This window comes from Equus asinus, chromosome 14 (genome assembly GCF_041296235.1).
Source record: "Equus asinus isolate D_3611 breed Donkey chromosome 14, EquAss-T2T_v2, whole genome shotgun sequence".
NCBI classification, from domain to species: domain Eukaryota; kingdom Metazoa; phylum Chordata; class Mammalia; order Perissodactyla; family Equidae; genus Equus; species Equus asinus.
Window position 1 is genome coordinate 14,154,677 of NC_091803.1, and position 66,711 is coordinate 14,221,387.

Below are 66,711 nucleotides of genomic sequence, written 5' to 3' on the forward strand. Positions count from 1 at the left end.
GATTTTAGGCTGGTTACTTTTAAAACTGCAGATGAGAAGGAGGCTTTGAGGACTGGAATTTGCTTGCCCTTTGATGAGAGGCGTTTGCATTTGTGAAGGAAGTCTCCATCTGTGGGGACTCCCTCTCTGCACCAGGAGGAATGCGGGATGGCCTTATCTCTGGAAACTCTTAATGGGGAAGGCAAGGACTTAAGTTGTTTACTGTCTGGCAACCTCATGTAACTGAACGCCCCCCCCCCCCAACATCCTCCTTTGTCTTTAGCTGAAGATAATATTTAAGCGGTGGCTTCTGCCATTTACTTAATCTGGTTTGACTCTTATCTAAAAGTTATAGGACCACCCAATAACCAGATCCTACCAGCACTGATACCATTTTAACAAGTCTTTTTACATATTCTTTCCTTTGTCCTGTAAAGAGATAACTCACATACCTATGCCTTAAATTTAGCCTTACTCTCCACCCATTTTTGCAGCAGCAGCTCCTCCTGCCCATGGGTCCTGTCCCCACGCAGCAGCTCTGACTGCCCATGAGTCCTGTCCCCATGGCAGCAGCAGCAGCGGTGGCAGCAGCAGCAGTGGTGGCAGCAGCAGCAGCTCTGATGGCCCACGGGTCCTGTCCCCATGCTATTCCATACTATTATCTAAATAAAAGAGCACTACTGTCAGCCCTTGAGAGTCCAAGAAATCTTTTTTTCGACTCCTCAGCTCACCGACCCCACATCACTTTCACTCAACATCAAGTTTGTGTGTTTCATTCATGCTATTGTGGGTAGTTTTAGTTCATTCATTCTCATCGCTCTATAGGGTTCTATTGTGTGAATGTGACACAATTTATTTATCCATTCGACCACTGATGGGCATCTGAGTAGTTTCCAGTTTTGAGCTTGCATGAACATCCCAGTACACGTCTTTGAGCGAACATACATACACGTTTCTGTTGGGTATATGCCTTGGGGTGAAGTTGCTGGGTCACTAGACCTACTTTACTTTTTTAAATTATTAGATCTTTCATGTATTAAAAACAGCATGTATGGGGGCCAGCCCTGTGGCTGAGTGGTTAAGCTCCACTTCAGCAGTTCAGAGTTTCACAGGTTCGGATCCTGGGCAGTGACCTAGCACCACTCATCAAGCCATGCTGAGACAGCGTCCCACTTAGCAGAACCAGAAGGACCTACAACTATAACATACAACTATGTACTGGGGGGCTTTGGGGAGAAGAAGAAACAACAACAACAACAAAAAAAGAAGATTGGCAACAGATGTTAGCTCAGGTGCCAGTCTTTAAAAACGCTTTTTAAAAAAACAATGTGTATGTATGTACACAGAAAGAGAGAGACAGAGAGACCTAGAACTTAAGAAATAGAATGTTACTGCCATAGTCCATTCAGGTTGCTATAACAAAATACTATAGACTGGGTGATTTATAAACACAAACATTTATTTCTCACAGTTTTGGAGGCTGGGAAGTCCAAGATCAAGGCACTAGCAGATTCAGTGTCTGATGAAGGCCCACTTGCTGGTTCATAGCCTGCCATCTGTGCTGCATCCTCACAAAGTGGAATGCGAGGGGTCCTCCAGGGTCTATTTGATAAGGGCATTAATTCCATTCATGAGGGCTCCACTCTCATGACCTAAGCACTTCCCAAAGTCCCCACCTCCAGATACCATCAAATTAGGGATTAAGTCAATATATGAATTTATGGGGGTGGGAGACAAACATTCAGTGGACTTTAAAACCCTCTGTGTGTCTCTCTATCCCATTCCCCTCTCTATCCCAGAAGTAACCATTATTCCAAATTTTATTTATCATTCCCTTATCTTTTTTGTTTTGAGATACAGTCATGTGCTGCATAATGATGTTCCAGTCAACGACAGACTGCATATACGACAGTGGTCCCATAAGATTAGTAGCACACGGCCTAGGTGTGTAGTAGGCTATGCCACCTAGGTTTGTGTAAGTGCACTCTATGATGTTCACACAACAATGAAATCAGCTAACAATGAATTTCTCAGAAAGTATTCCTGCCCTTAAGCAATGCATGACTGTATATGGATAGATATAGATAAGTAGATAAATCACTAAATAACACCCTATTATTATATAATACATATTAATAATAATATATTAAATAATGCTACATTAATATATAATATATCATACAATATATAATTATTATATAAATAATAAATTATCTCATTTTTTCTGTTTTTGAATTTTATGTAAACGAAATTCTGCTTTATTTTTCTTCATAGCACTTCTCACCACTTAACATTTACTTTCTCATTTATTGATTATCTGGCTCACCCTCTCCCTCACAGCTCCTTGAAAACAATTTTAAAATACGTCTTCTTTTTATTCACTGCCATACCTCCAATTCCAAGAAGAGTGTCTGATACATAGAAGGTGCTCGATAAACAGTGATTGAATGAAAGAATGAGCGGCTTTGCTCTCTACAGCAGTAGTGTGATTCAAGTTGTTTGTGAAAATGAAGCAAGTTCTAACGATGGCTGACGAGCATTGTCCTGCTAAGGGTTCTCCTGTGTCAAGACAGATGAGAACAGGGAATTTCTGAGGTAAAATTAACTGTAGCTTAAAAAAAATAAGAAACGTAGTTGGCTGATGGAGCATGGAAAAAGCATCAGCCTCAGCGTCAGCAAACTTAGACTGGAATTTGGCTCTGCCACTTGCCAGCGTGTGCCTGTGAGCAAGGCTCAAACTCTCTTGTTGCCACTTCCCCGTCTGCAAAATGGGGATGCTATTATAGGGAGGTTAATGAGAGGGTTAGGGGAGTGTATCAATGAAAATGCCTTGACGAGCAAGTGCAAAGAAAATGATACTACAAAGTATCAACAATATCCAAGGCCAGGAAAGGATTGCTAATCAAGATGTCCACAGAACTTTCTATACATCCTCCTGCAATTTAAAGTTCATATTATAAACAGACCCCACTTTTAAAAAGGCACCCATCTTCTCCAACTAGCTTTCTCCTCAAGGAACAGTACTTAGTTTTATTTTATTGCGATATAATACACATACTGTAAAACTCAACATTTTAAAGCGTACAATTCAGTGGTTTTTATTACATTCACAGGATTGTGCAAGCATCATCACTATATAATTCCAGAACATTTTCATTACCCAAAAAGAAATCCCATACCCATTAGCAGTCACTCCCCGTTTCTCCCGTCCCCCACCCCCAGCAACCACTAATCTGCTTTTAGTCTCTACTGATTTGCCTAGTCTAGCATTTCACATAAACAGAATCATATAACATGTAGCCTTGCGTGTCTGATTTTTTCAAGATTTTCAAGACATTTTCAAGGCTTATCCACGTTGTAGCATGTATCAGTATTTCATTTCCTTTTATGGCTGGATAATATTCTATTATATGCACATGCCCCATTTTACTTATCTATTCTTCAGTTTATGGATATTTGGAGTGTTTCCACTTGGGGGCTATTATGAATAATGCTGCTATAAACATTTGCGTACAAGTTTTTCCGTGAACATATGTTTTTAATTCTCTTAGGTATATATTTTGGGACGGCATTGGTAAGTCATAGAGCAACCCTCTATTTAACTTTTCAAGGAAACGCTGATCTGTTTTCCACAGCAGCTACACCATTTTACATTCCCACCAACCATGTATCAGGGCTCCAATTTCTCCATGTCCTTGCCAACAAGTACTAATTGTTTTACTTCTTAGAATCATCCTTTTTACCTCACCAACCCTGCCTCAGTCACATTAGTATTGTAGCAGGTCTAGAAACTACTTAAATTAAAACAAAAGATTTCTATGTTACATTCATATATTAAAAAGATGACTCCAGATAACTTTGTAATTTTTCCTGGCCCAGAATTTCAGCACTGCAGCGGCTTTGGCTAGCGGGAGACTCAATTCACCATCACACCGTTCCTCACAGAATCCCTGGACGAGAAACGACTTTGGAACAAACCCCCGTCTTCGCTGCCTGGAGTAAGCATAAGAGCAGTATTTGAATAGCTTTTCACATGCATTTCACTTCCTTTCTCCCCATTCCTGTGGCACCGCTTTCCAGCAGCCTAGCCCGAGGTGAACGCAGGCCCACTTGCGCGCGCAGGCGCACAGGCTCGGTCCACCCTCCTCCCTCCGGCCCCGCCCCTCCAGGCCCCCCCGCCGACACGCCCCCCTCCCTCGCGCTCTGGGCGGGGAGATGAGTGTTAAAGAGGGCCTGCGACCAATCCGCGCGCATCTCCGGGAAATGGCGCTCTGCACTGGCAGACCAAGTCCGATGACGTAGCCACAATCCAATCCGCATTCTAGGGGCGGGGATAAAGTCGGGAGGCGCAAGGCCGTAAGAGGAGATCGCCCGGTGGAAGCACGTGACTTTGGTCTGGAGCCGGAAGTTACCGATCTGGTGGGCAGCGTCCCGGGTACCTGGGGCTGCGATGGTGAGTGAGGACGCATGCGCGGCAGTAGGCGCTGAGGGTGCTGCATCCCTGTTCCCCAATCTCTTCGGTTGCCCCCTCCTTGGCCTGCACTCCTCCCTCACCTCCTGTGCGCCCCGGGACAGAGAGGAAATGGAGATGGGAGGGGTGGCGACGCGGAGGGCTGACGAGGGAGATTTGTGGGAGGGTGTACGGGGGAGTGGGGAGTAGTCCCCGGGGGAGGGGTGGGCCACAATGGGAATTGGAGAGTGGGCTGTGGGGAGGGACCAGCGGGGTAGCAAAGGTGGGATGCCGAAGGCCGTGGGGAGCCCAGGGGAAGAGAGATGGAGACTCAGGAAGATCAGTGTTGAAGGCCATGTAGAGGGAAGAGGGTCTGGAAGGGCCTTGGCTGGGGAAAGAGGCCTGGGGGGCCATTCTCAAGAGAGACTTGGGCTTGCTAAGCACCATCCTCCTACCATGCTTCTCACTGATTGCATCTTTACCCACTAGACTTCTGCACTGACCCAGGGGCTGGAGCGAATCCCAGACCAGGTCGGCTACCTGGTGCTGAGTGAAGGCGCAGTGCTGGCGGTGCGTTCTGGGAAAGGGGGGTCCCCCAGGTGCACATGGCCTGGTGATCCCTTCTAACATTGCCCAATTTTAGACCTAATTTGCCTCTGCTCTCAGTCTTTTCCTGGCATCGTCTTGCCATATAGTAAGCTTTCAGGAATTAATTAAATCAATCTGTGGGATCTTAGTCTCATAACTGTTCTGAGGTAAAAGAAGTTTACTAACTTACCAAAGTCAGACAACCAGTTATGGGTGTGTTGACAACTGATATTACCCGAGTTATTCTTGAGTGTGTCTTCATTTGGTATCTGTTGAGGCTTTGTATTTTGTTTCATAGTACAATATAGCGTTAGCGCTCTAGAAGTTTTCGATCTAGCTAGAGAGACAAGGCTTAAGCTTAAAAGTTGAAAGCAGTGGGGCTGCCCCATGGCCAAGTGGGTAAAGTCCGTGCGCTCTGCTTCGGCGGCCCAGGGTTTGCAGGTTCCCATCCCTGGTGCAGACCTACTCCACTCGGCCATGCTGTGGAGGCATCCCACATACAAAGTAGAGGAAGATCAGCACAGATGTTAGCTCAGGGCTAATCTTCCTCGTGCAAAAAACGAGGAGGATTTGCAATGGATGTTAGCTCAGGGCAAATCTTCCTCACCAAAAAAAAAAAGAGAAAAAAATAGTTGAAAGGAATGTGAGTGGTAAAGATTACTGAAGGAGTCTAGAAAATGAAAGATTCAACCCTTCATTTTATAATGTGTTTTGGCAAGGAAACTCCCTTTGAAGGGGTAAGAATTCAGCTGGGCTTAAAGGATGGTTGGTTGTGCACAGGCAGAAAAGGAGGAGAATATCGGGGCTGGGAGATGGACATATTTGCAGGAGTGTGGCACAGGCCTGTCTGAATTAGGGGTGGGTGTATGTTGAAAAGATTTGGGGGAAGAAGAGGCTATGGTAAGGAAGGATCTGATTGTGGAGGACTTTCAAGGCAGGGTTAACACGTTTGGATTAATCTTGAGGGTAATAGGCGCTTTGAAGGGTTTTTGAACAGAAACATGAGCTGATAAAATAGTTGAGTAGTTGAGATTATTCTGCTAGGTGTGAAGATGGGCCTGAAGGGGCAGGATTCAGAAGCAGGGATGCTGCTGCTGAAATTGAGGGATGAAGTTGAGCCGGCGGCAGTGAGAAGGAAGAGGGGAGATTTTAAAGGAATCAGCATATCTTAGTAATGACTAAAGATAGGGAGCAGAGGAGACACTCCTCCATCCAGTAAGACTTGGAACTCAAGCCTAGAATGATGATGCCTTAACAAATGGAAAATGAAGAAAGGAAGTTGATTGCAGAAGGGGAGAGGTAAGGGGAATTTTGATGGCTCAACTTTAGACACTGAGTTTGATACAGCATAACAGTTAAGATATATTACTAGGAGCTATTCTAAGCATCTTACCAATGTTATCTTACATAACCCTCACAACGAGCCCGTAAGATAGGTACTGTTGTCCCTAATTTACAAATGAAGAAACTGAGGTACAGAATGTCCAAGGGAGCAAAGAGCACTGAATTTAACCTAGTGAGCAGTGGGAGGCCCATCTCAAGGAGGTAGGAAGTGGAAGTTGAGACAGTCACCAGAAAAGAGGAAGCTCAGGCCACTGTCCCATCACTACCCAAGGGCTAGGTTGTAGGCAGGGTTCAAGGACAAAGGGCTGTTTATGTTTCAGATTCTGCAGACAGGGCAACAAGTAGGAAGACTGAGGAAAAGCCAGAGCTTTGAACAAGTCAGTGGTGGGTAGGCACTGATATCTGAGAATGCAGTTTTATCAACTAAGTGGGGACAGGGAGAGAAATCAAGTTTCAAGGGATTCGCAAAGAATCATCAGTAAAGAAATGGTTGAAGAGTCTCTGCCCCTCGGGGACAGCCCAGTTTTATAAGGATGAGAAACAGGATGGCATTAAGGGGAGCAACAACATCAGAGGAAAGTTTTAGGTTTGTTTTTCCAAAACTAGGGGTCACCTTGCAGGTATCGGAAAGTGCAGAGGGAGAGATTACAGATGCTAGAGTCAAAGGGACTGTTCCTGGAGTCTTTTCCCAATTCTGTTCCCTAATTTCTGCCGTCCTCTCTCCTCCGTCCGCATGCAGTCATCTGGGGATCTAGAGAACGACGAGCAGGCAGCCAGTGCCATCTCTGAGCTGGTCACCACGGCCTGCGGTTTCCGGCTGCACCATGGCATGAACGTACCCTTCAAGCGCCTGTCTGGTGAGCCCCAGCCCCTGCCCCTGGTGGTGATGGGGGGGTGGGGGAGTTGGGTGCTCCGAGGGCCTTCTCAGGGAAGAACACCTGTCTGCTACCAACCTCCCCCCGTCTCCCCCTGGGGCCGCTGGTTCTGGCCACTTTCTTCCCCTTGGGATTCACTCCTCCATCAGAATTAGGAGAAACCAAGAGAAGGAAGGGGATTTAAGGGAGACCGCCCATCATCAAATCTGTCAGCCTTCCACTATCAAATTTTTTTGGCTTTTGATCCCAGCCAGTTTGTGTGTGACCCCATGGAGACCACCACACCCCACTAACTCTGTGCTCCCTTCCCTCTCCCGGGGCGGGGGAAGGTGTGTCTCCCCTCCAGTGGTCTTTGGAGAACACACGCTGCTGGTGACCGTGTCAGGACAGAGGGTGTTTGTGGTGAAGAGGCAGAACCGAGGCCGGGAGCCCATTGACGTCTGAGCTGCCAGAGGGCGAGGGCCAGAGTTGGACTGGGTCCCTGAGCCTCTGTGATGAGGAAGACGCCGACCTCCTCCACCTCTTTCTTGGCTGGCTGCTAGAGCTAAGGCTTCTCTCACTCACTTCCTCACCCCACCTGGAAGAGCAGAGGCTTGGGAACTTTGCACTATGTTAAGGAAAATGAGGGCAAGGGGAACTTCCTCTTCCCTCCCTCCCTCCTAATAAATGTGAGTCTGATGTTCCTGGGCCCAGGGATGTGTGTATGGGGGCGAGGGGGCCAGGGGGGTGTCTGCCACCTTCTAGAGAGAGAGTTGTGTACCTCAGCCCAGAGGACTCAAGCCAGGCCACCTCTTGGCATATAAAACTGGGAATCAGGAAAAAAAAAAAAAAGGGTGGGAAGGGAGCTGAGGGGAGCTATGTGTTGTGCACGCCAAAGGGATCGTTCTGAGCCCCTGGGTCTCTGCTGCCACCAACACACACAGAACAGTCCTCCCTCCTGAACAGGTGTTTAATAGTCTGATTTCAGTTGGAAGCAGTCATTGAAGAATAAGTTACAGGAACAGACAGACAAAAAAGAAAACAAAAACCCCACACAACTTAAAGTGCTTCAGGCTGCAAACGTAAACGTGAGGGGCAGGAGGAGGCCACCTAGCTATCTCCCCTGACCCCTGAACAGGAGGGTCATTGTCATTGTCAGGTTCCCTTTACCATCACCACCCTCTAATCAGCCCTGCGGGTGGGTGGGCGGGAGGGAATGTGAGAGGCCGGAAGGACAACTTAATAGGACTGAGGAAAACACTTTGTAAACTTAGAACAGGGTACGAGGGCGGGGGCCAGGGAGCTCTTGGAGCCCTTGCCTTGGCTGAGGGGTGGGGCCAGCCCCCCCCCAGGAGGTCGGGGGAAATACTGTTGGCTTAGTGCTGCAGCCATACCCGCCCATTTCACAGCTTCTTCCCTCGTCCCTCATCCGCAGACACAGACAGGCAGCCCTGCTGGGCCTCCTCACCCACGGTAGGAGGCATCCCAGGGGAGGCACAGCCCAGAGCGAGGACCCCCTCTCGGGGCTTTTGATTTGTGGGAGTGTCAGAGGGAGGAGAGCAGCACGGTGCTACTTGACAGGCTCCACCACCAGGACCTTGCACTCACGCTTGGCAATCTTGTCCAGAGAGAGCACAGCCTTGTCCGGGGGCAGGTAGAGGGGGCGGCCGACAGGTGAGGCCACAGGGGGTGTGATGGCCCTGCGCTCCATCACACTGCCTGACCTAGGGGAAGGCAGCGGCTGTGGACGCTGGTCAGACCCCACACCCCTTCCTGCTCCCTCTCCAGTTCCGGCCTCTCCCAAGTCCACCGGCAACCCCTCCCGCGGTTCCATACCTCATGAGGTGGCTACGGGAGGGCTGTTGGTGGGAGAAGGACTGAGAGCGGCCCAGGCTAGCCTGGTGCCTGTCCACCAAGTCCCGGACGGCAGGACTGCTGGGGCTGCTCTTGCGAGAGAGGGGCCGGGCCTCGGGCGGAGGGTGGGATACGCTGGCAGTGAACTGCAGCTTCAGTTTCATGTGCTGGCTCAGCTGGGGTGGGGAGACACAGATCAGCATTCCCGTTCGCTTCCAGGCCCCAGACGTCCTTTCACATCATCTTCCCACTTGACAGGCGCATGTTGAATCTAAATTCCACTCTCTCTGCCCAGCTTTTTAGTGCCACCCATTGTATTTCACAGAAGCTAGTGGTCCCAACTCCTCCCAACCCAACATTCTTCATCACTCACCACACAGCCCAGCCCAGCTCCCCACCTAGCCCACCTCGAAGAGCCCAGTCCTTAGAGCCTGGAAGGCCACACTGAAGGTGAGCGCGCTGCCCTTCCGGGAAAAGCCGAGGTTGTTGAGGGGTGTGTGGCAGACAACCGAGTCCAGGGCTGCCTGCATGGCCCTGCGCTCCTCCTCACACAGCTGCTTTCCTGGGGGACAGAAACAGCAACCAGTAAACCCACCTGTACAGTGTCCTCAGTTCACAAAGGGCTTTCACAAGCAGTCATTTGATCCTCAAAGCCACTCTGGAATAAACCGAGTATATGTTATCTTTTGCCAAATTTTATAAATAACAGTAGCTGATACTTACTGTGTGCTGAGGTCTATTCTAATCAATTCACGTACATTAACTCAATAAATCGCCATTAACAACCCCATGAAGTATTTTCTCCATGTTAGAGATGAGGAATCTGAGGCTCAGAGGGGTTAAGGAACCTAACCAAGGTCACACAGCTGGTAAATGGGAGAGGGAGAAATCAAACATACCAGGGAGCCCAGCTCCAGTGTGAATACCCTTAAAATCACTCTGCCCCGCTGCCTCTTTAAACTCTCCACCTATGACACTATGGAGACCACCTAAGTACAAAGCCAAAGCAGCCCACCGCAGGTCACCCACATCCATTTCCTCCTTTCCCCTCCCCTCCTTCAGACAAGATCCCAGCCTGGCAGCGCACCCACCAGCCTGTGCGTGCTCTGGGGTCCACACAAGCCTCACAGCAAGGAAGTCTTGGAGATTGTTGAGCAGTGTGTAGGTGACAGTGAATCGCTCATAGGTCCGAACGGGGGATTCACAAGAAGCAGTCATCACAAAGCACGGGCGGTCCAGGCGGATGCTGGGCAGGCTAGAAGCAGTGAGAGAGAAGGAAGCGGGATGCATGTGTTGCAAAACAAAGGTGAACAGAATGGTGCCCAGTGGCGGCGAAGAGCGTCCCACAGACTCACCGGTAGTGGGTGTAGATGCTTTGGGTGAAGGGCAGCTTCGGGGTGGACCACTGAACCACAGCAATCAGGGGAACTTCTAGGCCCTGCGGGAGGGACAAAGGGAAACATCACAGGTATCAGATGTTCCCTCTCACCTTAGTCAACCCCCCCGGCCTTTCCCTCCCACTGCTTTTTCTTAACCTTTTTCCTTGAACATGCCAACCCCTTCTACTCACCTCCTTGGCTCCTGGAGGGGGCTGTTCACCCCCTCTCAGCTGAAACAGGAAGTTGTGTTCCTCCAGGGCACTAAGTGGGCAGGGGAAGCAGCCAGAGGTACCAGGGAGCCGGCAGAAGGAGCCCATGGAGACTTCCCCAGATTGGTGACTAGTTTAGAAGCAAGAGGGACAGAGCTGGGTCTTTCCAAGCCAGAGCTCTTGGCCTTGCCCTCATACCCACCACTTCACAGCCCAGCCTCATCCCAGGACCTCACCAGACATTGTCCACCAGCAGCACAGAGCCATCAGGCATGACAGGTAGATAACTGGCATTGAAGTTTGGGAGAATGCGGATATCCCAGATGGAAATTTCCTCCTGGGAAGAGCTGTTCAGCACTGTCGGAGGTAACCAGCTCAGCTCAGAGTATCTGGACCCCTCGGACCCCAAATTTACCCCCGAAACGGACCTATCCCCACCAGCCTGCCCAGAGTAGCTGCCACCCGGTCAATGCCCTTGCTGCTACCCAAGACCCGAGCCGCCCATCTGCTCACCCTTGAGCACAGTCAAGTGTTTTCCAGCCACAGTGAACTGGCGGCATTTCAGAACCGGAGGGGGCAGCAGAGTCAGCAGGGTGCTCACTGCGGGAGAGGGCAGAGGCAAGGAACGATGGGCTGGGTGCAGACCTCACCTCCACCCACAGTCATAACCTTTCTTTGCTCCCCCAGATCCAGCACTGGCCAGGATCACCTCTCCACTCTGTCCCCCAAATTCCAAACTCCAGCGCTTCCCTTCTGCCTTCTCCTCCCCACCTTGGGCCTTGAAAGCGCTCTGCTCTCCCCGGAAGGTCTCCCCAGGAGATCGGGTCTGCAGCAAGCGCAGGTAGCCTTGATCTCTGACCTCTGGTGCCTCAACCTCCCGCTTCCACACGGTCACTACAATCTGAACACAGGGGACGTAGAACCACAATCAAGAGGAGAGACAGACAGCCGAGCCTTAGAAAGGGAGTCTGAATGAGGACAGCAGCTCCACCCCTTGCCAATCTTACCTTGGCCTTAGGTGTCCCTGGAGGCAGTCTATCCAGTGAAACGGTGAGTGGGAAGATGACCTCATCTGTGGACACAATGGGTTCCTCCACAGGCAGCTGGGGTGACGAAAGGGGTGAAGAGGTCAGGAGAGTCAGAGGCAGCCTGCAGCGTCCCCTTTAAGATCCGCGGTGCGTGGTGCTTGCCCTCCCCTCTCCGCATCCGTCATCTGCCTCCAGCTTCAGGCCCCCAGCATCCGTCCCCTTCCCCTTCCCCTCCCGTCCTCGGAGCCCAGCACACCGCCCCACCGCCCCGTGCCCTGTCACCCCGAGCTCCTCACCGTGGTCGCTCCCGCTGAGGTAGCAGGGCCCGGGCCGTGGGTGAGGAGGGGGCTGCAGCCTCGAAACAACCCCCCACCGCCAGGATCCCCGCCCCCTGGGGGTTCGGAATCCTGGTCTCCGGAGCCCCCGCCCCCGGGCGCCCCGCCTCCAGCGCTGACCGAGGCCAGGGCGGCCAGGGCGGTCGCCAGTTCCGCCCAGGACCCCCGGGCGCCCGAGCCCGGGCCGCCCCCGGCGCCGGAGCCCGCGCCGCCGCGGCAGCGCAGCACCAGCAGGAAGCGGACGGTCTCCCCCAGGTAGAGATGGTTGCGCCGCGGCAGCGCCCGGTACCGGCCCGGGTCCCCCGCCAGCTCGGCGCGCGGCGGCAGCGGCACGGCCGGGAAGTACATCGAGTAGTCGCACTGGGACTCCATGGGGCGGCGGGGACGCGGGGGCCGCTAGGCTGCGGCCGGGGGTCCGCGTCCCCGGCGGGGGCTGCGCGCGGCCGGCCGGCCCGACAGACCGGCCGGGGCCGGGAACCGGGGCAACGAACCCGGAACCGAGACCCCGCGGGCCCGGAACCGGGGTGCGGGGCCCAAAGTCTGGCGAGAGACCGGAAGCGGAAGGGAAGGGGCGTGGCCTCCGAGGCCCCGGAATTTGTGGGTGACCGGACCGTGAAGGAGAGGGGCGGGGTCCGGCTGGAGTTAGGCTGCCGCGAGGAGGGCTTAGGAGTGACTACAGGGAAGAGATATGAAAAGAAATGTTAAGAAAATCCAACCCCGCTTCTCCCAGGAAGATGCCCCATCCCCTCCCCATTCCGCCTGATATAAAACTAGTCGAAGTTTAAAATTATTTATTCATTCAACAAACATTTCTTAGTGAGATGAGCATAGTCCAGTAACAAATATTTCATAGAGAAATGGACGCGTTATGCCAATCCACCATGTCCCAAACTTTCTCTGGTTTACTCCGTGGTTTGCTCCTCCAGGGGGCGTTTGAGAGTGCTACAGGGACCTGCTGTGGGGCTGGACAGGGGAAGGGGCAAAATGGGAGGGGAGGAGGGGACACTGCTAGGAGAGGAAAAGACTGGGATTCCTTGGCACGGGCTGGAGGACTTGTGGACCACATCCGTGTAAAAGCTCCATTCGTTGTCTAGGGAGCAGACACGCTTTCTGAGGGCAGCAGAAACGCATGTGGCTGTCTCACACTCCTCACGTGTGCCCTTCTAGCTTAGCTGCTCTTCAGCCTAGGACTTAGTACCCTGATGCCTATGGGGAGAGTGGCCTTGGAGTTTTGAGGGGCAGAGAGACTGTTGGGGGGAACTGCTTAGCATCTAGCTTGTCCTTGTACTGTAGCTCAGGGGTAGCCAGGCGCTCACACTCCTCCTGGTCTTGGAGGCTCAGTCCACTCCGAAGTACATAGCCCAAAACCTTCCCTGACCCAAACTGGAAAGGGCGGAACCGACGGTCAGTGATGTATTTGGGATCCAAAGCCTCACCCCCCACCAGACAATGTTTAGCCAGGGCCTCTCGGCGAGCCCGGAGCTCTGCCACGGCATTCTCCAGCCGGCTCTGGCCGTATTGTTTTATCCGTGCCCAGAGACTGTGGTTGAAGTGAACATAGAGAGCCCAGTCCAGGTTGTTCCAGGCTCGGGCCCGAGCGGTCAGCTGCCTGTCCTCGGCAGTCAGTCCACCATTGCTGACAGCGTTTCCGCCCTGCTCACCTCCAGCCTGGGCATTGTGCATGAAGCCCACCACGTCATCCAGACCCCAGCACAGGGCGTCTGCCAGCAGAACCAATGACTCATCAAAGTACTCAGCCACCAAGACCAAGTCAAAGACAGAGTCCAGCCAGGCCAGATTCCACTGGATGAAGGATGAGGACCCCAAATCTAAAGAGGCAGGGCTGGACATCTGGCTGTGACTATCAGCAACAGTGGGAGCAGGACGGAAAAGAGCATTGGGATCCTGGGTGTGGGCTCGAAGGTCAGTGCCCGAAGGCAGGACACGCAGCTGTGGGGGGTTGGGGTCCTTGAGGGGTTGAGGATTCCCTCTCTTGGTCCTCATCTCTGGGGGAATGGGGAGGCCAAAGTCAAACCATAGCAAGTTGCGCGCATAGTGGTCCCCGCGGGCCCCAGGCCGGTAGAAGGCTCGAGGATTGGCCAGGAAGGCAGCCAGGGATGGCGCTTTGCGGAAGGCTGATGAGGTGGATTTATAGTAGGAAAAGGCAGAACGGGCCAGAGCCGCTGGGTCTCGGACAATGGAAAAGAAGAAGCTGTCGGAAGGCATGACCTGAAGTACCTGCAGAGGAGAGAAAACAGACGTAGGGAGAAGAACTGGGCCAGAAGAGCAAGCCCAGTGCCCACTGATCCCCCAGCCCTCTCAAACCTCCTTCTGACAGCTCTGCTGGCAACCCCCGGCTTTCTTCACTAGCTGCACAGCTCTTGGGCAAGGTGCTTAACATCTCTGAGACCCAGTCTGCTCATCTGCAAAATGGGGATCATCCTATCTTCCTTCCCAGGTGATTATGGAGGTTACATGAGATGAAGGATATGAGGGAACCTGGACCGTGGGAAGCTCCTAGACAACATTAGTTTCCTTGGGCCTTTCTGGCTGCCGTGGTCAGTAGAACCTCTAGAAACTAAACTTTGTATTCACTTCTCCAACAAAAATCTCTGAAGTGCCTACCCTGGGACTCTTGGTCACAGCTCCAAGAAAGGAACTGGCCTCAGGCCTCCTCAGGGGGTCACTGGCAGCAAAGGGGGAGGAGAAGAGGCAACAATACAGCTGTCTCAGGTCTAGGCATCAGATGGGCAGGCCAAGCTCAGGATGGCCGAAGGACACTTCTAGGGCTCCTGGGCATCTTGGAGAGCAAAAGACACCCCTGCAGTGGGCACTGGGAACCATGGCCACACAGTAGGGTGCTGCCCTGAGGCCTGGGACATGTGATCCCACTTCTCAGCAAGGAAGAATTGAGCTGAGCCACACCCTAACGTGGTCCTGCAGGCAGAGCCACATCAGAACCCAGCTCCCGGGGTCCCTGAAGTTTCTGCCTCTGAACGCGGCTTTCTTCCTTGAACCTGACTCTCTGACATGATGTCCTCCAGCCCGCTGTGCTAATATGGGCATGCCTGCAGGGCAGAGCTTGTGAACTGCGTGGCTCTTTGAAGGCATGGGAGAACAGTGCAGAGCACAGTCTGTGGCATCACGTGGACCCAGAATAAAATCCCAGTTCAGCCATTTACCAGTTGTGTGACTTTGGGCAGGTTATTGAACTTCTCAGAGCCTTCATTCCTCCATCTCTAATTCTGGGTTAACACTTACCTTGAACGTGGAAGTGCATGGAATATGGTAGGTATTCAATGAATGGTGGTGACGATGAAGCTAATCATCCTAACCTCTGGAGAAAACTGCCTCAAAGCTCATTGTCATTGCCTCACTCCCAACATGGCCCCTCCCTGTCCATTAGATCACATCCAGCCTACACACACTTACTCCCTCTTAGACACAGACACACACACGCCCACCATGTCTTTCTTGATGTTTTGCTCCTTCTAGAAGTTCTAATATTCTCCTTACTACAAAGTTATATCCACCCTTTCCTTTACAACCCACCTCTCCCCAGAAAGCCCACCTCTTTTGATGAATATTCTCCCTGCAGTTCCAAATATAAATGCACACAGGCACACATGCCACAGAAAGTGCTTCAAATTTGGAGCAGATGAGCCTGGGTTCAAATCCTAGCTCAGCCACTTTCTGTTAACAGAGGCCAGTCACTTAGCCTGTCCAAGACCCAATCTCCTCCCTATATAATGGAGACACTTACAGTATCTTCCTGGCAAGGTGATGGTAAGATTAGCACCCAGCACTCAAGAAGTATTTGCTAAAAGTTAGTTCCTTCCCTGTATGTTTTCATTGGCACATTGATTTTCTTCTTCCAAGAGCTCTCAGGTTCCTGTGTGTGTTACAGATGACGCGAGTGTGTGCTCTCGTCTCCCCCTTTAGAACTGAGGCTAGGGGTGTGGTCAGGACTTGGCTAGGGCTTGGCATATAGCTGATCCTCAAAATCTAGCAGACATGGTGAGGGCAGTGAGAGGAAGAGAGGTCAGAAGGCAGTGGCTGAGCCGGGCCGCTGGTAGTGTCAGTGGAAGGGGCAAAGAAGGGCAAGGGGCACCTGGAGGGAGAGTTAGGGGGAGGTCAGAGTTGGCAGGACACTGACACTCATGGGATAAATTGGTCAAGGAGAGAGACTACTGTAAGCTCCAGATGGGAGGAGGCAGGACTTCAGCTCCCAGAAACTACTGGGGAAGGGACAGCTGAGGAGAGGTGCACAGGAATCTCACCTTTGTGGCCCCCATGCCCAACTTTTAGGTGAGATGATGCCTGGGGGGCCCCCAGGCCTGGGGCCTCCTCCACTGGTGGTCTCGGCCGCAGGACGGAGCCCATCTCTCTCCAGTCCCACCCACCCCCTCTACACCCCTCACCTCTTTCAGGTTGAACCTCATGTGATGACAGAGGATGTGGAAGGGGGGCTGGGTGCCTCCACCCTGAGGGCGGTAGCCTTTGACTCGAGAGGCCTGGAAAAGCCTTGGGTAGCCGAACTGGTAGCGGGCTGGGAGGGCGAAGCGCAGCCCGTGTCGGTCCCCGTAGCGATGAAGCAGGCTCAGCACAGAGCTGCTCCCGGATTTATGCGTCTTCAGGAACACAAGTCGCTGCCGAGGTGGGCAGGACGGAACAGCTGGTCCCGGGGATGGGGCCCAGGGCTGTTGGAGCTGCAGCCCTGGTAGCCTGGGGAGAGACAGCAGGGGAAGTGTCCTGTTCCTTACCAGCAGGTGGATGGGGTGTCTTGTGGAGCAAGGACAGAGGACAAGGAGCCTCTTCTGAGTCCCCAAGAGTCACAGCCCCAGGTGGGATGGGGAGGAGCAAATGGGGAGCATCTAGGGGACGTTGGGACAAGATGGGAACTCACCTCCTCTGGAAGGGGCCCCCCCAGAGTTGGAGGGCAAATCCGATGGTCATGAGGACTCCCAGAGCCACCCCCAGGCTCCGAGGCCCCCAGCGGCGCATGGTCCTGGTAGAAGACAGAGGGCCCATGTGGCACAGGGAAGGGTGACTCTACAGAGGGACAGGGCAAAGGCCAGGCACAGAGGCGGAGACAGCTTGAGACTGCCGTGCAGCCGTGGAAGGCGCCGGTTCGAGATCGGGGGGTCATTCCCCAGGCCTGCTCGCAGCCCTGGTTGAGTCTGCCCCCTGAGTTAGCAGATTTTTGCCTCTGTCAGCGTCTAGAAGGGAAATGAGGGGAAGGAGGGGGGATCTAAGGAGAGGGTAGAGCCTTCTCTCCTGCGGCTGTAGCTGAGACCTAATTCAGGGAGGAAAACGGGGTGGGGGGGGGGGACGGGGTGGGCGGCGGGAGATCTCTCCACGCAGATCTTCCGGGTGGTCCCACAACTACTCTGCTGTCAGCCTCCAGTTCCCCCAACCCCCATCTACAGTTTCTCCCTGAGCCTCAGAGCTTTCGAAGGGAAGGGGAGAAACACTGAAGACCCTGTAAGAAAGATCTGATTGATCTACTCATACGACAGTGAGGTGGCGATCGCCAGGCCCCTGGCTTCCTCCTGAGCTCCTCTGTCTGTGACAGATGGGGATGAAGAGCCCCATCCGGAGGCTGAGAGGGGCAGCCATAAGGAGGGAATGAGGGTCAGACAGGGCACCAGCTGATAAAACCAGGGAGGTTAGACTACAGGGGTGACTTTATAATGAGCAAGAGTAAGCTATCCCTTCGTTGTAAACTCAGGCACCTCTCCTTTTCCCCTCTCAGCACAGGGCAGAACCAGGGTGTGAGGGGCTGAGGGAGAGGTGGGTTGCTTAGGAAACCCAGATCCCTCGACACGCACCCACACAGCCCCATCCCCACTTTCCAACCCCATCAATGCACCCAGAGGAGATTGAGAGGGTGGGGCTGGAGAGAGAGAGAGAGAGACAAACCCTGTGACACAAAGATATGGAGAGAAAGACGCAAACACTGAGCTTCGGAGTTCCTTCCCAGGCCCCAGCTTCCAAATCAACTGGGAGTCCCGACCCGCCCCTTCAGATTACAACCCACAGCCTCGGGCCACGGCTGCTCCAACAAGCCCCGACAGCCCCTTCTAGGATCAGCCAGGGGTGACCCCAGGCAAAAGAGAACCCACACTTGCTACCTAGAGACCCGCCCCCTCTGGCATCTTCCCCAATTCCCTCCCCCCAATACAGCCCTCAGGAGCCAGCCCCGCACTGGACTCCTTCCTCTGTCCGGATTTCTTCTATTCCTTCCATCCATCTCTGTCTCCTCCCATTACCCCTATTCCAACGCTCTGTCCTTTTCAGATCTGATGAGTGCTCAGTCTGTCACCAGCCCTTTGTTGGCCCCCTCCAGGGTTCTCTCTGTGAAACCCCCAGGTCTCCTCCCATAAATTCTAGAGTCCCTCCACTGGCCGCGGCCGTGGCTTCACTTGCCCACTCACCAGGCCACCTGAGGAGCCGCTGGGAAATCAGGTCTGGCCCTCTCGCCTGCCCCAGCCACCGCCCAGCTCCTCACTCTGCTCAACTTTCCCCATAAACTTTCTCAGCGCCCAAGCTCCTCCCCTCTCCCTCCCTTTGTCCCGCCAGTCCCTGCAGCTGCTCAGGCTTTGATCGCGCCTCTGGGTCTCTCCCTCCCTGCATCTTTCCCTCTCCACCAGGACACCCAGCCCGCCCTTGGAAGACGCCACTTCTACTCTCCTTTCACACTTAGGAATCAATTATACCTGCTTCTCTCTGATTTCTGCAGAACAAAAGACTCATTCAGGCGAGAGAAAGAAAGGAAGGAGAAAGTTGAAAGCCGACCTTGTCAAGGACATTACAAGGTAGCCAGAGGCTGACACACAGAGAACAGGGGCCCCAGCCCAGAAGGCGGTGGGCAGTGGAGCAGTAATATTAATGATGTCTTGGGTTCCAAAAGAATTTTGCCAGTGACAAGGTGCTTCCTCACACAGTTCCTATTCGGTCCCCACACATCTCCCCATTTTACAGATGAAGGTGCTTGGCCCCAGAGGGCAGACAACTTGCCCAAACTCAATCCCAGGGGACAAGTTCCAAGAGAGGCACAAAGCAGGCAGAGACCATCACAGAGGCTCAAGGGTCTCTGCCAGGAGCCCGGGCTCAGGGAGGGATACGGACGGAACAGAAAGTCACACATGAGGTCCAATAAATTAGCCATTTATTTGCAGAATAAACACTGAAACGTGAAATGGGGAGGCTTGTGAAGTATGTGGATGGCAGAGGTTATAAGATGAGCCCCCCCCATTTTTTTTTTTTTTTTTGGTATTTTAGTTTAAGAATTCGATACAGGAAAAACTCAATAGAACCCAGGCCCATAGATCTTGACATGCTATTCACACACACCCAGCCCCCTGCCCTGCACCCTGTCAGCACCCAGCTTTGTCTTTTTTTGAGACCAAGTGCCCCCACCCCTCCCCACCTCCAACTTCCTTCAAACCCCACCCCCCAACTGCAAGTCTAAATCTCGTCCCTTTCTCCTTGTTAGGGCTGACCACCAGCCCAACTTAGAGGCTTAGCTGGAGAGACCACACCTCCTTCCTAGATAAATACCCCCATCCCCCCAGCCCCAGATACCAAATGAAAAAATAAATATTGTGAACACCCCCACCAACCCACCAGTGGGTATCTCCTGGATTTGGGGCCCCAGCCGTTCGCCCAAAAAGTCCCTTCCCTAACCCTCTCTGCAGTCCCCTTCGACTCCTCCCCAGACCCAGCTGAGGGGGGAGGAGGAGAAGGGCCATGAACCCTTCTGATGCTAGGGCACCCTTCCCCTGTTATCGAGGTCCGAGCAGGGCCAGGGCTGAGAGGAAGAGAATGAGGATGGGTTGGGTGTGAAAACCAATGGACGTCCCCCCAGTCCTGCTCTTGCCCTGGTTGTGGCGGACAATGACACCTCCTCCTTTGCCCCCAGCACCGTCCCTTCGAGGAGGGCGAGGAGGCCGGGCTGGGGGGGCCACAGCTGCTGCCCCGGCCATCCAGTCATCTGCATAGTGTCCCTCTCCAGAGCCACTGCCGTCCTCATCTACAGGGAGGGACAGGATCAGAGATAGACAGGATGGAAAAGCCAGGCAGCAGCAGACAGAGGGAGACAGAGAGACACAAATAGGGAGAAAGAGAACTCAAGATAGAGACAGAGAAAGAGAGAGAGACAAGTAGATAGATGGAGGGTGGGAGGAGGGAGGAAGTGAGTGACAGGAAGGCAGGGAGAGAGATGAGACAGCCATGGAAATGAGAGAAGGCGATGGGAGACAGGACAAGAGACAGTGAGACAGAGCCAGAAAAAAGAGACAGACAGACAGATGAGGAGAGAGGATAAACAGGAAAAGACAGGGAAAACAGACGTACAAAGCAGCAGCCAGCAGATGGGAAGAGGGGTGGGGGGACGAGAGACAAAGACAGTGGGAGAGAGAAAAAAATGAATGTGCATGCCTTGCTTCTCTGGCAAACTTTCCCTTGGGGAGCGAGCCCAATGGCAACCCTTCTCCATTTCCCCGCTTCCCCCAGGTTGCCCGCCCTCCCCCACCTTTGCCCACTCTAAGAAGCTTCCCGCTGTTCTGTAAGAATGTTTTTGGTGTCTCCCGCACTGGACTGTGAAGTCAAGGATAGAGACCCTCTCACTGGTCTGTCTACTCCTCACCTTTGAGGTGAGCGCTAAAAGAATGAGAGAAGAAAGGAATGATAACTGAGCAGAGATGAGAGGGGAGGGGCTCGGGAGGCAGTGGGCGTGGCCTGGAGCCTGAGGGTGGCCGGGTCCAATCGCGGGAAGCCGGGAGGAGCCAGGCCCTCAGGGCTTCCCCGGGGCTCACCCCAGTCCTCCAGTTCCAGGTCGCGTCCCAGGGCAGCCGCCCTCATCCTGGTCGTGGCCGCGCGAAGCTGCAGCCGCCGCCTCCGCGTCTGGAGGTCGGGGCTCGAGGATTCCACATCCAGCTCTGGGTTGTCGAGCTGCTCGGTCAGGGAGCCCCCGACCACGGGCGACAAGTACCTGCGAGCAGAGCATCCCCGAAGGTTCCCGCCCGGCCCCGCCCGGCCGCCCCCGGAGTCGGCCTCGTCCGCCCGCCCGCCGCGCGCCCGGCTCTCACCGGCCCCGCCCGGCTCCGGTCCAGCAGGGCGCCGCCTCCTGCGAGATGTCCGCCGCCATGCGGGGGTCCCCGCACACCGTCAGGGGCAGCCCGGCCCAGAAGCCCCTCAGCCGGCCCAGCCGCTCGCGGAGCTCCCACACCTGCGCAAGCAGAGAGAGCGGGCGAGCTGGAGCGCGCGCCCCCGCCGCCGCCCCGCGCGCGCCCCGCATTCACCAGCACTCACCAGCCGGGGCAGGCTGGTGCCCGCAGCCGTCGTGGGCCGCTCCTCCTCCGCCGCCGCCCCCGTCCAGAGCCGGCCCACCTCTTCCCGGGGCGCTGGGGCTCGGCGGGCACGGGCCGGCGCCGGCGGTGGGCTCCCGCATTCCTGAAACACCTGCGGCCCAGGGAAGAGACCCCACAGTCACCCCACGATGAAACCCACACTGTGTCCCGACTCCAACACTCCAAGCTCCCTAGACACCCTACAGTGTCTCCCTGACACCCCACGCTGTCCCTCCACCCCAGGCCCTCACCTCCACCCTTCTCTCTCCTGTACTCGAACTGACACCCCAATATGATCCCCCCCACCCCTCAGGCTGACGGACGCTCCCCCCTTCTCATGGCCCATGTACCTGGGCTGACACACCCACACTGTTTTCTTGCAGATACATCAAACCTTCTGAGATCTTCACCCCAATAGACTGGGCTGCCAGCTCAAAGGAAAAGGGGCCCTGGAGCTTCTCAGCCAGGAAGAGGAGACCATCTTGAAGGAGGGGGAGAAAGAGAAAGGGTGAGATGAGGGGCCAGCCAGGGAGACACTTGCTGAACCAGGATGTTCCCACAAATCCTGACCCAGGCCTTGGAGGGAAGCAGCAAGGTGCTGGATGGGGTAAACTCACATGGGAAGAGCCCCCCTCATACTTCCCCCTCAATATGGCTTAAAATTCCCTCCCCAGTCCACCCCCACCCACCCCCTACACAGACAGCCCTCCCAGGCTTTCCTGAATTCCCGCACCCAGATAGGCCCCCCAGTCAGGATCCATTCCCTGGCTGGTCAGACAGCCATGGGCCACATTGAGGCAGAAGCCGCGGCAGGGCGGCAGCGAGGGGATCCCCCGACAAAGTGGGCAGCCTGTCAGACGCATCACAGCCCGCTTGCAGCCGTCGGACATCGGCACCTGGGGGCAGAGAGCAGGGCTGTGTCATCCACAAACACCGTGGCTGCCCTCAGCCAAGCTTGGTGCTGGGCACCAAGCACATCCCATCCCACCTTCCCCAGGCTCTATAGGGAGAGCTGGATGCGAACGTCTAATGTTGCTGACCCCATATGGCAGCAGGTGAGACCCCAAGACTGCCATAGATCTGAGGAGGGAGGTTCCTAGATGCCAGGATGCAGGTACTGCTGGCTTGGGAGGGATGAAAGTAGAGAGACAGTGGGAGGTCTGAGAAAAGGTTCAAGGACAAGGGTGAGCCCATCCTGTTGGGGAGAGGAGACAGAGTGCAGGAGGTGAGGCTGGGAGGTAAAGGGGTGGGGGGTGGGAGGGGGACCTTGAAGGCCAAGCCAGGAATGTGGCCTTCAGTAGCAGGGAAGGGGGAGCCACTGAGGGGTCCTGGAGGAAACCAGCGGGGCCAGCCCTCTAATCCAGGGCTGCTAAAGAAATGAGCAGGCCCCCAGAGGCTAGTAGGGAGTATGAGTCATCAGAGGGCAGGAGAGGGTCAGAGGTGGGAGGAGGTCATAGATTTAGACACAAGGGAGACTGCAGTCCAGCCTCCTCCTTCCTAATTTACCCTGGGAGGCCAGGGCCTTGAGCTGATATTGGAAGGCCCCCAGCCTCTCCTGCCAGCTGTGCCTGTCTCTTCCTCATGGGGCCTTTCCTACTTCTGCCTCTCCCTCCCTGGATCCTGCCCACACTCAGACCCCCTCTAACCTTAAGTGCTTCGCTGACCACATTTCTTCCGGTCTCCAGGCCCTGGATAAAGGCCCGGGCAGCCACCAGGGCCCGGGTTATCTGGGGGAGGGGAAAGAAGGTGGGAAAAAACACAGGGTTGTTGTGGGTTAGTCAAGACTGGGGCCAGGTGACTGTACCAAGGGGATGGGCAGTGGGGATTAAGTTTGTGGAGTTGTCTTGGGGTGGTTAGGAGTGTCAGGTGGTACGAGGAGGCAGATTCAAGAGGCTCAAGGAAATTATAGTCTAGAAGGATCAAGGGTAACTGGGCTTGGGAAGAGCTGAAGGAATTGTGTTTTACAGGGCTTGGAAACAGAGGGATTGTGTATCAGCACAAAGACTGAACTTGAAGCCAGAATACCTGGGTGTGAGACACAGCTCTACCACTTACGGGCTGTGAGACCTCAACCTCTGGGAGGCTCAGTTTTCTCATCTGTAAAATAGGGATACTAATAGCTACCTTGCAGAGTTATGATGACAATTAAATGAGATACTATAAGTAAAAATCCTTCTCACACATTAAGTGCCTAATTCACATTTAGTTCAACCAGAAGAAGTCAAGATATTAGGATTAGGGAGGAGTTGGCAGAAAGGTGGCTGGGGGTCAAGAGCAGGTGAGTGGGTCAGTAATTTGTGTGAAACTAGAGCACAGAGTAGGGGAGGGGGGTATCCAATTAAAGGAGACCAAGGAGCGCTGGGTCAAGCAGAGGTGACAGGGGCTCAAGATAAGGGCACTAGGTCAGAGACGGCTGCCATGCAGGATGGGGGGATCGCCAGGTCAGGGGTGACTGGGGCGCAAAAGGCTCATTGGGTTGGAAGTGAGTGGTGCACAGTTCAGAGATCACTAGGTCAGAGGTGGCTGAAGCTCAGGCCTTGGGGCCCCTCACCTGCAGGCGGAGGCGGCGGGGTGAGTCCCCGAAAGGCTTCAGAGAGTCATCAGCAGAGGAGGCGAAGCGCGTGAGGCAGAACAGGTAGTCAGGGGAGAAGATGTACTGTGGGTGCAGCAGGGGAAACATTCTCTCCAGGAGCTGTGCCCAGAAATCCACCAAGGCATCATCTAACCCCTCACTGGACCTCTCATAGTAATCCCGCAGCCGAGAGAACAGGCCACTGAATAAGGCGCTGTACTGGGAATACAGGCGGCCATAGGAGCGGTGGAAGAGCAGGGCCAGGGAGTGCTCAGATGATGAGAGCATCTCCCGAAAAGCCTCTGTGGCAAATGCAGAGAAAGGGGTATGAGGTGGGGTGAGGCCAGAGAAGGATAGAAAAGGGCAGAAGCAGGAAGAGATGGGGAAGGGGAGAGAAGAGAAAAGACAGGTGAGTTAGAAACTGAGCAACTCTCTGAGACCTGGGCAGACTGGGAATGGGGGGACAGAATGCTAGAGAGAGCCTGGGGTGGGGAGAGGGGGCTAAGCCAGGACCGGGGTGCCTTAGGGATGGAGTAGGGAGTGATGACAGAATGCTTGCTGGGGTCATGAGCACAAAGAGGAGGTGTGAGGCCAGGTTCGGGACCCCAAGTCCTCACCATCAAATTTTCTGTGCCGGGCAGCCAGTGTGTGAACCAGGAAGGAGCCGCTCTCCTCCACCAGGCCTCGGAAGGTGGCCTCAGTCTCCCACGTCAGCCTCTGCTCTATCTCACTGGAACAGCAGGTGTACTCCTGGGGACAGATCCGGAGGTGCTCACCTGAACAGAGGAGACACAGAGGAAGGGTGGGAAGTGATGCTTGAAATTCCTTCCTTCTCCTGCCAGTCTCTGGGAGCCATCCCTTCTCTTCCACCTGTCTGGTCTCTTTTCTATTGTCTGCCCCCCTCATTCACACCTGACCCTACCCCCTCCTTATTGTCGCCTCACCTATCCCAAGTCTACTGCCATTAGACAAGGGATCAAATAATGATGGGCCAAATTATTGATCAGAGGGTCCTCAGGTGACCTGCCCCAACATCGCACACCCCAGGCCTCTAAAGAATTACAGGATCGCTTCTATGAGAAGAATGGGGTTTGGAGGGATGGGGTTACTTGGTAAGCAATAAAGTATTATCAGAGAAAGAGCTCCTAGAAATAGCCAGGCGAAGAAATTGGGCTGTGAAGAAAGAAACACAGAGGGGGATGCTAATTACTAGAAAGGGATTCCTGGGGTGGGGGTGGAGTAAGAGAGCTATTCTGTGAACAGGAGAGTTATTGTGATCCTGGCAAGGAAGTTCAGGAGGAGGAGAGGCATTATTAGTACGGGACGAAAAGATGATTATAAGGGTCACTCTGAAAGAAAGAGAGTTATCGTAAGATGGGGAGGACCCGCCTCCGCCCCCCACCCTCGTCCCCCGATACTCTAGTCTTCCTCTTTCTCCTCACCTGAGATCAGGGCGGGAGGGAGTAGGCTTAAGCTATATCCCCGGGCCCCCAGCACCTGCCGGGTCTCAGTGCAACTCCGGGTGACCTTTGCCTCGCTCCCGGGTCCAGCACCAGGACCGGGACACAGAGGCAGCAGCAGTAGCAGAAGAGATCGCAGCGCGGACATAGCTGCTGCCGCCCTGGGACAGCAAAGTGGGTCCTAAGGAGAAAAGAAGAGCCGCCCGAACTCGGGAAGCCGGTTCTCTGCCGCGGGACCACCCAGCCGGCCAGAGAAAGAGCGCGACTTCCGAAAACTGAACACCGAGCACGATAGCTGGACCAGGCGGCATCTGCCGAAACAATGGGAGCGGGGAGCCGGACAGGGGCGGGGCGCGAGGAGGGGCCCCGCCAATGATGGAAAGGAGCCGGCCTAAGGGGCGGGGCCCAGGGAGAAATTTAGCCAATGAGGTGGGGAAGCTCGGCGGGGGGGCGGGACCCTGCCAAACTACAGAGGCAGGGGGAGGGGCGTGGCCTTTCCCGGGGGCGTGGCGATCCGGCTCGAAAGGCGGGGCCTGGGTGGAGCCCAGCCTATAGCAGTTGAGAAGCCAGATTGAAGGGGCTACTACTAGTCTAGTGCGAAGCCCGGCCAATGGAGGGGGAAATTGGAGGCAAAGGGGGCGGGGCCGGAGTGGAGCAAGGCCAAAGCGGGCGGCCGGCGTGCTTGGGACCACGTGACTGAGCGGCACGCCTGAGAGCTCGTGGCTGCACGAGGCTGCCAGAGCGGCGTGATGGGAACGTGCTGAGCACCAGCTTGCGCTCTCGCGAAAGCCTCGCGACAATTAGCAGCCCCGGGATCAAGCGTTGGAATCGCGCTTGCGCGCAACGCCCCTCGCGGCTTCCCGCGTTTTTCTGGATTCTTCCGCCAGCAGAAGGGCAGCGGCGGGCGTCTGTGCCGGAGCTGGGGGCACCACAGAAAGCTGAGTGACCCAAGGCCGTGAGTTTTTCTCAACCCTGCTCAGCCGGAAGTCACTGTTCCAGGTTCAGACAGTGAGGCCTCCTCTTTGACCCAAGAATACGGCCTCCTTGCGCACTCCCGGCCCTGAGAGAGGAACTCCCCCACCCTGGGCCTCGAGGCCGAGAGCCCCATCCCCAGACCCGGAGAGACTGTTGGTGTTGTTTTCTGTAGGCTCCCCAGAGCAGGCCCCTTGGAAAGAAAGGGGCCGGGCGGGCGCGGCTGGAGAAGCGGCGCGGTGGGAGCCCTTCCTCTGTCTCCCCGCAGCCGGAGCACCATGCCTACCCTGCGCTCCTCCTCCTCCCAGCCCCAGAGCGCCTCCTCCCCGAGCCGTGTGTCCTCCCCACTGCAGGGAGCAGTGGCCGGGGGACACAGGGGCTTTCCTGCGTCCAGTTCGTCGGTCACCGTGCCGTGTGATGACAGGGCCTCGGACCAGGCTTCCGAGGGGTGAGTGGTGTTGGGGAGGCAAGGTCCCAGGGTCCCGCGGCATCGGCCGCCTGGCCCTCTGTGTGCATGTGAGCGTATGGAGACCTCAGAGACGCTGTCCTGGTTTGGAACAGCGACCCCCTTCAGCGCTGCCCGCTGCTTTTTGGCCGCCCCACGTGGTGTTGGCACCAAGAGAAATCCGGCGTGTTCTTAATGCCTTATGCTCTCAGCCTTCCCTGAGCGCGTATGTCCGTCCCGCGTGTACACCCTCCGGGGGAGGGGGGCGGGGGGAGTAAAGAGTTCTGTATTTGTTGCCTGAGAAATAAGATGTAGTTTTGAGTTGGTGCCCTGTAGTCGCTTTATTTGGCGATTTTATCAACAAGTCCATCTATCCTTATCGGTTACCGTTCATGAGCTTATTCTGTGAAGGTTATGATAGCATATCTTGCTTTTTTATCTTTCCAGGAAAAAAATTATCTCATACAAGATCTGATTTATCCCCTGGTTGTTTTAATTGGCCTCCTCTGAATCATTTCTGCTTCTGTCAGTGCTCCTGTTGGGGACCAGATTGTTATCTGTGCTGTGGACTTAGCTCTAATCAATAGGACGTGTGAATTTGTTTCAAGGGGTGAAGTTTACCTGCATGCACACGTTAATCTCCTGTTTATGTACGAGTAATATTTGACTTCCGAAGCCCGTGCTGATTTTTCTCGACCCGGCAGTGATCGCCCTGCCTGTTTAAGTGAATATCACTTGGTTTTCTTGTTCAGAGAAAATATGAGGAAGGGGCTGTCTTTCACCCACCTCAGTTCCTCATTCTTCATTTCCATTGTGTTATTCAAGTGAAAGTTTTCCTTTAAGACTTTGTCCCTACCTCCTGGCACCGGTAAGCTCATCTCTTCTTAAAATCTGAATCCGTTTTTCCGGTGGAGAGGGGGTGCAGTTAAAGGCAAAGAGAAATTGTAATCCACTTATCCTTTGATGTGGAGGGGCTGAGGCGTTGTATCTAAGGAACCATGCTCCCTCATAGGGAGAGTGATTCTGTGTCAGCTGATGAAGGCAGTGACTTTGAAGACAGTTTGAGACGCAATGTGAAGAAGAGAGTGGCCAAACGACCACTCAAAACAACCCCAGTGAGTCGGTTTTGTTTTTTTGAACCTGGTCTGGGAAGTGGCAAAAAAAAAAAAAGCTTAGAAGAGGCTCAGGCGCTATGTTTGATGAAAGGGCAAGACTAAGGAATGTTAAGGGACAGAAGTAGGAAGAAGGCAAATTTTGGAGAGAAAAGAATAAGATTAGAGAGTGTTAGAATATAGAGGAACAGGAACGGGGCTAAAGGACTTTTAAAAGGAGACAAAGTTAGAAATAAAGTTTGCAGTATAAAAATCAGTTATTTTCGTTCGGAGTCGGTAACTCGAGCTCTGCTGTGGAATTGGCAACTTAAGCCTTCCTGCATGATGATGATGATGAGACCAATTGTCAACATCACTTTCACTTTTTAAAAATGTTCCTGATCTCTTTATACTTACTAGGTGGCAAAACATCCAAAGAAGGGGTCCCAAATGGTACGTGGTCATGGCCAGAAAGAGTCAGAGCCACCAGCCAGTGATCTCTTTGATGCTGTGAAGGCTGCCAAAAGTGACATGCAGGTAAAACAGAGTGTCTCACCTCTGTTTCTTGATACCATCTCACCCTTTGTAGAGTGGAGAGATAAGGACAAATGTCTACAAACTTGCTTGAATGTGGACATTTTAGTGAACATAACCTATATATCATGAAAGACAGATAAGACCGTGGAGTGAATCCTTGAAGTGATATAAGGGAGACCTTGGTAAGAGAGAACGTTCCTTTCCTAAAAGTATCGCAGGATTGATTTTGCCTTTATTGATTGATAGAGGAGGCAAGAGAGGTATTGGATAATCTAGAGAGAAAGCTTGGATGTGCATGGCAGTTTGTTCACCCTTGTCATTTTTTAGCTCCACTTTGACAGTTATACTTAATTCTTTTTTCCCTCTCCACATTTCTTTTTCTATAATTTTCTTGTTATTCTATTGTCATGTAAAATCGTATAAGGCTAACATGTAATTTTAAATTTTTTAAATGAGCACCCAGATCTCTAGCCCCAGCTCGAGAAATGAAACATTAATAGTACTGTAGAGGCCCTTGTATATCTTCTCTCCACCCTACCCCCACAGTCCCCTCACCACCCAGAGATAGCCACTAAAGTAAATTTTGTTAATCATTCCCTTGTCTTTTATTATAGTTTTATCACCAATGAATGTGTTCCTTAATTAAATAAATGAATTCTTTTTTTTTTTTTGAGGAAGACTGTCACTGAGCTAACATCTGTTGCCAATCTTCCTCTTTTTTTTTCCTTCTCCCCAAAGCCCCCCAGTACGTAGTTGTATATTCTAGTTGTAGGTCCTTCTGGCTCCGGTATGTGGGACACTGCCTCAGCATGGCTTGATGAGCAGTATTAGGTCCACTCCCAGGATCCGAACAGTGAAACCCTGGACCACAGAAGCAGAGCGCATGAACTTAACCACTCAGCCACGGGGCTGGCCCCTGAATCATTCTTTATATAGTCTTCTCTGACTTAATTATTTCAATTGTTTGATATTCACCCATGTTGGTGTGTAACGTAGACTTTTATAGTTTTTAGAAAAGTTTTAAATTTTCACACATATGGAGTTTTTCTATTTATATTTCTATTATTGATTGTAGTTTCTATATTGTAATAAAAAAATGTGGTCCTTGAAACTTATAGAGACTAACTTTCTGACCTAGCATTTCGTCCATTTCCGAAACTATTTTACGTGTGCTTGAAGAGATTATGTGTTCTCCAATTGTTGGGTGCAGTGTTCTCTTGGGTGAGATCAAAAATGTTAAATGTGATAACTGCTTTGATATTTTTACTGAGTTTTTTGGGGGGGAGGGTGTTGTTGTTTGATATATCAATTACAGTGCAAGGTGTGTTAAAATCTACAAAGGTGACTTTTTCAGTTGCTCCTTTTGTATTCATGCCCATCTTTGCCTTAAATATTTTAAGGCTTTGTTTCCTAGTAAATTGAACCTTTTTTCTTATATACGGACACTCTTTTATCTTTATACTTTAAGACAAAATATTGTTTTGTATTAACAAACCTACACTAGCTTTATTTTTGGTTAGTATTTGCCTAGTGTCTTCTTTCCTTTTACTTTCAATTTTCTATGTATGTTTGGAGTCTGTCTCTTGCATACAGCATATATCTGGATTATGTTCTTTAATCGATGCTGTTAATCTCTCCTTTAATGAGAGTTTAGTTCATTTACATTTATTGTCGCTACTGATCATTTGAATTTATTTCTATAATTTTATGTGCTTTCACTTTAACTTCCCTTTTCTGTTTCTTTTTCACCTTTCCTTGCTTGCTTTTGGATTTCTGTCTTCTGCAAGAACCTAAGCACGTTTTAATTCCAACTGCCCCTTCCAATTTATATGCTGTTGTACAGTGTTTTCGTTCTGTCCATTCCCCCTCTCCCAACAAATTAGACATTACTGTTTTATACAGTGTTTGTTTATACTTACCTACATTTTTATCATTTTTTTTTTTACCATTCCTTCTCATATCTTCCATACAGAATCATTCTCTTGTGGTTCAAAGTTTATTCTTTAAAATTTCCTTTAGATGGAGTTTACTAACAAACTCATTTTTTTGCTTGTATAAAATGTGTTTTACCCTTGTTCTTGAAAGGTTGTTTGCTGGGTTTACAATTCTAAGATGACGTTTTTTCTCTCAGCATGTTAAAAAGATGATTTCACTGCTTTCTAACTTCCCTTATTGCTGCTGAAAGTCAGCTATCAGTCTAAGTTAGTGCTAATACAACAATTTGTACCTGTGGAAACGTTCTATATCACTGATGTTTAGTATAGTATCCATTAGTCATATGTGGCTGTTGAGTGCTTGAAACGTGGCTGATGTGACTGAAGAACTGAATTTTTAATTTTTTTTTGATTTAATTCTAATAACCACATATGGCTAGGGGCTAACATATTTGTGCAGATCTAATTTGGAAATGTTTTTGTTTGTAAGTGTTAAATGCAAATCCTTTGTAAGTGATCTCTTTTTGCTTTGACTGTTTTTAAGATTTTTTTTACTTTTGTGTTCTGATGTTTTATAGAATGTTTGTAGGTGTAAATTTTCTTTTTATTTGTCATACTTGAGATCCATTAGCTTCCAGGCTCTGAGAATTGGTGTCTTTCAACAACTATGAAAATTCTTTATAAATACTGCCTCTTTCTCATTCTATTATCTTCTAGAATTCAGTTAGACATCATTAGAACTCACTCTATTCTCCATGTCTCTTAATAGCTCTTTCATTATTTCTGTTAGTCTCTATGGATTGCATTGTGGATAATTTCTTTGACTTAATCTTCTAGTTCACTCATCTTCTGTTCTCTGTCCAATCTGCTTTTAATCCAGTCATTGAAGTCTTAAACTTGATTTATTATATTTTCCACTTCTACAAATTTTGTTTGGCCTTTTTCAAAATTGATTGTTCTTTGCTTCTGCTTGCAAGATTCTCTTTTATTTCTTTAATCATAGTTAGGATAATAACTTTATAATCTGTAATAACACTAGTGTCTGAAGTCTGTGAGTATAATTCTACTGTCTGTTTTTTCTGCTAATTCTTACTTTCAGTGCCTTGTTTCTTTACTAGGTTTTACTGTGAGCCGCTCATTTTCCATGGAGCTCTGTATGTTGGAATTCTTTGGGGCCTGGGTTGAAGGTGGGTTTTTAAGAGAGGAACCTGCATTTGCTTCTGTTAGTTGACTGGGGACACTGCAGAATCACTTTTAATTAACTTCTCTGAGATTATTCTGATTGGTTAGGCAGTGTGAATCTGGACTGAAAATCCAGACATGAGAGCTGGTTTATAGTTATGAATTCTCAAGGGAGAATTCTATTTTTCCCCTCCACGTCACACTAAGGTCGTAACAAGTTACTTTTCTTGCTGTCCCCTTCTGACCTGTAGATTTATTGCTCATTCTTGCTTTTACGAGGATGTGACTCTTTGCAGGACCCAGCTTTATGCAGGAGCCTCCTTTTGGACTACTCTTCTTGGAAAGCCCTCAGGCTCTGTCGCCAATGTTCTGCATTCCATGTGGTCCTCTGGACAGAAAGCCAGAATTCCCAGGGTTTCATAGACCCCTCAGGGCAAAAGTCAGCTTGCTCATCTCCCAGTATTGCTACCTTCACTTCATTTTTGGCCTATACAAAATTCTGCCTTTCATTCCAGTTCAGCAATACATTGTAAAACATGTTTTTAATATTTTAATCAGAAGTTTAGATACTTCAATTGGGAAGGTCATACAGGATTTCTAGTCTGTCATATTTCCAGAAATAAAAATCATCCATATTGTTTTCCTAGTCTTTGGTGGATGAGTGGCTGGATAGCTACAAGCAAGACCAGGATGCAGGATTCCTGGAGCTCGTTAACTTTTTCATCCGATCTTGTGGATGTAAAGGTGAGGAAATTCGTACCCCTTTCTAATTCCCAGCTTTTTGCTCCAATGTTATGAAACTTTTCCTCCATTTAATGAGTAGGATTAGGTATGTCTTAAATAAAGGGAGAAAGTAAAGCATAAGAAAAGTTTCACTTATTTAACTACAATGTTGATTGGAAGTGACCCAGTAGGAAACTATGCTGGTTTGTAGATAAGACCCTTTGGGGAAAAATAACTGTTCGTACTAATGCAACGTTATTGATATTCACAAATTTGGAAATGGACCATCAGACATCTTTTAGTCTTCCTTTCTCTAGATGAAATAATCTTTTATTTTCTTACTCCTTATTTCTCAGCCACTTTATCCCATATTTCTCTACTGAAGCTGTGGGCCCCCAGATCCCCAAAGTCCATGACCTAATTTATTGGGGCATATAGTCTCAGGTAGGTTGTATTATAAGAATCCAGAATCAGTGTAGTTTTATTGCTTTCTTTGGTTTTAGTTTGTTTGGATTTTTTTTTTTAACTGTCGTTTTCCACTAATTGATTTCTTTGGGTTTTCTAGAAAGGTTGCCTTAGAGCAGATACACAGTCAGATGGTAGCAGATTTATGACTAGAATGCAGGTCTTCTGATTCCCCACCTAAGCTCTTTCTAGTATATTCCCTAGCTCATCTTTAGGTGTATGTGTAAATAGTCACAGTGTCCTGTTATTTTCCTTGTAAGTGTCTCATCTCCTCCGTTCCTCAGGCACTGTGACCCAAGAGATGTTCAGGAAGATGTCCAACTCAGAGATCATCCGGCACCTAACAGAACAGTTCAATGAGGTGGAGGAAGACAACCAGGATCCTCTTGCCACTCTTATTTCAAAATACAGGGCCCATTATCTTCTTCTTTCTGAGTCTGGGAAATAGGATAACTTTAGAAGGAGAAGTTCAATCTCTTGGGGGCAAATGGGACCCATATATATTACCTGAATATGCCTCTAGAGTTGAGAATAGCAGGAAATGAGATATAACAGAGATACATTTTTATTATACTATTGGATTTTGACATCCAAAGTCCCTATGGCTTCATACATCTGGTAATAAGTTTCCCATCCTTCTCGTAAACCCTTCTGTAGGACTCAGGAGACTATCCCCTGACAGCTCCAGGTCCATCCTGGAAGAAGTTCCAGGGTAGCTTCTGTGAATTTGTGAGGACATTGGTCTTTCGATGCCAGTACGGCCTCCTCTATGATGGCTTCCCTATGGACAACCTCATCTCCCTGCTCACTGGCCTCTCAGACTCCCAAGTCCGTGCCTTCCGTCACACTAGCACCCTGGCTGGTAAGCACTCATTTTTACTCTGTAAATGTTCTGGGAATTGGTAGGACTTTCCTCCCCTCTTCAGTCCTGGATCATCTTTCCAATCTACATCTTAGCTCTTTACTTCAAGGCCATGCTGCTTTTATCCCAAATCTCAATCCAGTTTCTCACTAGTGGAGTTGTAAAAACGGATGGATCACAGTGACGATTTCCAGCCTTGACATATTTCTCATAGCTCACCATTGGGAATATGCTGTGGATTAAAAGAAGCCCAGAAGAGTTAGGGAGAAAAAAGTCCACTCCAGAACAGTCAGTCATAGGATTTTAGGGTCACTTTGTTCTAGCTTTTCATTTTCGCTGCTCTTTTTTTCTATCTTTTTTGAACCTGCCCTTCCCCCTCTGACTCAAGTAATGATTCCCTTATCTTATTTTTCCTGACTGAAAGCTATGACACTAATGACCTCCCTGGTGAGAGTTGCCCTCCAGCTGAGTGTGCACAAAGACTACAATCACCGTCAGTATGAGGCTGAACGAAGCAAGGGGCCGGGACAGAGAGCACCTGAGCGGCTAGAGAGCCTGTTGGAGAAACGCAAAGAGGTGAGAAGTACTCCCTGCTTCTTCCCCCTCTCTTTCCCAGCTTCCTTTCATCCGCTGCTGCTGCTGCCGCAGCCCACTTAATCAGTCCCCAAGCACTTCTCTCTAGTAAGGCACAGGCCCCCAAGCAACCATTCAGATCACGAATAGTGGAGTCTGGCAATAGTTTAATAGACCCATTCTGTCAGGTTGTTGCATGTTCATCTTGTTTCTAGGATGTTGGCTCAAGAAATCATTTCTAATTTAGAGTAAATTTTGGATTTCTCTGTAATGCCACTGTTGCTTGGTTTCCATTGTCTACATTCATTACCAGAAGTGTTTAAGTGTTGTACCTCCATCTCATCTAAAGAGTTAAGTTTTGACTTTCTAGTCAAATGTACAGTGTACCGGTCACCTCAGGAAACTAAAGCCAACCACTGACAAAGGAGGCCGAGTTTTCAAGGAATGGAAAGAGCACAGGCCTTTCAGTTACTCTTGAATTTAAATTCTGTTCCAATTAGCTACTAGCTCCATGGCCTTATGTAACCTCTAAGCTTTAGTACCATCTCTTTAAAAAGGGGATAATTCAGGGCCAGCCCCATGGTGTAGTGGTTAAGTTCGGCCCACTCCACTTCGGCAGCCCGGGTTCACTAGTTCAGATTCTGTGCATGGACCTACCACTGATCAGCTATGCTGAGATAGCAACCCACATACAAAATAGAGGAAGATTGGCACAGATGTTAGTGCAGGGCTTCTTCAAGCCATAAAAAGAGGAAGACTGGCAACAGATGTTAGCTTAGGGTGAATCTTCCTCACCGAAAAAAAAGGGGGGGATGTTGATAATTCTGCCTTTTTATGAAAATTAAATGAGATGATGAGTAAATTACCTAGCTTGGCGCATAATAGGTACTTGCTTTGTTTCCTTTTAAACTTAAAAGACAACTGCTGGAAAACATAAGCCCAAACAAAATCTTTCACACTCACTAAACCTTTAATAGCTATATCTGTCATGAGGCTAACACTAATTCCCCCCCTTAATATCTGAGACTCCTCCACCATGAGGTTGGCCGAACTCACCGTGTCTAACTGTACTCACTGACTGTTTTCCTAGTCCTCACAAAAGATCTCTTCTCTGCTAAATCATTAGAGAAGGGAACTTTCCACTTCCTTCATGCTCTTTTGCTATTTTCACTGCCAGTATGATCTTAAACCTTAAATACATAGGTCTGTCTCAGATCTTAAATTATGTTCAGTAATGTGAATTTTTTTTCAGATTTCTCTAGCCTCTTACTTCATCAGTTTTCTTTCCCTTTTTGTCTTTAACCTCTCCCTCCCCACTCTTTTCTTCTTCTCACTTATAAATGTATATAGGCCCATGAATCTTCCCTTCACTCTTCTCCTCTGTGAGCTACTCCATTTCTATCCTTCCTTTTAGTATTTCCTTACTTCCTTAATACCCAAATGAATCCTTTTTGCTACCTGGCTTCTATCCTCATTTTTCTTTGAAATTATTCTCCCCAAACCAGTGACTCCTAATCCCTATGGCCAATGACTTTTTCTCAATCTCCGTTTTCCAAACTTCTGTAGAATTTGATACTAATGACTCACCTTTCTTCCTTCTATGCCTCTCCTTCCTTTTCTTTTAAGTATGAAATTTTTCAAACATTCAAAAGAATAGAGACACTGGTAGAATGAACACTATATACAAATTATTTAGATTTAACAAGTAATATTTCACCATATTTGTTTCCTCTGGTTTTTTTTTTGCTGTTTTATAGTAAATTGTGGACATATTGGTACTTCAACTTAAAGACTTAAATATGTCTTCTAAAAAATGACACGTTCCTACATAATTCCAATAATATTTTCACATCCAAAAATATTAACAGTGATTCCCTAATATTTTCTGATCCTAATTCATGTTTGAATTTCCCCATTTGTCCTCAAAATACCTTTTATATCTGGTTAATTCTAACCAGGATTTAATTAAGGACTATGCATTGCATTTGGTTGTTGTGGGTTTTTGGGGGGAAGGGGGCGTTTTGTTTTTTTTTTTTAAAGATTTTATTTTTTTCCTTTTTCTCCCCAAAGCCTCCCAGTACATAGTTGTATATTCTTCATTGTGGGTCCTTCTAGCCATGGCATGTGGGACGCGTGGCTTGATGAGCAGTGCCATGTCTGCGCCCAGGATCTGAACCAACGAAACACTGGGCCGCCTGCAGCAGAGTGCGCGAACCTAACCACTCGACCACGGGGCCAGCCCCTGGTTGTTGTGTTTTTTAAATTTTTTAAATTATACAGAACCTCTACCTCCACCCGTTTTTCCCCAATATGTTGATTTATTGATGAGGTAGGGTCAGTTGTCTTAAAGAATGTTCCCTTATAATTCTCCTTCCTTGGTACCTAGTCTTCTTCTAATCCAGGGTTTCTCAACAATAGCACTATTGACATTGGGAGGCTATGGTGCCATTGCAGGATATTTAGCAGCATCTCTGGCCTCTACCCACTAGGTGCCAGTAATATGTCTCCCCACTGTGACAACCAAAATTGTCTTCAGATATTGCTGTATGTCCCCTGGAGAGCTTCTAGTTGAGAACCACTAATCTAATCTCTTCCTTCTCTTTTTATTTGTTCCACTTCTGTCAAACAAACTATCTATTAAAAATTTACTTTCCCAATTATCGTTGGTCAAAAACATATATAGCTACCAGCTAGGGCCTCTGAATAGCCAAAGATAGGCAAAATAATCACAGAGGGAATGTTATTTTCTCCAAACGTAAAGAAACCTCTGAGGCATTAGTTGACTATAAACCTTCTTCCAGAATTAGAAGGTTTAAAAAGGCACATAGGATACTATGGGTTCTGATTGTGTCTTGTAATAAATAGGAAGTAGGTTGAAGTCATACTTTTCTATATTTTTCTGGCCTTATGCTGTTGGGGTACAAGAGAGATTGACCTGTTCCTCCTTGTCCTTCAGCTCCAAGAGCATCAAGAGGAGATTGAGGGGATGATGAATGCCCTCTTCAGGGGTGTCTTTGTACATCGGTACAGGTGAGTTAATGGGCTCCTCTCGTTGAAGCAGCTGGTGCTTAGTTATGGAATCTGTAGAAGTAGCACAGCTCCCTCCTAACCCTGAGTTATTTGGTTAGTCCCGGAACTGATGCAGCTAGAGCAAAAACTCTAACAGTCACTGTTTCAAATTTGTAAAGTTTAGGTTATCCCCACCTATGAAGGATCTTGTAAGCTCTTCTGGGAGAGAAAATAAGAAGATGAGGCATTACTGAGTATTCTTCTCCAGCTTTGCCCAAGGCTTCCCTTGCTCCATCTTCCTGGAGCCGGAGACTTGAGAGGACAAGAGCAGAGAGCCAAAAGGCAGGGCTTTTCTGAGTGTGTGCAGCTTGGCAAGCCTTTGACTAGCCCAGCCTGCTGTTTTACTGTGCTAAAGGCAGGGGAGTTTTATTCTGTTCAAAGAACTGGTAGAATTAAGTTAAGAAGAGTGTTGGTATTTGTTTCTCACTCTTACCTAGATTTCAACCTCTGCCTTTCCAGAACCCTTAATGCTGATTTAATCTTTTCTTGAAGTGGAATTAAATAAAACACACACTCAATTTGGCCAACAGTTAAATTAACTTCCAAAATCAGTTTTTAAAAGAGGCATGGAGGATAAGTTCAACTATTTTATTGGCTGGTTACAGAAAGAAAATGTTTACTTTTTTATGTATTGTGTTTACCTTAGGAGGAGGAAATGAAAGGCATGGTACATGATATTTAGTCAAGAAAATAGATTCTTCTATTACAGGGAGATGTCTGGTAGAATGCAAAGTGAGTTTGGAGAGAAGGTGATAAGGGTCAGTTTGTCTCTCTGTGCCTAGGGATGTCCTTCCTGAGATCCGTGCTATCTGCATCGAGGAGATTGGGTGTTGGATGCAAAGCTACAGTACCTCTTTCCTCACTGACAGCTATTTAAAATATATTGGCTGGACCCTGCATGATAAGGTGAGAGTCGAGTCTGTCTCCTTTCCCCTCTTCCCTGCCCTAGGACGCTTCAGTTTTTCCTGGTCCTGCCGCTTAGGTGTTTGACTAGTAATCAGTGATCAACCCATCAAGGCACTGAACCTCAAAACTCCCCCAGTATTGGGGAGGGTAGGATAAGGTTGAAGAGAGAAAGACATATCTAGGAGGTGAAATGCCTCAAAACCAGAGTAGAAGGGAGGAAGACTTTCCCTATGAGAAAGCAAGAAAGTTATTGATGGATTGGCAATACAAGTGCTAGGGTGCTAGCCAAAAGATCTTTTTCATCGTGATTGCTAAATTCTGCTGTGACCCTTTTGTTTTTCAAAGAAGAAGACAGCCGTTCATTGTCTCTGAGACATCTCAGAGTCCTCGGTATAAGGGACATCGAGGCCCAGAATGAGTAATCTGAGAGGGGAGTATCGAGGCCCAGTAGGGGTAAATAGAGGAGTAGCAGTCATATTCCCATTCTCCTCAATAGCATCGAGAAGTCCGTCTGAAGTGCCTGAAGGCTCTGAAAGGGCTGTACAGCAACCAGGACTTGACTGCACGCCTGGAGCTCTTTACCAGCCGCTTCAAGGTAAAATTGAGATGGGACTCACTTTTACCTTGTGCTTGGCTCTTTCTTGTGGTTCCTGTTTCCCTACCTCATCCTTCCACTTCTCTTGCTCTTATATGTCTATAGCTATCCCAGCATCTGCTTTTATACCCTCTCTTTAGAAATCTCTAAATTCTTAGAAAGCATGTTGTTTTCGGACAGATAAAATGAGGTATTGAGTGATGTTCTCCTTTCAACAGGACCGGATGGTTTCCATGGTCATGGACCGAGAGTACGATGTGGCAGTGGAGGCCGTCAAGTTACTAACAGTTATCCTTAAGTGAGTCCTGGAAAGTGGGGAGGCAAACATCTCAGACTTTTACCTTACCAATTTCGGAAAGGCTCCTTCTGAGTCCAATCCCTCCACCTGTTATAGGTTGACTCTTCCTTGTGTAATGACTGGAAGACAGGTCATTCCTGAGTTACAAGATCACCAGGGGGGGAAGTTTCCTATCTTCTCTAACTCTCCATACCCCTCCGTCTTCCATTCTTCATTTAAAAGTTCTTTGTGAGTTAATCCTCATTGTTTTTGCCTTTTTGTTTCTAGCCTTAGTTGTGCTAGAAGACAGCATCCACGTCCACCTGCTCTTTCTCCTTTTCTCTTGGCAGGAACATGGAAGGGGTGCTGACAGATGGAGACTGTGAGAGCGTCTACCCTGTTGTGTATGCCTCTAACCGAGCCCTGGCCTCTGCTGCAGGGGAATTTCTATACTGGAAGTGAGTGAGGCTCCTTTCCTTTGTTCCTTTAACACCATCCTCTGTTGTTTTCTGTCCCTCAACTGTTGCTGCTCTTCCTAAGGACTCTTTCTACCTAATAAAGTCTCTTTTTGTGTCTCCTTTCTCCTCTTAGCTCCTTGAGGCTTTCCTTAGCTCTGCGCCTCCTCTTCCCTCGTACCCCTCCTTGCACTGTTTCTTCCCTCCGTGGTGATTATTCCACCCCTTATTTCTTCCCTTGCTGTGCCCCTTTCCTGTGTCCCTTCTACTAGGCTCTTCTACCCTGAGTGTGAGACAAGAACAGTGGATGGGAAAGAGCAACGCCAAAGCCCCCGCTCCCAGAGGACTTTCTTCCGTCTTCTGCTGTCCTTCTTTGTGGAGAGTGAGGTGATGTATAGAAAGGAGCTGTTTGGCTATTGTGCATAAGACCTGCAGGTACAGAAGGATGACAGCTGGCACTATAGAAGGAGAGACCTGTTAATCAGTAGCCACTTCCTAGAGTTTTTTTAATGTGGCTTCAGTAACTTAACGTTTACCTTCTTCCACAGCTCCATGATCATGCAGCTTATTTGGTAGACAGCCTATGGGACTGTGCAGGGTCTCAGCTGAAGAACTGGGAGAGTCTGACAAGCTTGCTTCTGGAGAAGGACCAGAGTATGTGCCACATGGTAGCTGGGGAAGGGGAACTTTTACCTCCTAGGAGGTAACCAGGAGAGATTTCTTTCCTGACTTATAAAAGGCATAGGTGTCGTGGGCAGTGGGAGTACCTGAGGGACTTGGAGATGGAGGGTGGCTAATCTATGATTCTGTTTTTCATCCTCCTACCAACCCAGACCTGGGCGACGTGCAGGAGAGCACACTTATAGAAATCCTCGTGTCCAGTGTACAGCAAGCTTCAGAGGGTCACCCACCTGTGGGGCGGGTCACTGGAAGGAAGGTATGGCATGAAGAGTGGGTTAGGTTGGTTAGCAATACTGAATGCAGACAGATACTGTCCATCCTTATCCTCAAGTCTTGGGTTAGGGTGCCCCTCAAAGAATTCCATTTCTGGAAAACAGAAATATGAAAGCAGCTGCTGAATTCTCTTCTCTTTCCTGGTACGTAAGATCGTGGGGAGAAGGGATACATGTACACACCCTCTGGACCCAGTGTTTCTCCACACCTCCCCCTCCCCCGCCTCCATGACTCTATTTCCAGGGCTTAACCCCTAAAGAACGTAAGATCCAAGCCAATGACAAAGTGAAGCTGACTGAGCACCTCATCCCCCTGCTGCCCCAGCTCCTGGCCAAGGTAGAGCTGCCCCACTGTTCAGCATCGGGGAATGAGTGGGTGAAAGGAAATGGCCTCCGGTGAGCAATGGGAGTAAGAATTAGCAGTGTATCTGCTGATAAGTAGCTCTCCCTCTCAAACACCAGTTCTCAGCTGATGCAGAGAAGGTTGCCCCCCTGCTCCAGCTTCTCAACTACTTTGACCTCAACATCTACTGCACCAGGCGCTTGGAGAAGGTGAGGAGGAAGGAAGATGTACTTCCTATACCTTGCTGCTTCCCTGCCAGAGCCAAAGATTCTACTGCCAGTATCTGGTTCTTCTCAAGAACCTGGGTTCCAGAAAATCAGTAAGCCTCCCCTTTCTTAGGCTTCTTATCCTTGAAGTTTAATGCTTTCAACCCTATTTCTTATCTCCCCCAGCATTTCTCCCCTCCAGGAGAGTTGTCCTCCCCACCTCCCCCACAACACTATCTTCTCCTACCTTTTTTCCTCAGCACCTGGAGCTGTTCTTGCAGCAACTCCAGGAGGTGGTGGTGAAGCATGCGGAGCCAGCGGTGCTTGAGGCTGGCGCTCACGCCCTCTATCTGCTCTGTAATCCTGAGTTCACCTTCTTCAGCCGGGTGGACTTTGCCCGCAGCCAACTGGTGGATCTGCTGACCGACCGCTTCCAACAGGAACTTGAAGAGCTGCTGCAGGTAGAAACTGGGGCTGAATGATGGGACACCCCAAACTCAGATGGGAGAGGGCTACAAGACAGGGAACCTGGATCTTTGAGTTCTTGGGAAAATCCCATTCATGGACCTTCTTTCTTCCTCAGTCGTCCTTCCTAGATGAGGATGAGGTGTATAGTCTGGCAGCCACTCTGAAGCGCCTCTCTGCCTTCTACAAGTGAGTCAGCAGCTCACCTCCTGCTCCGTCTCCTGTTCCTACTGGTGTCTGGAGTTGATTCCTCCCATTCTGTTCAAATGTAACGTTTCCTTCTCCCCACCTGCAAGTGCTCATGACCTAACTCGCTGGGAGCTCTACGAGCCATGCTACCGACTCCTCCGGAAGGCTGTGGACACAGGAGAGGTTCCTCACCAGGCAAGTTGGAGATGTAGAGGCAGGCGAGGAGTTTTTCAGGGCCCCGTGTCCTAGGTGGCCAACTCTCGCAGGGGGCTCCAGTCCCAGGGATGTGGAGTAAACGCGAGGGGAAGATTGCGTGTGTGCCATTCCTTCCATTCCACTCTTAGAAAGTGAACTTTACTTTCCAGCGCCTGAAACGGCCATCTTCTCTGGTTTCCTGGGAGTCAAGGGTAATATTGAGGGATTTTAGGAGACTTCAGGTAAATTAGGGAGAGGTGGCAGGATAGAATCCTCTGAAGATGGTCTGGAATCAGTTCGTTTCCACCAGGAAAGGGATTGGGTCTCTCCTAATCTCATTTTTCTCTTCTTCACTGCTTTTGTCTCTCTTCACTACACTGTGTGTCTGCCTGTCTGTCTGTCTCTCTCTCTCTTTTTCTTTCTCTCCCTCCCTATCTGCCCCTCACTCATCTGACCTACCCCTCATTTTTGTGACGTTTGGTTCTTACAGGTGATGCTGCCAGCCTTGACTCTTGTCTATTTTTCCATTCTCTGGACACTAACACACGTTTCTGGATCAGGTGCTTCCCAGGTAAATATGGGTTTGAGTAGGGGGAACAGGAATGGAGGAGCCTGTATCTTCATTCCTTCCCTTCAAGCCACTGTCTCCACAGAAGCAGCTGATGAGCTTGAAGGGCAGGATGGTGGCCTTCTGCGAACTCTGCCAGAGCTGCCTCTCAGATGTGGCTCCTGAGATCCAGGAGCAGGTGAGCATTTACTCAGGTGGGACTAAGGAGGCAGGTCTCCCCCCATGGTCTGAGGAACCCCATTCTAAGGAGAAATTAGCTGTGTAACTTCCATCTTGGTCAATACTCTGTCCTTTTTAAGCATTGTTTTTTTCCCCAACAGGCTTTTGTCTTATTAAGTGATCTGCTTCTCATCTTCAGCCCTCAGATGATTGTAGGGGGACGTGATTTCCTTAGGCCCCTTGTCTTTTTTCCTGAAGCCACTCTCCAGTCTGAGCTAGCCAGCTTCCTCATGGACCACGTCTTCATCCAGCCTGGAGAACTGGGCCGTGGTACAGGGACTCTATATATACCTGGGGCTCAATAAGGGTTTGGGGCTTGGGCCTGCCTCAGGCATTTGGGGCAGGAGGCCTAAACCTGTGATTCTGATATTTCCTTTCTGCATTTGATGTGAGCCAGGTCATTCCCAGGAGGATCATTTAAAGATAGAGCAGCTGCACCAGCGTCGCCGCCTCCTGGCCGGGTTCTGTAAGCTGTTGATTTATGGGGTGCTGGAGATGGACGCAGCCTCAGATGTTTTCAAACACTACAACAAGGTCCAGTGAGACATCAAGTTGAACACAGCCATGACTTCAGAGACTATAGCACTACAGAAAGGAGGGTGGGGGAGATGATGGTATCAAGCTTAAAGGAGAAGTAGGTGGGAAAAAGTAATCGGAGTTTAGAATAAAGGGACAAAGAAAAGAGAGTTATGGGGCCAGCCCCATGGCCAAGTGGTTAAGTTCGCACGCTGTGCTTCAACTGCCCAGGGTTTCACTGGTTCGGATCCTGGGCACGGACATGGCACCACTCATAAGGCCATGCTGAGGCGGCATCTCACATAGCACAACGAGAGGCACTCACAACTAGAATGTTCACAACTAGAATATACAACTGTGTACTAGGGGGCTTGGGGGAGAAGAATTAAAAAAAAAAGCGTTAGTAGTAAATAATTATGGAGAAAAAGCTGTTAGGAGGAAGAAATTCATTGGAAAGGAAATATGTTATTCTTCCTCCAGAAATCTTTTTTTTTTTTCTGTGAACCCGGTCTATGTGATGGGAACGTAAGAAGGAAAAAGTAAATGGAAGAGGGATCAGTCCTCACAAAAGGTTTCCTCAACCCACCGCTGTATTGATTTCTGTTTATTGAGCACCTGCTATGGTCCAAGCACCATTCCGGTCACTAAGGACACAGCAGTGACCAAAACAGAAAAGTTCCTGCTTCATGGAGCTTCGTTCTAGTGGGGAGAGACAGCTAGTGAAGGCTTCAGTGCTGAAAGAGAGTGGGCCCTGACAAGCTTACTATCCTTCTTCTCCAAGAAATGGGCTGAGGGCAGAGTTTCTTCCCTTATTTATTTGCCTAAACTCTGATTTCTTTGGGGCTTTGCTTCTAATTGGCTAGAGGTAAGGTCTAGTCTGAGTTATTTTATGCTTAAGTTCATGTTTCTCTGCCTGAGGCACTTTCGGCAGGAGACATGATTAGGATGTGAAGGAAGAAATAAAACAGAAACTGTCTTTTCTTATGGTCAAACGTTATCTTCTCCATTTTCTCTCCCTCAGTTCTACAATGACTATGGTGACATTATCAAGGAAACATTAACTAGAGCAAGGCAGATTGACCGAAGTCATTGTTCCCGCATCCTGCTGCTGAGCCTCAAGCAGGTACTCCCTTCTGCCTCCAGTGCCTCAAACCCATGACATGCCCTGCCTGTAGTCCACAACCTCTATGTCCGCCCCCAGCCGTGCAGAACGTGAGATCCTTAAGAGCAGGAACTTTCTGATTTATTTTGACTCTTACTTTCCATGGCAATCCCTTTCATAGCTAGCAGACCCATAGAAAGTATTTTTTAACTGACTGGGCAGTTTCCACTCCAACCCCATAGAAATCTAACAGTCAGGGCATGGGAGCACCAACAATAAAGTGATAGGGAATTCCTGGTTTTTTTCTGGGATGTTCTCGCTCAGCCTATTAAGTTACCAGAGACATTTTTATCTATTGTTAAAGAGCAGGGGTGAATGCTTTCTCTGTTGGAGGGGGTCAGGGATAGGGCCACTGTCCTGGGAGGAAATAAAGTAAAAATAGCAGATGGCGTCCCCAGCCTTTTAGAATTTCTGGGCAGAGAAGGGAATGCTATTCTTCTCTATTTCTGCCTTGCTCCTCTCTTTCCCAAATGTACCATGTCTCCTGGACACAGTTATACACAGAACTGCTACAGGAACAGGGGCCCGAGGGCTTGAATGAGCTTCCAGCCTTCATCGAGATGAGGGACCTGGCCCGGAGGTTTGCCTTGAGCTTTGGACCCCAGCAGCTACAGAACCGTGACCTTGTGGTCATGCTACACAAGTAAGGAAGTATTGGTTGGAAGTCAAGGTACTTGAGTCTTCCTAAGAGGGCTGAGCCAGAGTCTGTGTACAGGGAGAGCTGGGAGTGAGATCTTGGAGTGAGGATAAGCATGTTGAGAAGTACAAGTTGGGTTGGCAGGTAGGTATGCTCTGGGAGGCAAGCTGGGTGCAGGGGGGGGTGCACTTAGACAGGATGCCTCTGTCCTGGGAGGGAAGTGGGAAGGAACTGTCTTCCTGAGATAATTCTGCTCAACCTAGGGAAGGCATCAAGTTCTCCTTGTCAGAGCTTCCTGCAGCTGGCTCCTCTGGTCAGCCCCCAAATCTAGCATTCCTGGAGCTCCTTTCAGAGTTTTCTCCCCGACTCTTCCATCAGGACAAGCAGCTACTGTAAGTTAGTAGGTGGGTGGATGAAGATGTGAATTAGGAAAGGAGGGTGTGGTGAGGGCCATTGACCACTTCATCCCACTCCTTCCTTAGACTGTCCTACCTGGAAAAGTGTCTGCAGCATGTCTCCCAAGCACCTGGCCATCCGTGGGGTCCAGTCACCACCTACTGCCACTCCCTCAGCCCTATGGAGAATACAGCAGAGGCCAGCCTTCAGGGCTACCCCCGCTCCAAGAAGAGGCGCATTGAAGGTAAAAGGCTGTGTATTATGCTGTGTGTGTGGACGTCAGGTACTCAGCACTGCTGCTTTTATTGCCACTACCTAGACAAGCAGTATGTGGTCTTTTACCTCCATCAAACTTTTGCCTTTGGTCAAATAAAAAATATTTTTAAATACTTCTACTATCGTTATGAGTACTCATTTTCTTCAAGGTTTATCTAGCCAACTAAAATAGGAAAACTCTATGAAAATTCAGATAGAAACTAATGACAAAACCAAAGATTGAAGTAAGAAATCTGTATATTTAGGGTGCCCCTCCTTGACATCTTGTATTCTGTTATTTGCAAGATCAATCTGCAAGGAGACAGGAGAGATGTGCTCTCACATCTGTCTCCTTGATCCAGGGCTTGGGGAAAAATTTATGGGATGAAGGACAGGCCAGTCTGAAGTGTGGAGATAGATGATTGGAGGTAAGGAAATTACTGGATCATGGTAACTCTATGTTTAACTTTTTGAGGACCTACCAAACTGTTTTCCAGAGTGCCTTAATCATTTCACCATTCCAGCAGCAGTGTACAGGGCCCCCAGTTTCTCCACATTCTTGCCAACAGTTGTTATTATCTTTTTTATTTTATCCCTCTCCTTGTGGCTATGAGTTAGCATCTCATTGTCGGTTTTTGTGTGTGTGTGTGTGTGTGTGAGGAAGATTGGCCCTGAGCTAACATCTGTGCCAATCTTCCTCTATTTCATGTGGCATGCCACCACAGCGTGGCTTGATGAGCAGTGCTAGGTCTGCGCCCGGGATCCGAACCTATGAACCTCAGGCCACTGAAGCGGAGTGCGGGAACTTAACCACTACACCATGGGGTCAGACCCTCACTGTGGTTTAAATTTGCCTTGCCCTTCTAAATAATAATGTTCAGCATTTTTTCACATGCTCATTGGCTAATTGTATATCTTTGGAGAAATGTCTATTCAGATCCTTTGCTCATTTTTAAATTGAGTTCTTTGTCTTTTTATTTTGAGTTGTAAGAGTTCTTTATATAATTTAGATACAAATCCCTTTTCAGATATCTGATATACAAAAATTTTCTCCCATTCTGTGGGTTCTTTTTGTTTTCTCAGTGGTGTCCTTTGAAACACAAAAGTTCTTAATTTTGATGAAATCCGACATGTCTGTTTTTCCTTTTGTTGTTTGTTCTTATTGTGTCTTATCTTAAGAAATCTTTGCCTCGTACAAAGTCACAAAGATTTACTCCCATGTTTTCTTCTAAGAGTTTTCTTGTTTTAACTTTTACATTTAGGTCTGTGATCCATTTTGAGTTAGTTTTTGTATATGGTGTGAGGGTGTGAGATAGGTTACAACTTCTTTTTAATGTCTTCTGTATACCACCTAAAATTATCCCTTATACCACCAGGAAACTCTACCTTTAGTCAGTTAACCAAAAAATATTTGGTGAGGGCCTACTATTTGCAAGATACTGTATTAGGTGTTTTGGAGGCCATGAAAGATCCTCAAGCAGCTTACTATCTAGTAGGAAAGAGAGAAAAAACATGTATAGAAAATCTGAATTATGAACAGGCATTAGTAAATGAGTTTGACAGATGAATGCTGCAGAATTCAAGGAAGGAAGGGATCACTTTAAGTTTAGTTGATCTGTGAAGGCTTAATCAAGAAGCTGGAATTTAAGCTGGAGCTTGAAAAATGGATTTATAAATAAGATTTATGTAAGCTGAACAGAGGAAGAGTGAGTATCATGGATCAGCAGAATAGCACAGGCAGAACATAGAAAGCTATGTGTTAGCCAAAGCACATCGATGTGTAGATTGGTTTGCTTAGATCAGAGGGTTTGTAAAAGTAGGATAAAACTGAAAAGATTAGTTCCATTGTTCATTCAACAGATATCTATTGAGCACCATGTGCTGGGAACACAGCAATGAACAAAACTAGAGGTGAGAAGTGGCCAGATTCTGGATGCATTTGCAAGATACCACTAATAGGACTTTTTGACAAACTGGATGTGGGATGTAAGACAGAGGAGTTGAGGCTGACTCCAAGGGTTTTAGCCTAACAATTGGAAGGATGGAGTTCATAGCAACTGAGACGGGAAGGCTGTAAGATCGGGGCTTTGGTATTAGCTGTGTTGATTGGAGATGTTAGACAGACAGCTGGGGATAGGAACCTGGAGTTCAGGGGAGAGGCAAAAGCTTGAGATAAATTTGGGAGTTGGTATTTAACGTTGTGAACCTGAATGGCTGAGTAAGCCAGTGAAGATGGGGCAGTTGGAAGGTCTACGGGCTGAGACCTTGGGCATTACACCGTTAATAGGTTGGGGAGATTAGGAGGATCTACCTGCAGATACAAGCTCATTGCTGTGGCTCTTCCCTGTTTTCTGTAGCTCTCCACTTAAACCACTAGCAACTCACTTTCCAGTTACTGGTTTCAGCATACGAACATGGCCTTGGGGAGAGAGAGTAATTGGGGGTATGAATGTTTACAGTTGACAGACACTGATATCAATTTGACTTATGTTTTAAAATAGCATTACCTGGGGGGCTGGCCCCGTGGCCGAGTGGTTAAGTTCGCGCGCTCCGCTGCAGGCAGCCCAGTGTTTCGTTGGTTTGAATCCTGGGCGCGGACATGGCACTGCTCATCAGACCACGCTGAGGCGGCGTCCCACATACCACAACTAGAAGAACCCACAACGAGAAATATACAACTATGAACTATGTACTGGGGGGCTTTGGGGAGAAAAAGGAAAAAATAAAATCTTACCAAAAAAAAAAAAAAAAAAGAATGGAAAAAACATTCTTTTAAAAACAAAATAGCATTACCTGGGTTTTCTGAGACGTTTGTGGATTCTTTCTCCTCCTCTACCTTCTCAGATCACTGCAGGAGGGAGTTTCTTAACATTTTGAGCCTCAGGTCCTCCACTTATCCTTCATATCAGGACTGCACTGACATTGCAATCATCTCATTTTTTTCTGGCTTTTTTCTCTTCCTCCCTGTCCCTCATGTTTCCACCCTAGCTTCAAGTCCCAAAACTCTATTGCCATTTTAAGGTTTTTCTTAAAAAATCGTGAATGACTAGGACCTCAGATGTCTTCACCGATTGGCTGACACCTTTCAATCTTAAGGAATCTAACCCTCTCTCACATTTGTGTTCATGTGTTACTGTTTATCTGTGCAATGTATATTTAATTCTCTTTCCATCTTGTTTTTTAAACTATGCAGTAAGTTTTTCTTGGACAAGTCCTAGATACAATTCTATAAGCCTTACTTTTTAGTACATGGGGCTATACATTTAATATGTAGCACTCTGCTCATTTTTTAGTCATACCATAATGAGGCCATATGGGTTTTCTAGTCTCTTCTTTCTTAACTTTCCCAAACCAAGTCCTGGGCAGGTCTTAAAAAAGTAAACACATCTGTGGTGATACCTGGTCTACAGTTAATATGTGCATCTGTTTCTTTACAGGCCCCTCCAGGAGGCACAGAGAGGATATCTCTTCATCCCAAGAGGAAAGCCTGCAGCTGACCAGCATGCCACCTACACCCACCCTCACCTCCACAGCTGTGAAGACTAGGCAGCCCCTGGGGGGGCTGGAAGAGATGGAAGAAGAAGGCGGCTCAGAATCAGAGTTTACCCAAGGGTGAGGTCCAAGGGGAGAATCTGAGTGTCTGATTTCCCAGTTTGGTGTCTTGCCATCTCCATCTTGCTGTTTCTGTTCTGTTGTTCCTTCCTGCAGCACTCCCCCATTCTTAGGTTTTTCTCCAATCTTTTTCCATTTTTTTAGCTTTAAATTTTCTCTTTTTCCCTACACTCTGAGCTTCTCTCCCCTTTAACACTGGCCACTTTATCTCCTCTTCTTACCCTTTGTGTTTATCCCATCACTGATCCTACTTCATTCCCAACAGCCAACCCCTTTCAGGCACCCAGAGGTCAGAGTTCTCAAGCCCACATCATTTCCGGATTCCACTCAACCCTCCAGGTCCTGATCTGGGCAACCAGCTGACCCGGTGAGCTTTTCTCATCATCATCTATTTTCACATCAGGGCTGTCACCCACTGTGAGGGGCTTCTCCCTTTATCCAGTGCTTCTATTATGTGCTTTTCGGACTTGTTTTAACCACAGAACACCTCCTTTCAGGATAATGTGGAACCCTAGTATGTAAAACTGATATAAGTAAAGCTGCTCTGATTGAAGCAGAAGTAGGAACCTAGAGCCCTGCTCTACTTCCTGCCCATCCCTATGCCCCTGGGGTGCCTCAGGAGTCCTTAAACAGCAGTTGGAAAAACTCTGCTCTTTGCTGTTGCTGTCAGACTCAGCCTTATGGAAGAGGATGAAGAAGAGTTGGAAATTCAGAATGAGTCAAGTGAAGAATGGCAATATACAAACAAGGTGAGCGGCCGCAGCATACCCTCTCACTCTAGAACTAGAGACAGATGTGAGGAAGAGAAACGAGAGTAATTCTCCCGTCAGTCCTGCTGATGCCCATGTATATGAAAGCGGCTTAGGACTTTTGAAAGAATCACAGAGTGAAAGAGGGAGGTTTGTAAGTTACTTTGCACTTTGCTTGGACTTTACTTTTGTTAAAGAAATAGGGAAAAGAAATTAAAAATAGCAAAAAGGACTGGAGTAGCACTTGCCCTCTCAATCCTCAAATAAGTATTTTGTCTCGGAATCTCCTAAGAATTGAAGGGAGTCCTAGAGCTAGAGATGGAGGGTCGTCTAGTCCAATCTTGCAGCCATTCAGTAAGTCTCTTCAGCACGCGCACACAGGCACACTCCTGCCTTCCCTCCTGTCTCCTGAGAGGCCTGCCCCAGCCCCTTCTCCTCCACTTACTACCTTTTTGTGCCCTGCCTGCTTCCCCAGGAGGAAATGCTGCCAGTCTAGTAGGAAAAGCATGGAATTTGAGTCCTCAGTTCCACCACTTTTGGCTGCTTAACCCCTCTCAGCCTCCTCATCTTTAAAATGGAGCTTTTCCACAAAATACAAAGTGAAGGCACCTTATAAACTAAACAGGGTTATGTGTCTGCTGTTGTTCTCCTGCTCCCTTCTCTGCCCTTTGAGGAGGGAGAAAGGACGGAATAGAGCAGGTGAATGGAGGTGTTATGCTCAGAAGGAAAAACCAGACAATGACATCTTCAAACTGGAAACTAGAGAGCAAGACCTCTATTAAAATAGTCTTTCCTAAAGTTCCCTTAGGAAAAACCTCATTCTCTGGTTCCAAAACTGAGTGAATTTAAGGGGCTCAGTCGGCAGGCTAGGAGAAAAGACCCTTTTCTGGTGACTCCAGGAAGTCTAGGCCTGAGCCTGCTGCTTCCCCTGCCTTTGCGACTCTCCCCTCCCTGACCGTTCCAGGGACCCACCACAGCCTCGCACTTGTTCCTGTGAGACTGGAAAGGGCACTGTTTCTGTTCGCCATGTGACGGGAGTGGGGAAGGGTCTTTCTGACTTTTGACCTCATTGTCTCTAGCACTCTTCCCCCAGTGAGCACGGGCTGGACCTCTTAGATTCTACAGAGCTGAACATTGAGGTGAGCATCCCCCAACCAGACTGTGAAGGCAGGTTAAGAGGAGTTGTGTGTCCTTGGGAGATGCCGGTAGGTAACCCATGTCCCTGTCAAATAGGTGGAAAGAAGGCCCAGGGCCTGCCCTCTCAGCTGTCCCAGAGCTTCAGGAGTAGCTTTGAGGGGAGGGCAGGAGGAGAATGGTCATCTGGAGGACCTTGCAGTCGTCTCTTTGCCCTTTGCTGTGTAGTTACGACATTGTTTTTCCCTTCCATCTTTCTCATTGCAGGATTTCTGACATGACTCGGCCCCTCCTCATCTCCACGCTCCACCTCAGTGACATAACCACTTGGAAAAGGCAAACAGGAGAACAGAGCAAAAGGAACCATTACTTCCAGGCCTCCCCCTGGTCTCTGAGGGGAAGGAGAGGTGGGCTTTGCCTTTCTAACCTCACCTTTCTCTGAGGATGTTGGGATGGAGAAGCCTTAGGCCCCCTGCCTTCTTAATGCACCGTGGCTCTGTCCCTCTGTGTTTGAGCAGACTGCCTGTTTCCTGCTGGGTTTGGAGGGGTGAGGGCTTCTCCTCAGTATTGGAGGGGGGCACTGCCTCGTGTGTTGAATGGAAATAGCCAAGTAGTTTTCCTGTATTTTTGAAACATCTTTCCCAGCCTCTTCTGTGCCCTAGTGATTAGCCCAATAAACATGTTTGAATCAGCCGATTCCCAAAGTGTGGCTTGAGATTGTTAAACTCTTGGAGATCAGGTTCTTTGCTGGTGTCTTAAGTGGCTCTGCCTAGCCCCGTGGTCCAGTGTACAGATGCCAGCACTGCACACATCCTCCACCAGGTGCTTTGTGTACTGGCTCTCAAGGATGTAAGGCTTAGCACTTGAGAGACTGGATGGGGCCAAGGGCTTAGGGAGAGACTGGCTGCCTTGGAATAGTGGCGACAGTTTAGGCCAAAGAGGGGAGGTAGTATCTAATTGGCTAGAGGGTGGACCTGCCTGTGTCACCTACACTGAGGCCAGACCAGGCCACATATCTTCACAGCCTTTACCCAAGGGTTCTTTTCTGGGGTAATTTTAAGTAGTCATCCCAAAGACACCTGTTACAATTTGAAATTTTATAGAATCTCAGTATCTGCAAGTTAGGAGGAAAGTTATAAGTTGTTCTAAATGTCTGACCCCCAAATCCAAGTCCTTAACACCACCTTCTCTCTCATCCTTGCCTTCCCCAGCCTGTTCTTCCAAGTTCTGTCAAGTCATTCTCCAAAATATCTCTCTGATCTGTCTCTTCTCTCGTTGCCACTGTTATCTCTCACCTATCCTGCCACAAAATAGCCTCCGGAAACCGGCGTCCTTGGAACTCTGACTTGTTTAAACCGGCCTCCTTGGAACTCGGCTTGTTTGTTCTTGTTCTGTTTCTTGGAGCTTCACAGCACCTCTGTTCTCTTTTCCCTTTGACAAGCAATCAAATATATAGAGACACTGTTGTTGCTTTCTCCTTTAACTGTTTAAGGAACCCTTCAGCCTCTTCTTTTAGATATGATTTCCAGTTCTTCCCTGTCCTGGGCATTTGCTTTAATTTCGAGTTCTCACTGTGGGCTCCCAGGCTGAACATAGCCATCTAGCTAGTGGTCTGTGCAGAAGGAACCATGACTTCCTGTGATCTGGTCACTCAGCTAAACTCCTTTCTTCCTTTTCCCCCTTCTTCTCCCATACTCTCCCTCCCAGATAAAAGCTAGAAGTTTGGTTTTTGAGTCTCCTTTTGGAAAGGCAGGCTACCAGTGCCCTGGCGGGCAGCTAAGCCATTCAGAGATTTTTAACGTGTATTCAGGTAGAACAACTCTAAGGAGAGGAGCTTTTTTTGTGGGATCTGAGAGCAGAGTGGGAACTAAGGATCCTGGAGGAGAAAGATTGCTGAGTGATTTAAATGCCAGCCAAGCTGAGGGTACTTCACAAGATCAGAAGAGAAACTCGGAGCCTTTGTAAATGTGGAGATCTTTATGCAGCAGACACCCTAGTCTGGTGGATTGAGCCCCAACCTTGGAATCTGCAATTTTTCTACCATGCTCCCCAAATTCTTTGACATTCTTTATTGAAAGGTTGGGTCTAGGTCCTCTCCCCTTGAATATGGGTTCTTCGATTGCTTGATTAATAGAATACGGTGGAGTGATGCTGTGCCAGTTTCCAAATCCAGACCTTAAGCTGGTAGCTTCCATGTCCTGTTTCTTAAGATTGTAGGGGAGGAAGAACATACCCACTGGGTCCTTCTGGCTGGGCTACGAATTAAATTGAAATGAGACAGAATAACAGGAAAAATCAAACAAAGCTTTATAACATGTATACATGAGAGAGACTCAGGAAAACTGGGTAACTCGCCAAAATGGCAGAGGCTCTCATCATAGATACCATCTTCAGCTAAAGACAAAGGAGGATGTTGGGGCTGGTGGTTTGGGGCTTCAAAGGGGAGAAGGCCGGTCACATGGAAATGGAAAAGCAAATGTCTGGTAAATACAAATCTAATGAGAGCAGGTTTAGCAAGGATCCTCCCAGTCCACCAGATACCCAGAGTTATCTATGGTGATGGCCTGTCCTGGGGACAGGCCATTATTTTAAATTTCTTTTAGACCATTAGGGGGAAGGTCAAAGTTGCTTTCAAAGTCTTTTGTTATTAAAAATAGTCAAGGCAAGGCAAAGAGACACATTTTGGGGTGGCCAATTCTGATCCCCCACAAGCTGTTCACTCTTGGAACCCAATCACCATGCTGTGAGAAAGCCCCAGGCAGCCGCATGGAAACGCCACATGTTGGCGTCCAGCCAACAGCCGTAGGTGAGGTCCCAGCCTATGTCCAGCATCAACCACCAGACATGATTCAGACATGAATCAAATGATCCCAACACCCAGCCTTTGAGTCTTCTAGCTGAGGCCCCAGGCATCAGGGAGCCAAAGACAAGCCATGTTTTCTGTGCCTTTTCCAAATCCTGACTCTCAGAATCCATGAACATGATAAAAATGGTGGTATTAATGAGACAGGAACCAGCCTAATGAGACAGGGCCATCTGCAAGGCCCCAGGCCTAACAAGATTGGCCCCAAAAAGATTGGCCTAACCAATTGGCAAGCTAGGAGAATCAGATAGAGGCCACCAAGATCCACATTCTGTGGCCTCTGGGCTTACGCATGCACCCTAGCACCCAGGAGTCCACTGAAGCTGACTCTAGCCCCATTAGCGTAGTAAAAATCATACCCAGGAGTGGAGAGCTAGCATGCTAATGATACATGCGTCGCATGAGGTGGCATGTTGAACAACAGCACAGGTGCAAGCACAACCCCACCTCCACATGCCATGACAAGGCCCTCTTCCCCAGCCTTTGCCTAACAAAAGCCCCTCGATCCCACTCCCTAACGAGCCGATCACTTCCCCTTTTCCTTTCCACACCAGTTCTGTTGTGCCTCTCCTGTGCACAGGCTAATAAACTTTTACTTTCTACTCACATTTGTTTTCGCTCTTGATTTCTATCCTGGGGGACAGTAAGAACCCAATGTGCCGGTAACGTCTGCACCACTAAGTTTAGGGTGATTTGTTATGTATCACTAGTAACTGAGACAGAACCGTAGAGTCATAAGACTCCAAAAGTCTGGGCATCGTTATCAGTTAAAAAAATATATTTATATATTATATAAACATTTACTATTTTAATTTATTATATGCATTAAAAATGTAATGGGTGAGTTGAAATAAATTATTTAAATATTTTATTGGTTAACAGTGCAAAATACTTTTTTGCTCTAAAAAACTAGAGCAAAGTGAGAAAAATTTTTAAATCATGGTTTAACATTTTCTGAAGTTCTAGTTGAAAGTTGCTTATTTTGAGAATTAGTTTTAATGACCTTCATAACTGAAAAGAGTACCTCTCAAAAACATGTAAATCCAAATGAAGTAGGTGCTGATTTGGCTCTCTTCACCACCTTTTTAATAGATGAGTTAAAACCCATTGAAATTCTTCACTTGGAAGAGTTGTAAACAGGTCAGAAAACGATTTCCAAGCGCAGATGACAGCGTTCTCAGAGGGGATGTGCATTGTTTGGGGCCACAAAACCACTACATCCTGTAGCATGTAAACTTCAGTAATAAGCTCATCGTAATAAGCTGTGGGTTTCCCTCTCTTACCTTAGGATGCTGATCTTATTAGAGGTAAAGCAAGACGTTGGGATCCCAGTGAGGGCACCAGTGTCATGTCATAGTAATAAAAGTTAACTTCATTGTATTTTTCTCTTAAAAAATTAGAAATTAGTCATATTTCCTGCATGTCATCAGTAGACGTTTTGTGTACCACCTTGAGGTGCAAACACCTCACCTTGACAACCACAGCTTTGAAGGGTTTTGTGCTAGTATACCCCTTGCCAACAGGCGGGGGTGTGGGCTCCACGGGCAGCAGCTCCAGGTGGTCAGGCCCAGGCCAGGCTGGAACCGTAGCTCGGGCTGGAGATGGGGAGGCCTCTGCACAGGCTGAACCTTACCTGGGCTGATAAGTGACATCAAGCGATCCTTTTCAGGGGCCTGGTGGTGCTTGCACGCCTGTTATCTTACTATTGCTTTTATAATTTTTGTAATAACTTTTATTAGTAAATTTATAATAATTGCTTTTAAATAATTTTCAATAAGGCTTTTTCTTTTTTAACCTTTGTTGTGGCCATGAGCTCCGCCAAAAGGTGAATTGCTGGTGTTCTCTCCTAAATTATTAAAGGGAAGAGGTTTTTCCAGATTGCTGAGAAAAGTCTCGAGCTGAAGGTAAGTCACCCTGTGCTTTGAACTCCAGGCAACACTGACCAGGGGGTTACAGGATGGAAGAAGAATTTGTGCTTGGGTGACATGAAGGGATGAGGTGGCAAGATGGGGAAACGGTTTATTTTCACACGTAGACGTTTTGAAGCCTTCCTTGAGCTCTGTAGTTCCTTCCCTGGCCATGGGGGAACTCTGTGACCCTGGAGAGGATCCACAGAACACGTCACTCTTGAGTGCAGATTCACTAAAAACCCGTGTGTGGAGTTGGGAGAGCTGGAGAAATAGGCACTAAAAAGTGTGGTCAGGAAAGAGCAGAGAGAAGAGTGGCAAACCCACCAGAAATAAACCCTGGAAACTAGAGTAGAATAGCGGGCAGAGGAACACAGAATCCCAGGGAGACTTGAAGGAAAAGTAGATGAGAACCGGTGAAGAGACTGAGTGGTGTAGCAGACGCCGAAAGTGAAGTGTCTCGTGTCCTTGTCGTAGCCTCTCGCGTCCGAGCATGAGGAGGCAGCCCAATCTGGAAACAGCACAGTTTCTCCACTGATGGGGCAGAGGACTGCTGGGTTTTGACAGAAATCTTGCAATTCAATTTAAATGTTTTGACTGTGTGTAGGAGAGGCAGCTCAGCATAGTTGTTAATAGTGTGGGTTCAGGAGCTAAAATATTTGTCAGTGTTCAAATCCTGCTTCACTGTATACTGACCTTGCGACCCTGGGTGGGTTATTTCCTCATATGGTGATTGTAAGTGTGGAGCTAATATGTGTGAATCACCGAGGACAAATTTAGCACATAGTATAACTCAGATGTGCCTCTTATTGTTTATACTACTTTGGTGCAGGAAAATAAGTGGCCTTTTTCACAACATTTAAAATATAGGTAAAAATAAAATAAATGGGGCAGTTATGAGGCTCACTCTACAGACCCACGTGAGGAAGGTCTCATAAAAGGATGGTCACCAACGTTCGCTGAGGGCTCGAGCCAGGCCGGGGCAGAGTGCCGCACCTGTGCTAACTAGTCCTCTCACTTATACTGGGAAGCCATGTGACCCGTGTTGAGATGTTGCCACTTTGGGTGGTTAAGTCTCTTTGTCTAAGCCCGCAGAGCTATGAAATGGTGACACCGGTTCAAACCCTCGTGGGCCCAATTCTAGAGACTGACCACAGGCTGCTTTCACTGCAGCAGGACTCCGGCTGTGGCTGCAGAGATTTCACCAAGAAGCATCAGAGCAGGTGGCCGTTGCCAGACCTGTGTCATCTAAGTACCTCCAGGCCAAAGAGAGAAGAGGCCGACCATGCTGGCCTGATGATCCAGGGCTTGTGTTGCTAGGCTGAGTGACTTTGTGTCTCTGGAGCTCAAAATTCTGGAGACTATTCAGGAATAGCCAAGAAAGCTCTGAGAAAAGGACAAGGGCCCTCACATATATCAAAACATAAAAGCATTCTACTTAGGACCATGTGGCATTGAAAGAGGAATAAGCAAGTCAGTCAGTGGATAGACTACGAAAGAGAATCCAGAAGCAGAACCACTTGTAAGGATTTATGATCAAGAGGGCAGTTTGAAACGGTAGGGAAAGAGACTATTCATTAAATGGTTTGGGGGGAGCTGGCCCCATGGCCGAGCGGTTAAGTTCGTGCGCTCCTCTGCAGGCGGCCCAGTGTTTCATTGGTTCGAATCCTGGGTGCGGACATGGCACTGCTCATCAAACCACACTGAGGCAGCGTCCCACATGCCGCAGCTAGAAGGACACACAACGAAGAATATACAACTATGTACCGGGGGGCTTTGGGGAGAAAAAGGAAAAAAATAAAATCTTTAAAAAAAAAATTTTTCAAAAAAAATAAATGATTTGGGGACATCTGGCTCTCCATCTAAAATAAAATGTCACGCTATTGTACACAGCCCCCAAATCAAAATTCTTCATGGGCTAAAAATAAACCCTCCGTAGAGTTAAGCATAAAAACAAAACTAGGGAATTGTTTTTAGAACTTGGCCTTCTAAGCAATACACAAAATCTAGAGATGATAAAAGATTGACAGTTTCAATCTCTTGAAAATTCAGATGGCGAGGGGAGTGGGAATGAGTAGGCCGGTGAGGGAGGACTTTGACGTTTTCTATTCTTCTGTGTTTGAGGCTTATACAGTGAGGACTCACTGAGGGGACAGCACAGGATGAGACACAACGCAAAGAGTAAAAATAAAATTGAAAATATTGGTGAACAGTTAACTTCGTGCCAAGGCTTTTCACATCCTGATCACCAAGTATTGGACTCCTCTTATGTACTCGGACTGTGTGGGGAGTGAATAAAAGACAGCCACCACTCAGGGCCCGCCATTTGTGCAACGGTTGTCCAAGCAGGAAATGTTCACGCAGGGACAGCTTCCTGGAGGTGGTGGGATTTGAACTGGGCCTTGCAAAGTGGGGAGGATGGGAGACAAGGGTCTTCCAGGCTAGGGAGGCTGAGGCCAGCAGCCCCACGTGCCCCGGTGCTCTGCACCCACGCTGGGCTGGGCCATCTTGAACTGGGTCAGCTCTGCACGCGTCTCACACCCTGTCAGGGGAACAGTAAGGGAGGAGGTGGTGAGCGCAGGGCTGGGTCAGGTTTGGAGACTGGTTCATCAGGCCTGAGAGAAGGTGAAGCGGGGGAGAGGACGCCAACTGGGCTGGGAGCAGTGAAGTGACGGCCTGGAGGCCCTGCTTATCCAGGCTCTCAGGTGTGGAGGGAGTGACAGAGTTTGCTGAAGAAACCAACTGGTCTATGGCTAACACTACAGGATGAAACACAGATGCTGAATCCAGGGCACGTGGGCAGGCCTGGCCTCAGAGAGGCCACCACAGCCCTGGGCCACCTCTCAGTTCTCACCACACCCTGGACGAGAGTCCTCAGCATGGGCCCTTGGCTCTAACCCTGAGCTCACCAAGCTACTCTCCAGATTCAAGCTCAGCACAGGATAAGACAAGACGCAAAGCATTCTGACCTCTGGCTAGGGTCCCCTGTCACTGTTGATACCACAGCATTTGGCTTGGTTTGCATTCTGTAAATCAACATAAACAGGGAAGCAATGGAGCCACACTTTGTGGAAAGAGACGGCTTGGGTCAGACAGGTGGCAAGAGGGACAGGTGGTCAGGATTTCCTGATGGGCTGGAGACGAGAAGAGTCGCGGATGCCCATGCCTTTGGCCTGAGGAGCTGAAAGCCGGTTGTCCTACCTGTGCTGGGGGAGGCTGCAGATGGGGCAAAGTTCAGTTTGGGGCGTGCTTGTGACGTTAGGCATCCAAGAGACGATGTTAAGCGGGGCAGCTGGCTGTGCGAGGCTGGAGGTCAGGAGGGAGATCTGGGTTGGATTTAAATGTGGGACTGGCTGGCACATAGGCAGTGTGGAAGGCCACTTCAGGTGTCCCCAAGAGAGAAGTGAGGGATCAGGCTCGGTTTGGCTCTTGGTAGTCTCCCTGCTGACTTGCCTGCTTACAGGTCTTCCTCCTCCCAAGTTCCTCCACGTTCCCTGCCCCTTAGCTGGGCAAGGGCCAGGGGTCAGAGTCTTCTTCCTGAGGACAAACCAGGCGCCCCTGGTTCTTCCCTCCCCCACCCCTCGCCCCTTTCCAGGGCCTGGCCGGCTACCCACAGACGGCCCTGGGAAAGGAACCTCAGCCACCCGCCCTGCTTACCCTGAAGCACGGCATGGAGACAGGGAAACCTTGTCACTGTCACTTTAAGTCTCCTGAGGAAGGAGGTCCATCGCCCACTGCTCACCACACGGAGGTAAGTGAGAGAAGGAAGTGGGGCAGGGTGTGGAGAACACCCAGCCCGGCTGCTCCCCCGGCCTGCTCACACCTGCAGACTTCCTGCAATGAGACCGGAAACAGGTGCCGTCCCCACCACCACAGCCCCCAGAGCCTGGGCCAGAGGGGAGCCATGGACAGGCCCCGGGCCCTGCTCCTGCTCTTGGCGCTGCTGACACTCTGCATCACTGCTGGTGAGTGGAGGCCAGAGAGACGCAGAGGCTGTGAGGGCGGGTGGAGACACAGGCCTGGGCTCTCCCTATGCCTGTATCCCACAGGGACCCCCAAGGTCTGGGTGCAAGTTCAGACGGAGGCCGCCAAGTCCCCGTCCTTCACTGTCCGCTGTGGATTCCTGGGATCTGGCTCCATCTCCCTGGTGACTGTGAGCTGCGGGAAGCCCGATGGTGCCGAAGGGGCCAGCCTGGCTGTGCTGCACCCAGAATTCGGCACCGAGCTGAAGGCCCCAGCCCGCCAGGCCCACTGGGAAACCAAAACCAGCATCTCCCTCACCCTGGAAGGGTCTGAGGGGAGAAGCCCCAGTCCGAACACCACCTTCTGCTGCAAGTTTGTTTCCTTCCCCGAGGGCTCCCAGGCGGCCTGTGGGAACCCCTCCCTCAGCACAGACCAAGGTGGGGCTGGCGAGGGGAGGGCGCCCCGGGAGGGCAGGGAGGGCCTCCCAGCACCAGGCGCCGTCTGGTGCGTCTCTCTGTGCACAGGGCTCTCTGCCTCCACTCCAGCCCCCGTCGTGCGGGCCGACCTGGCTGGGATCTGGGGAGTCTCGGGGGTCCTTCTCTTTGGCTGCTTCTACCTCCTCCACCTCCTGCGCCGGCAGAGGCACTGGTGAGACCCCGCCCCTGCGGCCCCGTCTCAACCCCCACTGCACGGGGCTGGCCATGTGCTTTGCCCCTCACCCTCCTAACTCTCTCCAAGGTCTGTCATGAAGCTTCAGCCACCCCTCAGCAGCCCCCAGACACAGATGCCAGCAAGGGTGAGGACGAGGGGATCACTTTGGAGCTGGAATGGGGTGGGCTGCAGCTAGGGGGCCACGGGGTGGAGCCTCACTTGGGCCTCCTTCCCATCACCCCTGCAGGCGGCCGGCCCAGCCTCCCTGGCCTCTCTCCACATCCCCTATGCCACGGTCAACACCAGCTACTTCTGCCCAGCAACTCTGGACACCGTCCTCCCGCCCCAGCCGCTGTCAAGGTGGGCGCAGCTCCCCACCCACAGGACACGCCAACCCCAGGCACCTGCCCCCTGGGCATCCCTGCCAGCCTCTGCTCGCAGCAGTTTCATCTCCGTTGAGAATGGACTCTATACTCAGGCAGGAGAGAGGCCTCCCCACGCAGGCCCCAACCTTACCCCTTTCCCTGACCCTCTGGGGCCCAGAGCCGTGGAGGGTCGTTTAGGAGTTCGATGAGAGGGACCCCAAGTCCACTCAGCCTTCCTCCCCTCCCAGGCCTCTGGGACCCCCTCTGTTGGGTGTCTGCATCCTGGGCGCCACCACCTTTGCACATCTGGTTTTATTCTTAGGCCTCCAGTAAGTGTCTCCACACATGCCTGGCCAGGGCGCACTTGTTGCGGATGTGGTCAGCGTGTGTGGGCACACGTGTGTGTATGTGAGGTGACAAACCCCATCCCAGGTGGTTTCCTGTTCTCAAGTCCCCAACTCTCCCAAGTGATGTCATAACTAAGTCAACAAAATGGTTTCTCTGACCGGAGCCTTGCCTGGGCCTTTTCTTTCTTGGGGGGTAAAGAGGTTAGAGGCAGTTTCAACCCCTGGGACACAGGGGTCAGGTTAGAAGTGGAGGAAGACAGGGCCTCAGCCTGGGAGATGCCTCCCCTGCCCACCCCCGGACAGGGGGTGATCGTGGGGCTGGGGTGGCAGTGTCGGGCAGGGGGACTCCTGGCCCTGCAGACCTTGCTGAGGGACACCAGGTGGGAAGACAGGATTGGGGGTCTGGTGGCCCCCAGGCAGGATGGTCCATACTCAAATCCCACCACGTCCTAGGAGAGCAGAAGGAGTTTCTGGGGCTTCAACCTGAGAAAAGTCCCTGTCGTCTGACTTGGTGTCCCTGTGACAGGGGCTCCCTAATGGTCTGGGGATGGGGCCCTCCTGTCTTCCCTCCACGTCCCAAATCTGCCCACGGTGCCTTCCTCGGGCTCCTCTCCTATCACGAGGACACCAGGACTACTCCCCACTGGCCATTCGGGGGGCAGGCAGAGGCCCGCTCAGACAGCAGCTCCCCTCCCCCTAACCTTCCCATCTGGGAGCCAGCCCGCTTTCAGCAAACAGGCCTGCAGCCTGGGCCTCATCGCGCCTTTGCCATGTGAGATAGCTCGGCGAGAGAGCTCTGTAAGCTGCCAGGCTCCACAGGAACGTGGCGGGTTCCAGGTGGCAGAGGGCAGGCAGGAGCCAGGCTAAGGTAACCCCAACCAGGCTGAATACTAGTGGGGGGGGGGTACACCTGCCACTCAGCCCCTTCCTCCATCCTGCGTATGGGAAATCCCAAGCCATGCCACCTGCCAAGCCAGGAACCACCCCTCTGCCTGGCTCAGGGAGGGCCTGCCCAGAGGCTGTGTCCAACCACAGAATCTTCCGGAAACCCAGCTTACTATTGCAGGCATGCTCAGATGTGGCCTTCCTAGGACCCATCGCCATCCAGCCACCAGCTCTACACTGCACTGGGGAGAGGGGGGACCAGGGAGGGTGACGGGGTGGTTAAGGGGTCATTGGGCCTGCCAGGCGTCAGCCTCTGTGAAGCCCTCAGCACTGGCCTAGTCGGCTCAGTGGTCCCTGCAGGGCTGGGGGCTCAAGGGAGAGAGGAGGGGGTGCTGCAGAGGTCCCTGAGGAGGGTCAGGGGCCCAGTAGTCTTGGGACCATGTCAGGACCAGGGACAGTGGTGTGGGGTCAATGGGGCTTGCAGGGTCTCAGGGGCGGCCTTGGCGCCAGGCTCCCCGGGAAGCCTTACTTCTCTAGAAGGGAATGGTCATGAGACAAGGGAGGTAGGGAGCTCTGAGGGCCCCAGGGCCCCCAGCCCGCCTCCCAGCAAGGCCACTTGCCATCATGGAGTCAGGGGAGGGCCTCCCGGCCTGAGCCTTCCACAAGCTCAGGAAGCCGCAACCCAGCCTGGTCCCTGTGCTACGTGAAACCAAAAACCTCGGGACAGGGGCAGGCTACACAGCCAGCCTGCTCCCCCCGTCCAGCCCCAAGTGCCCGAACCAGCCATCCTGAAGGGACCAGCTGAGAATGCTGAGCTGTGGCGCGCACTGCAGGGACATGGCTGGACGCAGCCCTGGAGATCAACGGTCCAGGACCCTTCTCAGAGCCCAGTCTCGGAGATCATGCTCTAGGTGGAAGAGCTGGGCGGCAGAGGTGTCTTAGGGGGAGGGAGAGGGGGCCACTGCCAGCAGCTTGGGCCAGCACGCACGCGCCGCCCAGCGGCCTCGCTGGGGCGGTGCGGACAGACCCTCCGGAGCCGGCCGGGCGGGAGGCCAGGCGCGCGAGGACCACTAGGCGGCGCTCCGCGGGGGCCGCGCTTCGGAGGCGCGCAGGGAGCTATGGGCGCCAGCAGGTGGCGCCGCTGACACCCTCTGCCGAGGGGCCCGACGGCGCGGCTGCCTCCGGGCCTCCCTGGAAGTTCCTCAGCAGGAGACGCCAGCTCCGCAGAGAGGAGAGCATCCTCGGGGGCGCTGCAGGGATTGCAGGAGGAGGACAGACCTGTGACCCGCTCGCGTCCGCGACCCCCACCTGCTCCATACCCGGTCCTGCAACCCTGCCCTCGCCCACAGCAGCTGGCCCAGCAGCCCACTCCGGAGCCTGGGACCCAAGTTCGCCCCTCCCCAGATGGCCCTCAGGACCCCGCCACCCCACCGGCACCCCCACCCCCGTGAATACCTCCACCCGCGGTCAGCTGCTGCTGCTTTCCCCAACCTCACCCCACTGCAGTTAAGCAGTGCGTCCCCAGCACCCGACCACCCGACCGTCTGCGTCTGCCCCTGGGTGACCCTGGGCCCCTCCTCCGCAGTCCAGCCCACACCCACACTCAGGCCTTTTCTGTTAAGGACTAGAAGTTTGCATTTCCCTAGACCCTCAGGTAGTGAACCAGAAGAAAGGGAACTGCCTTGAAGAGGGAGGGAGTGGGGATTGATTTTTCAGCCATGGCTTTAAAGAAAAGAATGAAAAATATCTCCCCCAAGCATCCCTAACCACTCATCCACACTCTCAAGGGTTTACGCCAGAATTCATAGTGCCTGTGAAGCTTCAAAAATACAAAGCCAATCACGTCGTCTAAAGTGACCCTCGAGGGGTAGTACACCTACACCCAGCGGATGTAAACACAGATTCCCCCTAGAAGAAGCCACTTACACCCAGACCTCAAAGAATCCCCACAGATTAGGTTCCAAGCAAGAAGAAATCTCAATTTAAAAAAAAAAAATCATCAAGGGGACTGCCCTGTGGCCTAGTGGTTAAGTTCACATGCTCCACTTTGCTGGCCTGGTTCGGATCCCCAGTGCAGACCTACACCACTCCTCAGTCATGCTGTGGTGGCCACCCACATACAAAATAGATTAAGATTGCCACAGATGTTAGCTCAGGGCGAATCTTCCTCAGCAAAAAAAAAATATATATATATATATATCATCAAACACAGCAAAACAAGTGATCATGAGCAAGAGGACTGCAGAAACAATTAACTGCAGAACTAGACCCTCAAGGACTGCTAGTAGAATTACCTCACACGGGTCATAAAATAATATGTTTAAAGAAAGAAAAGATATTGGAAATATGAAACAAGAGCATGTAAAAGTGATCAGGCGGGAAAAAAAACCCCACAGACAGAAACTCTAGTAATGTAATATATAAATACTGAAATAAAAAACTAAATGGATAAATTAAACAACAAGTTAGAAACAACTGGAGATAGGCCCAAAGATATTGTCAGAGTGCAGCATGGACACACAGAGAATAAAAATATGAAGAAAAGTCAGGCGTAAAAGGCAAGAGTAAGAAAGTCTGACATGTCGAATAATATGACTTTAGAAAGAGAGACTAGAGAAACTGGGAAATAAGAAGTATTTGAAGAGACAATGGCTAAGAATTTTCCGGTACTGATTCAAGAAGCCCAATAAATTCTAAGCATAATAAATAAAAAGAAGTCCACACCAGAAACATTCTAGTAAAACTGTAAAATACCAAAGACAAAAAGAAGACATTAATAGCAGGCAAAATAAAAAAAAAAATAGTATCTACAGAATAGTAGCAAACAGACAGAGGTAACTTCTCAACGGAATCCAAACAACCGTGCCATGTTATCTTGGAATTGTGAAGAAAAAACAATGTCGACCTAGAATTACATGCCCGGATAAATTATTTTCTAGAACCCTAGCAAAATAAAGACATTTTCAGGCAAAATAAAAGTAACAGAAAGAAGTAAGGTCTGAGGTGCAAAAGGGAATGGTGAGGAAAAAGAAGTCAGCATGTAGGTAAATCAAAGCAAATATTGAGCTTATAAAACAGTAACAACAATGCCTAACCTGTGGGGTTTAAAAGATCAAGGTAGGAGTGCTAGTTCTGGTTAAGATGGAGGAAACGCACCCCACCCTATCTCTCCAATGATTGCAACTAAACCCTGGACAGAATCCATCACGCAGTTACTGGGGGACTCTGAGAAGTAAATCATAGCAGACAGATTGGAGAGAGAATTCAAAACTCAAGGAAAGATATGGCAGTGAGTTTAAGGTTTTGTTTTTTATCCTCCCGTATCTCCTAGCTCAGACTCAGAGCATCCTGAATCCCAGAACTGCATAGCAGGCACGGGAAGAAGCAGCTCCAAGAGAAAGCTCCTTTTTCTGCTCGGAGGACTAGGACAGGGTAAGTAGAGGGGAAACCCTGGTTTTTGTTTTTGTTTTGTTTTTTTGGTGAGGGAGATTGGGCCTGAGATCACATCCATTGCCAATCTTCCTCTTTTTGCTTGAGGAAGATTGGCCCTGTGCTAACATCTGTGCCAATCTTTCCTCTACTTTGTATGTGGGTTGCCACCACAGCATGGCTTGATGAGTGGTGCAGGTCCACGCCAAGGATTTGAACCTGTGAACCCGGGCCGCTGAAGCAGAGAGTGCCAAACTCAATCACTATACCACTGGGCCAGCCCCCCTGGTTTTATTTTTAATCCCACCCAACAGTGCTCTGAGGCAAGACCCTATCCCAAAGATGCCCTTTCATGGCTGTAGTAGCAATATAGCAACAACAGCAGACATGCCCACACTGACAGAGAATGTAGGAGAGAGAAAAACATCCCTCTCTCTAACCATAGAAACTGGCAAAGGGAGCCCTTGTAGTCAAAAGAGTGCGGGGAGGATTCCCTGCTTTTTTCTCTCCCTTTCCTCCCACTGCTTCCCCCGAGGGGCAGATGCAGTCACAGGAAGCGTATCACAAGAAGCGCATGAGGAAACTAAGACTTTGGCTTTCTGTCTTCAAAAGGAGGAAGCTTGAGAAAGGGATTCCGTAAGCTGCATGTGAAGTCCCAAGCCCACCTCCAAGATACACATACATGGAACTGAGCCATGAAGACATATCAAAGACTCTGAGAACTACGCTGTGATGTAAGTCCCCACCCGGGTCTCAGAATGGCCCAAGGGCAGTGGAGGCGGCTGGAGGAGTGGAAGGGGGTGGGATGCATTCCCAGGACACATCCAAACACCACAGCCAAGCTTTTGAAAATGAAAATGGCAGTGGAACCACAGCACACAGAAAGCACATTGGGACTGTGGTCTGAACTTTGTCAGCTCAACTGTCTGCCAAAACAGAGAAATCCACATCCTCCAAAGGGTTTTAATAAGACCCAGCATCTCATAGAATAATTCTTAAAATGTCCAGGATATAATCCAAAATTACTCAGTATACAAAGAAACAGGGAAATCTTGACAACCCTCAAGGTGAAAGACACTAACCCTAAAAAATGACACAACTGTCGGAATTGTTAGACAAAGACTTTAACATGGCTATTATGACCACGCTCTATGAAATAAGGTGAACAGTCTTGAAATGAATGGAAAGACAGACATTCTCAGCAGAAAATA

At 49.7% G+C, this 66,711-nt stretch overlaps 6 protein-coding genes across 20 annotated transcripts; 3 read left to right on the forward strand and 3 right to left on the reverse strand.

Moving 5' to 3' along the window:
• Positions 1–4,236: 4,236 nt before the first annotated feature.
• LAMTOR4 (late endosomal/lysosomal adaptor, MAPK and MTOR activator 4) lies at positions 4,237–7,923 on the forward strand. Of its 3 annotated transcripts, none has more exons than XM_014836046.3 (4): positions 4,237–4,432; positions 4,919–4,999; positions 7,101–7,218; positions 7,583–7,923. In XM_014836046.3, the coding sequence occupies exons 1-4, from the start codon at positions 4,430–4,432 to the stop codon at positions 7,678–7,680; spliced, it is 300 nt and encodes a 99-aa protein (XP_014691532.1). In that variant the 5' UTR covers positions 4,237–4,429; the 3' UTR covers positions 7,681–7,923. The 3 variants fall into 3 exon arrangements, with proteins under 3 accessions (XP_014691532.1, XP_014691539.1, XP_044602350.1); XM_014836053.3 differs by having other exon boundaries at positions 4,287–4,432; positions 7,566–7,923; XM_044746415.2 differs by lacking the exon at positions 4,919–4,999 and having other exon boundaries at positions 4,289–4,432.
• Positions 7,924–8,167: 244 nt separating this feature from the next.
• TRAPPC14 (trafficking protein particle complex subunit 14) lies at positions 8,168–12,577 on the reverse strand. The gene is made up of 11 exons (XM_014834386.3): positions 11,982–12,577; positions 11,665–11,760; positions 11,429–11,558; positions 11,171–11,257; positions 10,894–11,014; positions 10,640–10,787; positions 10,425–10,507; positions 10,161–10,324; positions 9,477–9,631; positions 9,052–9,245; positions 8,168–8,939 (listed from the first exon to the last, which is right to left on the reverse strand). Exons 1-11 carry the CDS (start codon positions 12,390–12,392, stop codon positions 8,786–8,788), a joined length of 1,743 nt encoding a protein of 580 aa, XP_014689872.2. The 5' UTR covers positions 12,393–12,577; the 3' UTR covers positions 8,168–8,785.
• Positions 12,578–12,795: 218 nt separating this feature from the next.
• Positions 12,796–18,639, reverse strand: GAL3ST4 (galactose-3-O-sulfotransferase 4). Its single transcript, XM_014836025.3, has 4 exons — positions 18,458–18,639; positions 16,927–17,239; positions 16,442–16,745; positions 12,796–14,258 (listed from the first exon to the last, which is right to left on the reverse strand). Exons 2-4 carry the CDS (start codon positions 17,049–17,051, stop codon positions 13,227–13,229), a joined length of 1,461 nt encoding a protein of 486 aa, XP_014691511.2. The 5' UTR covers positions 17,052–17,239; positions 18,458–18,639; the 3' UTR covers positions 12,796–13,226.
• A 210-nt stretch (positions 18,640–18,849) lies between these two features.
• On the reverse strand, positions 18,850–25,553 carry GPC2 (glypican 2). Of its 2 annotated transcripts, XM_070484329.1 has the most exons (11): positions 25,388–25,553; positions 24,563–24,721; positions 23,925–24,247; positions 23,399–23,470; positions 23,020–23,100; positions 22,107–22,269; positions 21,724–21,854; positions 21,336–21,485; positions 21,113–21,252; positions 20,840–21,015; positions 18,850–20,055 (listed from the first exon to the last, which is right to left on the reverse strand). In XM_070484329.1, exons 1-11 carry the CDS (start codon positions 25,551–25,553, stop codon positions 19,808–19,810), a joined length of 1,809 nt encoding a protein of 602 aa, XP_070340430.1. In that variant the 3' UTR covers positions 18,850–19,807. The 2 variants fall into 2 exon arrangements, with proteins under 2 accessions (XP_070340430.1, XP_044602349.1); XM_044746414.2 differs by lacking the exon at positions 23,399–23,470.
• Positions 25,554–26,177: 624 nt separating this feature from the next.
• STAG3 (STAG3 cohesin complex component) lies at positions 26,178–51,892 on the forward strand. 6 transcript variants are annotated; one of them, XM_014835940.3, is made up of 35 exons: positions 26,178–26,360; positions 26,646–26,825; positions 27,835–27,937; positions 28,334–28,450; positions 32,214–32,310; positions 33,039–33,115; positions 33,412–33,616; positions 34,041–34,192; positions 37,146–37,219; positions 38,041–38,164; positions 38,661–38,759; positions 38,978–39,057; positions 39,154–39,285; positions 39,387–39,494; positions 39,764–39,878; positions 40,040–40,145; positions 40,325–40,428; positions 40,689–40,781; positions 40,907–40,996; positions 41,254–41,454; positions 41,577–41,647; positions 41,755–41,842; positions 42,333–42,413; positions 42,481–42,588; positions 42,731–42,899; positions 43,027–43,163; positions 44,167–44,268; positions 44,802–44,950; positions 45,208–45,336; positions 45,427–45,584; positions 49,033–49,207; positions 49,473–49,574; positions 49,878–49,956; positions 51,036–51,095; positions 51,358–51,892. In XM_014835940.3, exons 2-35 carry the CDS (start codon positions 26,656–26,658, stop codon positions 51,364–51,366), a joined length of 3,864 nt encoding a protein of 1,287 aa, XP_014691426.2. In that variant the 5' UTR covers positions 26,178–26,360; positions 26,646–26,655; the 3' UTR covers positions 51,367–51,892. The 6 variants fall into 6 exon arrangements, with proteins under 6 accessions (XP_014691426.2, XP_014691437.2, XP_014691447.2 ...); XM_014835951.3 differs by having other exon boundaries at positions 26,231–26,360; positions 42,496–42,588; positions 51,358–51,886; XM_014835961.3 differs by lacking the exon at positions 39,154–39,285 and having other exon boundaries at positions 26,231–26,360; positions 51,358–51,884.
• Positions 51,893–55,565: 3,673 nt separating this feature from the next.
• Positions 55,566–61,344, forward strand: PVRIG (PVR related immunoglobulin domain containing). Of its 7 annotated transcripts, none has more exons than XM_070484333.1 (7): positions 58,923–59,172; positions 59,456–59,611; positions 59,690–59,825; positions 59,910–60,195; positions 60,348–60,471; positions 60,562–60,619; positions 60,722–61,344. In XM_070484333.1, exons 1-7 carry the CDS (start codon positions 59,083–59,085, stop codon positions 60,931–60,933), a joined length of 1,062 nt encoding a protein of 353 aa, XP_070340434.1. In that variant the 5' UTR covers positions 58,923–59,082; the 3' UTR covers positions 60,934–61,344. The 7 variants fall into 7 exon arrangements, with proteins under 7 accessions (XP_070340431.1, XP_070340433.1, XP_070340432.1 ...); XM_044747438.2 differs by having other exon boundaries at positions 59,122–59,172; positions 59,910–60,260; XM_070484330.1 differs by lacking the exon at positions 58,923–59,172 and adding an exon at positions 55,566–55,857 and having other exon boundaries at positions 59,456–59,825; positions 59,910–60,260.
• The last annotated feature ends 5,367 nt before the right edge of the window (positions 61,345–66,711 follow it).

Coding starts and splice junctions, on each gene's coding strand:
- TRAPPC14 (XM_014834386.3), bottom strand. CDS start 12,392: ATGGAGTCCCAGTGCGACTACTCGATGTACTTCCCGGCCGTGCCGCTG. Junction 9,632..10,160: donor CCCAGAGCACGCACAGGCTG/GTGGGTGCGCTG, acceptor TCTGTCCCCCAG/GAAAGCAGCTGTGTGAGGAG. Junction 9,246..9,476: donor TAAGGACTGGGCTCTTCGAG/GTGGGCTAGGTG, acceptor TCCCCACCCCAG/CTGAGCCAGCACATGAAACT.
- GPC2 (XM_070484329.1), bottom strand. CDS start 25,553: ATGTCCGCGCTGCGATCTCTTCTGCTACTGCTGCTGCCTCTGTGTCCC. Junction 24,248..24,562: donor CCGGCACAGAAAATTTGATG/GTGAGGACTTGG, acceptor CATTTGCCACAG/AGGCTTTTCGGGAGATGCTC. Junction 23,101..23,398: donor GAGCTGTGTCTCACACCCAG/GTATTCTGGCTT, acceptor CCCCTCCCCCAG/ATAACCCGGGCCCTGGTGGC.
- LAMTOR4 (XM_014836046.3), top strand. Junction 5,000..7,100: donor GTGAAGGCGCAGTGCTGGCG/GTGCGTTCTGGG, acceptor GTCCGCATGCAG/TCATCTGGGGATCTAGAGAA. Junction 7,219..7,582: donor ACCCTTCAAGCGCCTGTCTG/GTGAGCCCCAGC, acceptor TCTCCCCTCCAG/TGGTCTTTGGAGAACACACG.
- GAL3ST4 (XM_014836025.3), bottom strand. CDS start 17,051: ATGGGCCCTCTGTCTTCTACCAGGACCATGCGCCGCTGGGGGCCTCGG. Junction 16,746..16,926: donor GGGGGCCCCTTCCAGAGGAG/GTGAGTTCCCAT, acceptor GTCTCTCCCCAG/GCTACCAGGGCTGCAGCTCC. Junction 14,259..16,441: donor TGAGGTTCAACCTGAAAGAG/GTGAGGGGTGTA, acceptor TCTCCTCTGCAG/GTACTTCAGGTCATGCCTTC.
- STAG3 (XM_014835940.3), top strand. CDS start 26,656: ATGCCTACCCTGCGCTCCTCCTCCTCCCAGCCCCAGAGCGCCTCCTCC. Junction 34,193..37,145: donor TGTTGGAGAAACGCAAAGAG/GTGAGAAGTACT, acceptor CTTGTCCTTCAG/CTCCAAGAGCATCAAGAGGA. Junction 38,760..38,977: donor TCTTTACCAGCCGCTTCAAG/GTAAAATTGAGA, acceptor TCCTTTCAACAG/GACCGGATGGTTTCCATGGT.
- PVRIG (XM_014835926.3), top strand. CDS start 59,083: ATGGGGCAAAGTTCAGTTTGGGGCGTGCTTGTGACGTTAGGCATCCAA. Junction 59,826..59,909: donor GACACTCTGCATCACTGCTG/GTGAGTGGAGGC, acceptor TGTATCCCACAG/GGACCCCCAAGGTCTGGGTG. Junction 60,261..60,347: donor CTCCCTCAGCACAGACCAAG/GTGGGGCTGGCG, acceptor CTCTGTGCACAG/GGCTCTCTGCCTCCACTCCA.